Below are 69,769 nucleotides of genomic sequence, written 5' to 3' on the forward strand. Positions count from 1 at the left end.
CTACTGGACTTTTTAGTTACATGAGCTAATAAATCCACTTTTTGGTTAAAACAATTTGGATCAAGTTTTCTTTCATGTATAACTCCAAAGAGTCTACATATTTAACCCACCTCAAAAGTGCTGTTGAGAGGATTAAATAAAATAAGACATGTAAAACACTAACTTCAGTGACTGGATCAAAGTAAGGAAATAATAATAATAATAATAATTATGATAATGATAATATTGTCATTCTGCTTCCAGAACTATAAGTACACCATTTGACTGATCAGGGGTACTAGTTTGTTCCTGTTATTAATGTCAGACAATGCTGCTAGTGTAAAAATAGAAATAAATAGGTAATCTGATTTCTTGCTAAGTAATATTTAAACCATACAGTTAATATAAAGGAGAAAGACTGGGAAACTCCTACAAATCTTAAGGTTTTAGGTTTCTTTGGGAATTCAGTCATGCATGTGAGAGAGTTTAATCTTTCTTGATTTTTGTCTTTTCTCAGGGTGCCCTTACTCATTCTTTGTTCCTTTACAGACTTTACCTAACAGGACTCCCAGATGCTCTTTGAAGAATTTCCTGACCACCCCACATAGATGTGATTTCTTCCTCTGAAATCTTTTAACAATTATGGTCTCTGCTAGGCATCTGATACATGCTCTCTTGTACTATCAGTAACATTAATATTTATGAGTGTCTTATGTCTCCAACAAGACTTCAAGTTTCTTGAGAGTAATTGGGTATTTCTTTCTCTCATTGCACCTAACACAGTTATGGGCATTAGAATGTAAGCTTCCTAATATAGAAATTTTTGTCTATTTTGTTCATTGCTGTAACTGCAGTGCCTCAAAAATGGCTGGCATGTGGTAGGTAATCAATAAACAAACATTTGAGGAAAGAATGAATGATATTAGTTCTTAACAGATACTTGCTGATTAATTAGATGACCGAGAAGCCTTCAGGATAGTTTTCCTTAAGAAGCCTCTAGTCAGTCTGTAGAACCTTCAGACCTACTTCGAAGTTGTAAGGACCAAAGCTGGTAGAGAGTGGGTTGGAACAAGGATGACAGGCCTGTGAATCTGAACAGAAGGGGATGGCTCAGGAGGAGGGATTTCCCCTCTCTGACCACAACTTCCTGCCACAGTTCCCACTTCCCAGTCCTCAGTACCTCAAATACCAACACTTCATAATTCACCCAGTCTGCTAACCCTTTTTGGGGCCTTACTTGATTTTTTTTTTTCCCCTTTTCCTAAAGAGCATTCCATTGTCACATACTTCGTGATGCCCAGAGAGGTTTCCATTGCTATAAAGTCAGATCAGTTAATTCTGTGCTTTGACAACTACTATAATCTTCTGTTTGATCTTTGGACTTTGGACTTTCTTCACCCCAATTCATCACTGCCAGACTAATCTTTCCAGAATATCACTCTCATGATGCTACTACCCCTGCTCAAAAGTCTTTAATGGCTGCTATACATCACCTTCTTAAAAGATTTAAATTTCTCAGCTTTGCACCCAGAGCCCCCAGTGACCAGGTTCCCATTAATCTGTCTGCCCTGTTATTACCCAGAACTCCCCAGTTTTAACGTCTCAGGTGTACTCATGTCTCCCAAAACCATCATGTGATTTTTTGCTTTTGTATTTATTTTTGCTCATGGGACCTAAATGTCCCAAGATTTCCAGCCTTCAGCCCAAATCTGTCTTTGATGTCCAAGTTAAAATTCTGTGAGATCCCTCTCCTTAAATAACTTTTGGCATTTCTGAAGAATGTTCTCAAGTCCCAGAAAACCATTCTGTGTCACTTGTCACCATGGTCTAGACAACCCCTCCACTTTCAGTTGATCACAGCTTGTTTTTGCAAAGTTGGCTTCTACAGGCTGCTGATGCTGTTTTCCAGGGACAATTTTGCACCAGGCTGCATACTAAATCTAGACCATAATAATTCAAAAAATGGAACAAAAGATTCAGGCATAACTAGAGGGACTCCTGCACAGAACACTAAGATGGGCATCTAGATATGAAGGATGTTAGAGTCTACCAGCTCAGCCCCTGCAGTTCCACACTGATGCTCTCTGACCTTAGGTGCCAGTCTTTTCCCCCTCTCACTCTCTACTCTCCCCACAGTCATACTTCAAGGGCCAGCTTCTCTCCATAAAATGGACTCTGTCAGTCAGAGAACGGATATTTATTTACTTTCAAGTGCCAGGTACCGTGTTAGGCATTGGAGATACAAGGGTGAATGAAATAGACACAGTTCCTGTTTTCATGAGAGATAGATATTAAATAAATGATCACAAATAGTTAAGCAAATAATTCCAAGTATGCAAAATGCTACCAAAGAAATATCTGGAGTCCAAACTCAGGACCTCTACACCCTCTAAGGCCCAGGAAAAGAGGAAAAACCCAAACTACGATCTCTTACACCCTAGTCAAATTAATAATAATCTGTAGAAAAGCAATTCTGACTCCAACAAAGACAGCTTTTTAGATTATTATGCAGACAGTTCAGTTTCTCATTTTTCATATTTCCTCAGAAGAGAATGAATAAAGCCAAAATTCGTGAGCACTTAAACGATGTGCTTGGCCCCATTCTAAGCGTAATATATGTATTAATTTATATAATTTTCAAAATAACCAGAGTGCCCAGTTTGCTCAGTTGGTTAGAGCACACCAAGGGTTTGGATCCCCATAGTGGCCAGCCATCCCTCTAACCCCCCCAAAAAAAAACAATTAAAAAAAAACCAAAATAAGCTGTGAAGGCACAGAAAGCTTAAGTAGCAAGCTTAAGTTTACACAGCAAGTTATAGCAGAATTAAGAATTCGGGCTGGGCCGGCCCCGTGGCTCACTCGGGAGAGTGTGGCACTGGTAGCACCCAGGCCGCGTGTTTGGATCCTGTATATGGATGGCCGAGCGTGGTGCAGACCATACTGTGCCGAGGGTCACGATCCCCTTACTGGTCAAAAAAAAAAAAAAAAGAATTCAGGCTGGCCAGTTGTTCAGTCAATTAGAGCAAGGTCAAGGGTTCAGATCCCCATACTGGCCAGTTGCCAAAAAAAAAAAAAAAAAAAAAAAAAAAGAATTCAGTCAATCTGACAGCCCAGCCCAGACTCTTAATCATTATGCTATTATGCTCCTCAATACATAAATTTGCATAATTACAGATAGGCCATTAAAATGATTTTCCCAAAAAAATGGAGCAATCCTTCCTCAAAGGTGTATTCTACCTCTGCATTTAAGGCTGAGAAAAAACATCTGCAATATCAGTTTCCCTTCTATTGCCTCTGGACTTTCATCCCAGGGGTAGGCTCAGAGCACCTTGCCACATCATGCACTCTCCTTGAAACCCTATCAGTACTTCCATAGAAGCCAGACCAAGTCTTTCTTAGGTGTAGTTCACAGTGATCTCTTCCGTCTCTGAATTCATGTAACAATCACTGTTTGTACTCACACTTTTAGAGATTAACTTCCAGGGCTGGCCACTTAGCTCAGTTGGTTAGAGCAGATCCCTGCACCAGCCAGACACCAAAAAAAAAAAAAAGAGATTATCTTCCCCACTAGGTTTATAGGGAGTGTATGTTTCTGCAAAGTGAATTACACAGTGGCTTGCATATAACTGGTATTCACGAAGAATTACTGATTTATCAATTGATTGATTGAGAGGTTTCCTGGTTGTGGGAGACTGTGTGGTAGGCAAAATGACTGGTAGCAAATAGACATTTTAGTTCTTGACTTTGTTTTTATATAATTAAAAAAAATTATTTAAAAATTTTTACAAATATTACAAATATTATGAACATATCTGGAAAGTATTCATTCAGTAAATATTTAATGTGCCAAGGCATTGTGCTAGGTGAAAGAAAGTGAGCCAAAATGCCAGGTACCAATCAAGCTTTATTAAAAGAAAATAATCTGCTGGGCTGCACTCAAAATGGAGGACAGCACCAGGTGTGGGGGTGGGAGAGCTTATTGGACCGTAGGGCGCCAAGGGCTGAATGATACAATCAAGGAGAGGCATTATGCTAATACAGAAGCTATGCGACCTGGGTGGAGAACTGCATCCTTGTGGAAGCAAAAGGGTTACTGTTTCTCAGAAATCATGAAGTTTCTCCTAAAGGGAAGGGACGAGGGGTTGGGGCCATTTTGTGCTTGGCCTTGCCTAAAATGTTGCCGGTTATGTTCAGAACCTATCACTAGGTATTAGACGTAAAATAAACTTTCTCTCCTGAGCTCTATACCCAATATCCAGCTGCCTTCTGGATTCAAATCCAGATTCAAATCCAAGATTATCATCCTTATCCCTGCAACACAGAAACACATATTCTAAACTTGCCTTTCCTCAAAGTCTCAACATTTCTTGGAGGCTCTCCATCACCTATAGGATATATGTTGATTACTTATCCATTCAAAAAAATCTAAGTTACACATTCATTGTATGTGTGTAATGAGGGACAGTACTACCTTCAGGCCAACTTTCTCTGTTTACATGGCAGCTGCACTTTTAATTTATTATGTGATAAAAGAGTTGACAATTACTTTCAGCACATTGTTTTATTGAGAATAAAAATGTGAAACAACATAACCAAAAGAATTGCTATGCTTTTCCTAGCTCTAGAGATGTAAACACTGTGCAATGAAGAAATGTTATTAAATGAAACTCGTTAAAAAAGCCAATAATTCATATTAATGATCAGTGGTAGAAATGTTTAGTTTATTGCTACAGTTTCAATTCAGAATTAATCAGCTTCTAAATAAAGCACATGGAAAATCGAGGAATCACTTGAATCTTAATGCAACAAATAAGAACTAGATTTTTAGTTCCTTGTACCTTTCTGTAAAAATTTCAGAACTGTTTGGTGTAGATTATATTAGGGATGGAATTTGATTTCTGTGTTAGTATATTAGACAAATTTAAAGAAAGGTATTTTGGTGTTTTCTTTCTTATGCACTCAGCAGGCTTTTTACATTTCACTGGAATTAACATGCAAAGTAAATATTAACTATAAATTAGTATTAAAATAGAAAAATGACATATAAAAAATAGTAGATATAGGTAACCTGTAAAAGCATTAAGACATTTCCCCCACACCATAACAGTGGTATAAAACATGAACATGACGCCTGATAGGATCCACAATAAAGTAAGAAAATGTCTGTTCATGATTCTTTGTTGAAGGGTAGCACATACCAGTAGAATCCTGAAAAAGATAAACCTAAATTATTTAGTATATAACTACATTTAAATGATAATCACCATATTTGACTTACATATTTTCTGTCAAAACATCATGAAGCATATAAAATATTTGGCAATAAATTGGTGGTTAACTAATATTTAAAAATATTTGACAGAACAGTTTACTATGCTAGGAATACATATGTACTATACATGCATGCATAATTCTTGTCCTTAAAGGAATTAATAGTCCAAAGGGAAATTCCATCATTTTTTAAAAAGTGCTTTTAAAGTGCTAATATTGCAGAATTTTCTATTCAGCAATTTTCTTCTATCTTTGTTTTCTTTTAGAATATGGTCCTTAAGTACCATGAGGGCAGTGACTATGTTTCTTTTGTTTATCACTGTACCTTAGCCCAGCACAATAGATATCAAATATCAAACAGAGTAGATATCAAATAAATAAGTGTTTGAATGAAGATTCTTAGAAACTGCTGCATATGTAATAAAAAGTCAAGTATCAGATTCTGTGAAATAAAGACATTTATGGTATACTTATTTATTTGCCCTATAAATCATGGTTTGGTAGACTAGAGAACTGTGTTCTACTCCATCTGAGTCACAGGTTTAGCTCTAAAATAAGTAGGAAATATAAGATACAGACAACAGAAAGGGAGCAAGGGGAAAAAGTTCAAACTTCTCCAAACAAAAGCATACCTTATCAACTTTTAATTTTAACAAAACATTAAATATCATCAGGTTTTCTCCTAGGCATGACATTGTCCTAATTGCTTACTCCAGTTGTAACAACTCTATTAATAACAAGCAATTAAATTCTTTGGTTGCAAATATCCCATTCAATACTTACATAGGCTGTTACTTTAAAGACGGAAGAGGTAATTTGTATTTTCTTGGTCTGTGGATCCTTTCGAACACTAAAAAAGAGAAAAAAGATACATTTAAAATGTAACAAGGGGCTTCTGGTCACTCTCTCCCACAAATCAACCAATTTACAACTATTAAAAAGCAACAACAGCTAAGCTGGGGCTGCTAGAGCTCAGAGGGAGAGGAAGAGAGACCTATGGAGTGCATGAAGACAGGAGAAGCCACGATGAGAGAAAGAACTGCTCCGACTGTTTTGAGCCCTGGCCCTTCAAGGCTGGAGCTGCTGAGTGCTCAGAGCAGGAGCCAGCAAAAGCAGCAGCTGTGCCCTTTGGATGGAGTTGTTTGGAGGTGGCAGGGGAGAAGAGGGCCTTGGTGGCCCCTAGGCCAGCAATACTACAAATAGGGTTCCCATGGACCCACATAGGACTGAGGAGCACAACAACTGAAAAAAAGGAGCAACTCAGAGGCTGTCCCACGGGAAGTGTTTGGAGCATGGGGGGTGGGGAAGATAGGCCCACTGGGGGGGACACTGGGGCACAGCAAGGACAGCTGATCTGCCCCCCAATCAGCATAGAACTACTCAGAGGAGACTGGGCAGGAGTACAGAATTGCATGGGGTGCAGTCTGCTGAAAAGACTCAGGCCCAGACCAGAGTTTCTACACAACCCAGGTGTACTGGATCTCATGAGAGGTGGAAGTACCTATAAAGTCAACCATCAAGACCTGAGCTGCACAGAAAGCCTTCCCCAGGGAATCGGCAGCAAAGCAGCAATTTAGCTAAACCACACAGCTCAAGTACTGGTCCCCCCAAGAAGTTTCCCCATTTTAGAAGTAAGCAAAGGAAATAAATTAGTTCCAATGCAGAGTTTAAGTGGAGGGAACAGCAAATAATCCAACACAGAACTGGAAGAAAAAACAAAGTACCTATAACCAGAGACAAAGTTTGATATTAACTAGTAAAGGTCTCATTTCACCAAAGAACACCTATAGCACCTAGAAGGGCCAGAAGTCCCCAGGGCTACCAAGCCAGAAAGTGGGGAGGGCTGGGGGCCTCAGCTATACCCCCCGACACCTGCAACCAGTCCCAAGGGTGGGGGCCTTGGCCTCGGTCATGCCCCCACAACATGAGCAACCAGCCCAGCAACAACCACAGAGCTGATGCAGGAAGCACCCCAGGCTCTCCCGAGCCGGGGTCCTGGTGGGGTGAGGGCTTCAGCCACACCCCTCTGACATTTGCACCCAGCCCAGCAATGACCAAGACACCACTGGAAGGCCCCTGGTCTCCTCTGAAGAGATGAGGGGGTGCCACAGGCCTCAACCCCACTCCCTCCTCCTTCCTCCTTCTTCCATCCTATTTCCTCCCTTCCCTTCCCCCCTACCCTGTAGCTGCTCCACAACAGCATCATAGAATGTAAAAAAATAATATTAATAAATAAACTTTAAAAAATAAATAAATAAAATGTAACAAACATTGGGATAATCAATTTTAAGTAATGATCCCTTTTAGTATTTCGGTGTTCTTGTTCCTATAGAACATGGAAATACACATAATATTGAACTACAGTGGTGTGAAACGGATGGCATCTGAGCCTTCATCCAAGGCTGGGCCAAGGTCAACTGAACTGAAATCACAGAAAACTGAATTTTACAGTTAGAGGTTTGAGGTCAGTCTGAAACTCAGATGATGAAATGACTTTCTCTGGCCACAGAGACAATTATTGGACAAGTAAAAATTTCTAAAAGTCAGACTGAAGTGTAGACAGCCATAAGAAGTAGATAAAAGCATACTAAAGAATTAAACAACCTAAGTGGAAATGACAGTTCGGTTACTGATCTTTTATTTCATTTTGGGCACGATTAACCTCTCAGAACTTCAATTTTCTCATATGTAGACAGCATAATATGGTTCCTTTTAGGATATGAAAATTAAGTGAGATAATGTGTATGAAAACTATTTGTTAAGTTACATATTGCTAAATTATATCATATAAAAAATGGTTTTCTCAGTAGCTCTCTTTCAATCACTCTCCCCAGAAAAGATTACCTGTGTATAGTGAGGAAGCAAACTGAGTATTCATGAAATAAGCTACACATATACAAGGGTACTTCAAAAAGTTTGTGAAAAAATAGAATTAAAAGATAACACAAATCTTTCCATGAACTTTTTGAAGTATATTTATATATTTGTTACCTCAGTATAAATATATTCACACTTCAAAATACTTTACAGTTTGCAAAATATCTTTATCCTCATTTAAAGATCACACAACTCAGTGACATAGGCATCATGTTGACAATTTATATAGCACTAGAGAAGTTAAATGATATATTTAAGACAATGCAATTAAAAGTGACATTTCTGGGAATAGAATCCAGGTGACTGAGAGTCCAGTCCTCTCTCCCCTACACCTCATCTGTTTATACCATACCTATACACTCTATAAATACATATTTATCAAAGGTATTATTCATGAATGACATGTATAGGTGAAATTTAAAGAAAGACTTCCCTCTCCTCCACTTTGTTAGGTGAAGGTATTGTTTCCTTTCTACTACATGTGTTAAAATAATGGGGAGAAAAAGAGGAGTAGGAGGAGGAAGATAAACTCTGTGGGAGGGGTGTGTGTGTGTGTGTGTGCGTGTGCGTGTGCGTGTGTGTGTCTGAGCTTATGTACATTTTGGGGAGCCAGCCCCATTTCAGTATTCAAGATTCTTATGTGGCTTTCATCTTTACTAGACATTTCATTTAGACTTAAACCTAGGAGTCATGTGATTAAATTGATTTCCAAATATTTATATGATGTGGATCAAGGTCATTTTCTTTATTTTTTTAATGCGTAAGATACACTGCTTAAAAGTTGAAAACTACATTTAAAATCCTGTGCTTATCCAAGGGATGACTACTACATATAAAACTTTTGTATATACATATGTAGCCACCTAGATTAAAATATAGAACATACGTTTGGTTATACCTAATTCTAAATTTTAATCTGGGGGTGGTTTTATGGTGTAAATATATGTAAAAATTAACTGAAATGTATGTACACTAATAATTTGTTCATTTTACCATATGTAAATTATCCTCTAGTTAAAGAAAATCTAGGGGAAAGAAACCCTTATAAAAGTTTGTTCTTATTGGGCTAGCTGGTTAATCAGTGTTAGATGCAGCCTTATAACACCAAGGTCACCAGTTTGGATCCTTGTATCAGCCAGCACTTCCCCCCTAAAAAGTTTATGCTTATCAAATAAGCTTAGAGGAAAATGAAGAATTTGATACTTTATTTAACAATATCTTAACACACATCTTAACATATACCATAACTGTATTATTTAAAAAAGAAACTACCATTTGTACACCACTCAAAGTTGGTTCCTAACAGACATAAATCATATTATTCTATTTATTCTATTATCTCTGATCCTATATTAATATTACTTTAGAATATCTCAAATAATTTGTCTAATTTTTTATAGATCAAGCAAAAAACAGTATCACCTGTCCTATATCTCTTAAGAAAAAAAGAAAAGGAAATGTAAAGTCATATTCATTAGTGCCCTATGGTATTCTACTAATAATTGCATTATATCAGATCTTTGGCAGTAACTAACTTTCTCCTCAGAAAATCACAGTTTTTAAGAATGCTGGAACATTATGTCCATATAGTACTTTTAAAAGTATAATTATATTAATGGTTTGGAAATAAAATAATTGTTTCTTATCAATATCATTTGTTATAATTTCTCAGGACCAGTACCATATTGACTCTAAACTTCAGAGCATACAGACCATTCTAGGTAACTGCTCATTTTAAAAAACAAGGATCCAATGCTTGCTTGACTAGCATCTGAAGGCTATAATCTAAGCTTCTCAGTTCATATAATAAAATTCTACATCTGCGGTGAATATGTAGCTTGGGGAACACTCCAAAAACTTTGACAAGAGCCTGTGTTTAATGTCTAAAGTAGAAAAGACAGTCAGGCACCATTAATAACTATGAAATTATTTCTGCATATACATTTTTGAAATGCAATGAAACAACTGATCATTTATTCTTTAATAAAATGGTTCTACAGTATTGCCTACTTAATTTAATCCTTGAGAACAAGGCATTTTTCAAAACACTTAAAAGGTGTATTTTATAGTACTTGTAATAATGGATGAGGAAGAAAATATTTTAAGAACATTTTTACCCTTTTGTTTGAGCCAGAGACTCCTAAAATCACTCCCTGTAGTGTGTCCTCAACATCTATAAACATAAGGGATCTATTTTCTTAGAATGGATTAGTGATGATGGTTATGTGCAAGGGCAGGTTAGATACTGTAAAGCAGCTACTGCATGTATAATAGAATGATAGTAGATGTTTTTCTGAAGCATGCAAAGACACCCAAAATTCAAATAAAGAAATAGGAAAAATTCTTTTTTGTTAAATTCGCTTATTCAAATGACTTGATAAATATGTGGCTCAGAATTCCGAGAAATTACAGATAACTTCAAGTTCCACCTATGCTTCCACTATTTAATACATTCCTTGACAATTGCTAAATTGATCCACCCTGTATCTTTACCACTAAATGCCAGGGCTTTAATCAAATAACACAGCATCATTCTATACCTATACCTATATCAAATTAGCACGAGTAATATTTGAAAAGCTACAAGTAGTGCATATGATAAGCAAGCCAACATAGCTCCGAGGGACTCTGAGATCATTTAATCCATTAAATTGCTTTGTGTTGGTTCCCAAACCATCTTAAATAAGTAAATATTTACTTTAATTATAATTTTCTACTGAAGTTGCTTTAGGAAGACAATTTCATATCCCCTCCTCTTCAGCAAAGAAATTTATAAGCACCCTTAAACTTGGACCATTGAGATAAAAATTTAATGGTTCTCAAAGAAAAGTGCTGCTGTAATTTGGCTGGTCTCCTTCCCAGCCTCCCCTAGAATGACGGACTTGAGATGCATCTCTTCTAAACTAGAACAGAATGCTGTCCTCTTTGTTGGTCCTTGTGAACTCTATTCCATCAAGGCTTCCCTGACTGTTCACACCCACACTGACAATTTCCTCTTTTGAACTTCTAGGGTATTAATTACAGTGTAAAGAGCTATAAACATTTGCCTACAAATAACTGAACATTTGATGATATAAAAAAATTTACTTTAAAAAATATTACCTATAAAAGATTTTAAACAATTACTTTAATTATTAATGCATTAGTTTGTTATAATTTCCTTAAAGCCAAGGAATGTCTGATGCTCCTCTTTCAGCCTCTTTAGAGCTTGACAGAGGTCTGTGTACAATATTAATACTGGCTGGTTGCCTAATTAACTGATTTCATGAAGACAATTCATTTTCTTCCTGTAATATGTCATGAATTTGGCTACTCATTTGATGAGTGGCCATTACTCTTCAAGTCATACTTTTTCTTAGCTCCCCCAAAATGTAGAAGAGAATCACAGGTGAGAATCCAGGGAAGGGAATGTTGGAGAATATAGCAGTTTCTTCAGTGCTTAGGTTCTAAAGTTATTTCTATTTCAAATACCTCCAACAGAATCTCCTCCTCCCCAGCACACAGTAGTGAGGAATTCCACAGGTTCACGTGACTGAAGGGGCACAACACACTGTGGTGACAATATGTGCATACTTGTGTGCGCGCATATGTGTGCATATGTCCAGGGTATATTGAGAGGAGTATCTTCAGGGACTGCTAAAGTGGTCTAGCAAGTTTATATGAGCTGCATATGATTAGGACAGAATATGTTTGATGTAGGTATGTGTACATTTTCTTTGAAGTTCCATTTCTAACATATCTCTTTCAATAATTTCTTTTTTTTTTTTTTTTTTGTCTTTTGCGTGACCGGTACTCAGCCAGTGAGTGCACCGGCCATTCCTATATAGGATCCAAACCTCGGCGGGAGTGTCGCCGCGCTCCCAGCGCCGCACTCTCCCGAGTGCGCCACGGGCTCGGCCCGCTTTCAATAATTTCTATGTATTGACACAATAACTTTTTCATTAAAACTTGAAACAGATTATAGAAATACATTTGTTTTTAAAACCGTGTCAGAACTAACCAAATAAACAAAATAACTAAATCATACAGTTGGTTGTATAGCTATATGACACATGAAATAGATATGAGAATTAAGGTGTTGAGTACAAATAAAGTTAACAATTAAGAATCAGATCATGACCCTTTGCTTTCTTTGTATCTATCTTCTCTGCCTATAAAAATGATCTAATACCGGGCTGAGCCCGTGGCGCACTCGGTAGCGTGCTGCGCTAGCAGTGCGGCGACGCTCCCGCCGCCGCGGGTTCAGATCCTATATAAGGATGAGCGGTGCACTCCCTGGCTGAGCGCCGGTCACGAAAAAAAAAAAAAAAAAAAAAATGATCTAATACCTTCACAACTGAAAAATCGAAAAGAACATTCACTTCAGTTAAAAGAATAAATAATGAATTTGTAAAGTTTCAATTCTCATTTGGTCAAAAGAAAAAAAGAAAAAAACTAGTAGAATACCTACAGCAAACTGTATAACTTTGGGATTAATTTGAAAAGGTAAAGATCACACCAAGATGAAAATTCTTCCACCTCTTTAGAACAAAGGTAATGATTTTTATTATTAGTTGAGCAAACTCAAACATCCTGAGGGATCTCTTGTGTTCCCTTAAGATTTAAAAGGAGAGGCCTGGGAAAGAGAAAAAGGAGGCCTGGTTGATGGCAGCTGCTAATAAGGGACAGAGCAGGCGACAAGTATGAATGCAGAAACCAGGAGAAGAGGTAGATGAAGTATGAGAGGACCAAGAAATAAAACAGAATTAGGGAAATCTAAAAATCTTTCTATCCTAGAAGAGGGAAGAGGTGACGAGAGGGGTTAGGGTGGTGATATTTTTACACACATTGGTTGTTAATATAACCACAAAGAGATGCTGGGTAATCCCACCATGGTTAAACAAATAATTTACTCTATTAACCAGAGATTTATGTATCATGCTCTAGCAACATTACCTCACCAGATCCTTATAAATAAGCTTCGTTGTTTCTAGATATGGATTGAGCATGTCTTCATATTGACAAAGGGCTCCACCTAGGCAGAGATGTTTGAAAAGACAAAACAGGAACTCTTCTCTATCCGGTTGGCTGAATACTTCATATTTTTCTGAATCTTCTACTAGTAAAACCTAAGATGATGAAATACATCTTAATGAAACATAACTCAAAGTTTTAATTTTTGTTTTCAAAAGTTTCAATTTATATATTTAAAATAATCTTAGACCTATTTTGAGAACAAATCCTGAGGCAACTGGAGAGACTAATCTGCAATCTGCATTTATTTTGCTTCTATTTTATCATTAGGTACTGATGTCCAATGAATGGAATAAATCAAATTTGAAAACATAGCAGCTAAGTCTTTCTTCCACTTTCTTTCTTTATTCTTGTTTATATTTTTAGTAATTGACTTAGTGCTACTATATTTTTAGTGTTGTCACCTCTAATCTTATTTGGAAATAAATGGGAGCATAAATAAATGGGGAAACTTCTCCATTCTGTAAGATCTCTCATCTTTGCTTCTATCCAGAGGTAACTCAAATTGTTATTTTCTAAGCCCTCTCACCTTACAATGTTTGGATCACTACTTTCCTTACCTTCACAAATACTCCACTTTCAACTGTTCAGGTGCTGGAGCCCCATACCCATGTCTCTTTTCCTGCTCTCCTCTAATAAGATCATTTTGCATGCACATCACCTATCTACATTGACTCTTGCTCTCCTGAGACCTCTTTCAAAAAAGTTTAATTAGGGCCAGCCCCGTGGCTCACTCGGAACAGTGTGGCGCTGGTAGCGCCGAGGCCACGGGTTCGGATCCTATATATGGATGGCCGGTGCGCTCACTGGCTGAGTGTGGTGCGGACGACACTGTGCCAAGGGTTGCGATCCCTTACTGGTCGCAAAAAAAAAAAAAAAAAAAAAGTTCGATTAGGCCTAATGTGGGGGATTTTCTTATACCATTGGGTATTACAGACAATTGATTCATTTATTGATTGCAGGCATGAACAAGGTGATGAATGTAAGCTATAACATACATTTATTTTATTGAATTGTTTATACCCCACCTACTTTAAGAAATGTGAAACAGATAACAATAAAATATAGATACACGACCAAAATAATAAAAGACAAAAAACTGTAAGCAAGAAATAAGGTGAGAGGAGAAAATAAATATGTATAAAGAACTCTAGGTGGAGAAAGGCTACAAAAATTGCACATAACACTACAGTAAAGGAGGAAAATACGATGAATTTTATAACGATCACTGTCTAGTAGCAAGAAGTACACTTAATTAGGAAAATTGATTAAGCTTATTTACAATCTGTAAGAAAAACTTATCAGAAAGTCATTGTATAAGAGGCAATGAAAAAATAATAAACTCTACAGTGTTGTCCATATATGGTATATTTATAATGACTTGGAAGCCAAGGTTATATATAGTAAAAGATAGATAAGTAAAAGATAAGGGGAAGTGGTTCACAGTTTGTTGCTCTCTGGGTGTGCCACATTTAACACTTGTACATCTCCACTTCATATCTTCCTTTCTCCTCCCTTCCCTCCCTCTCTGTAACAAAATGACGTGACGTTGAAGCCCATGTATGCAGCTACCTGAAGATCTGGCTTAATACAAGGGTGAATAAAGCCCTTAGGAGTGAATAGTGAATAGTGAATGAACACATTCCTTACATGAGCACTCTCACATATTGAATTGATTGTGCTGAGCAACTTTAAAAAACAATTTAATAAGATTATGGAATGACATTAAAACATAACATTCTACGGTTGTTCTGTCTCTCCATTCCCATACAGATCTCTTTGGCTCTGTAGCCCTCAGATAGTTAGATATACAATGGTTAATGGGTCAAACTTCTGAGCTAAAGTCAGGAAGGAGGTTATTATCAGTACTTACATTACAGTGTGTCAGGAGACTCTGTATTGCTACACAATGGGGGGCCCTTTTTAGTTCAGGCTAAAGCTAGAAGTTATTAATTTATTTTTCAGACAGAAAGCAACCAAATTCAAAACCTTTCTGTTGCCAGAGGGTGGCAAAGAACATAAGAGCAAAACATACAGGCAACTAGCAGAAAAACACTTCAGAGTCCCAGCACTTCATGAATAGAGGTGCTATTCATAAGACAGGCAGAAGGCAGTTTTGCAGAGTATTCTGTTGGAAAACAAACCCTTCTTTTAAAAAAATCCATAGATGAGGCTCTTTCTGTAGAAGTGATGGAGAATTCCCACAAATTTGAGGTAGGAGTCTTGAGATCGTTAGCCAGAGGATATCAGTGAGACACAGAGAGAAGAGCTGAGATTAGCAGTACATAAAAGGAACGAAACCAAGACCAAACATTTCCTGAATAGTAATTCCCAATCCTTGGTAAGGATGAATAGAAATTAGTATCAGATCCTCACAGTATAGTATTTATATTATCTCATGCTAAATATAAACATACTTCACTTAACCAAAGGGCAAACTATATATAGCCTCATTCAATTGTGTGTGTTTAGTTATTCTAAATAAGTTGATTTTATTTTCTTCTTAAACTAAGTTAAAGAATTCTTTTAGATATTGCCCTAGTGGAGATCAATGTATAGACTGGATGGATGCCACCAGTCAACCTTCTCCTACAGACAACATTCCTGTGTCCAGAATGGTGGATCAGCAGCTTCCCTAGTTCATTCCTATCTATCTGGATTTGCAATACATTAGATTTGTATATCTCCTTTCTCTCTTAATGGAGAATAATAATAATAATAGTAGTAGTAGTTAGTAGTAGTTGTTAATGTTATTAAAAGCTTACTAAGTGCCAGGCATTGTGCTTAAGTACTTTAAGTGCATTCTCTTATATAATTCTCACATTTTGCCTATTTTGTAGATAAAGAAACTGAGGCTCAAATAGGTTACATATCATAGTTACTAAGTGACAGAGCATGCATTTGCGCCTATGTCTATTTGATGCCAAAGCCCTAATTTTTAACCACTTTATAACACTTTTTTTTTTTTTTGGTGGCTGGCTGGTACAGGGGTTATAATACTTTCAATAATTATAATAATGACAACATTAACAATACATTTCATTTTAACAGCATTTCATACTTTCTAAAAAGTGCATTTAATGTTTCCTCAACTCATTTTCTCAATGATTTTAGGAAGAACGAGCATGTAGGAAGAATGAACATTTTCATCTCTGTATAGTACCTATGAGATCCTGAGGCTCAAGATATTGAATGATTTGACTAAGATTATCTTGTAAAGAATAAATCAGGAATCAGGTAAATAATCCACATATTCTGATTCCAAGTTCAGTGCACCTTTCACGAAAGCAAAATTTGATTTAGTTAATCAAATGGTTTTGTTGATTTCAGAAATGAGATGAAAAGATTCTTTTACTCCAGAGATGCTTTTAATATTTATTTCATGAGTTAAAAGTCCCATTTTTGGGCTGCTCAGTTAGCTCAGTCAGTTAGAGTGTAGCCTTGGAACACCAGTCAAGGGTTCGGATCCCCATACTGGCCAGTTGCCAAAAAAGAAAAAAAAAAGTCCCATATTGAAGAAAAATATCTATTAATTAAATAGGCCAGGGTTTTTCTACCTCTGCACTACTGACATTTTAGTCCAGATAACTTTGTTGTGAAGGACTGTCCTGTAAGTTGTATCATGCTTAGCAGCATCTCTACCCTTTAGTAGTTCCCAGTTGAGAACCACCAGAACTACTGAAATACACAAAAAATTAGCTTGATAGTAAAAGTGCCATTGGGGCTGGCTGGTTAGCTCAATTGGTTACAGCGTGGTGTTGTAACACTTAGGTCATGGGTTTGGATCCCTGTACCAGCCAGCTACCAAAAAAAAAAAAAAAAAAAAAAAGTCCAATCGAAGAAGAAATCTAGCAATGTACTGATCATTATTTATTAACAAGAGGTATTTTACGAGTTTTAGGCAAGCAAAAGTTTTTGACACTTTTAAAATTCTGTACTTACTTTTCGTAACTCATCAGAAATGAGAAATGGATCACAAAAAGAATCTAAACACTTAACAATGTGTCCATTGTCTCGTACAATATCTTCACCATATAACCGATTAAAAAATGACATTGACAGCTGTGTGCAAGGAACATTTATAGCTTCAATTTTTTTCACTTCGGTTCCTGAAAAAAGATATTTTATAAAGAATATAGAAACAAACATTTAGTATTCTCAATTATTACCAAAATAAATCACTTAGAGATTCTAAGAAGTAACCAAATATGACATATGTTTTGATATATTTAAAAGACACATTAGTTTAGGTATTTTATTAAATTCTTATTTTCAGCTTGTTTATTTTTATTAATCATTAAAAGTTTGCAACAAAATCTCACCATTTCAGCAGAAGATGAGTGTAAATTAGAGAATCCTTGAAAATGAAATACATTTTTTTGTGTAGTGGGGGGTTCTTAGACCACTTTGAAGGCATATAGTAGAATTGCCTATAAAAGCATAGGAATTTATATGATTTAACACGCTTTATATGATTTTGGATTTGCATTACACTTAATGTTTCATAATTCATATTACAAAAATTTTAATTAGTGAGTGTTTGTAAGGTCCTTGAGGGGTTCCTGAAAACACTTTCTATTTAAAATTTCTCTCTTGTGATCTCATTTAGTGTATATCACACAAAATAATGGGTTTCCAAGTCAATATCAAACTAGGCTTTAATCAAGTTATCACAAGTTTGGAATTAGAGAAATTTGAAATAATGGTGTTTTGTCTATTTTTCTCTTGTAGTTTTAGTTCTTCCACTCATCCACCCCTTCCTCTACCCCATACTTATTTCCTGAATGAATCTTTCAGAAATAAATTTTCTGTTACTAGAGAGTCTATTAAATTACAGAAAGTCATAAAGGTTGAAGTGAACATTTTTATTATTGCCTCAATCACCCAACTTTTCTCTCTCTTATGTACACACATATACACACATTCACTCAGACATAAGGGAGTGCTATACTTCTTTTGTTCAAAGTTGCAAGGAGACTATAGACCTAGGTGTAGTGGCCCTTGGTGTATCCCCTCCCTGGATACATTTGCTGGATCTTTGACCTGCAAAGTAGCTTGTGCTTAAAAAGAGTAAATAATACTGGTGATTATTTGTACTTATTTTGGCTGTCCATTTAAAGTCATGCTAGGACCTATTGCTTTATGTTTGATCCTGAGCTGGGCTAGTGTGGAAGCAAGAAGGACGCCTAGAGCCAGGAACTGTGTGTGTCTCAAGTAATTTCAAAAGCTATACTGCTAAGAGAAGTTCCTTTTGTTTCATAGGCAAAATCCTCTGGGGGATTAGAAAAAGTGAAAAGAAGACCACAGAAAATGGTAGAGTAATTCTGAGCAAAACTAAAGACCAAAGAACCAGAGCAGTGGAGAGCCCGACAGTTTCCGAAAATTGGTTAGTGGCCACAGGAGGAGGGACTGATGTTGGGTAGCATACTATTTTAATAAATCTATCCTGGCTCTTATTAGGGGAGTGGCAGGAGGGTTTTGATGGTGAGAAAAGGTAATTAAATTCAAACCACTTAATCTGAGACATAAAAATTATATTTGCTATGGACTGAATTATATTCCCTCAAAATTCCAATTTATGGGCTGGCTATTTAGCTCAGCTGGTTAGAGCATGGTGTGATAACACCAAGGTCAAGGGTTTGAATCCCCATATCAGCCAGCTGCCAAAGGAAAAAAAAATATGTTAAAGCTCTAACTCCCAATGTAATAGTATTTGGAAATGGGGCCATTGGTTAGTAGTTAGGACTAGATGAGGTCATGGGGTGGGCGGTGGGGGGCGAGGAGGGTCATAGGGCTTCAAAATATGAATTTTGGGACATAAATCACTTCATTGCATTTTGCACCTAGCCACCAAAATTCATGTCCTTCTTACATGCAAAATACATTCATTCCAATAGTCTCAAAAGTTTTAGCTCATTCTAGCATCACCTCTAAAGTATAATGTCCCAAGTCTCATCTAAACATCATCTAAATTGGATGAGACTTGAGGTATGATTCATCCTGAGGTAAAATTCCTCCCCAGCTGTGAAGCAGTGAAATCAGACAAGTTATGTGTTTCCAAAATACACTGGTGGGACAGACATAGGATAGTCATTTCCATTCCAAAAGGAACAAGTCAGAAATAAGGGAGGAGTGATGGGCGCCAAGCAAGCCCATAACTTAAAGGCTCAAGAATAATCCTCTCTGGTTCAATACTTTGCCTTCTGGACCCACTGGGGTCTTGCCTCTACCCAGGTGGGGGTAGGTCCCCTAAGGCTCCACATGGCTGGCTTGGTCCCCAGGCTTTACAGGGTGGCCCTGCCTCCAAGGCTTAGGTTGGAGGCTGTTTGGTCTGTTGAAATGGAGGTGGTGGCCCTGATAGACCCTGATGATCTCTGAATCACTTTTGGGGGTCTTCCCTTTTTTTTGAAGACTAGTGCATGTTCACAGCTGAATAGCTCTATGGTCCAGTCCTGTAGGATCTAAAAAGTCCAGCAGCCTTCTTTCAATTCATCTCATTTTTTTTCTGGCCCCTTTAATTCAAAATGGCAGTGTCTTTACTGGTATAATCCCATCTCTTTTCCTGGCTTCTGTTGAAATGTCTCATTAAATTGGTGAGTTATACCCATGATCTTTTTATCAAATCAAATCATTGTCCAGCCATACCCTAAAAGTGTTCTCTTCAGAACAAGGCTTCTCATATTTTACAATATGAATAGGCTGAGAACTTTCCAAATCTTCAAGTTCTGTTCCTTTTTGCTTAACAATTCCTTCTTCAATTCCTCTCTCTCCTTTCACATTTTACTATAAGCATTAAGGAGGAATCAAAATGCTACTTCAATTGCCAGCCAAGAATACTCTACCCTGCAAGGCTATCCTTCCGAAATGAGGGGCAAATAGTATATTTCTCAGACAAACAAAAACTGCGGGAGTTCACTACCACAAGACCACCCTTACAAGAAATCCTCAAGCGAGTACTGGGTTTGGTTCCTGAAAAATAACTACCACTGCCATAAAAACCCAAGAAAAATCTAAACCCGCTAGTATAACAAAATGCTACTTCAACACTTTGCTTAGAAATCTCATCTAAATTGCCAATTTCATCCCTTGCCAATTCTTCCTTTCACAAAACAATGGAACACAGTTCAGCCAAGTTCTTTGCCACTTTATATAACAAAGATCACCTTTCCTCTGCTTTTTAACATGTTCCTCATTTCCTTTGGGCTATCACCAGAACTGCCCTGCATGTCCGTATTTCTAGCATGAATCTCAAAACTCTTCCAGCTTCAACCCATTATTCAATTCCAAAGCCACTTCCACATTTTTAGTTATTTATTGTAGGAGTATCTCACCTCTCAGTACCAAAATCTGTGTTAGTCTGCTTGGGCTGCTATAACAAAATACCATAGACTGGGTGGCTCAAACAATGACATCTTTTTCTCACAGTTCTGGAGGCTGGGAAGTTCAAGATCAATGTGCCAGATGATTTGGTTCTGGTGAAGGCCCTCTTCCTGGCTTGCAGATGCCTGCCTTCTCTGTGTCCTCACATGGTACAGAGAGAGCTCTGGCATTTCTTACTCTTATTATAAAAGCAATAATCCTATCATGAGGTCCCCATCCTTGTGACCTCATCTAAACCTAATATCTCCCAAATGCCCCATCTCCAAATACCATCACATTGGGGAGTTAGGGCTTAAATATATGAATTTGGGGTGGAGGCATAATTCAGTCCATAGCATATGCTATCTTGTTATGTAGGAATTTCATTATGTCTTCGGCATTTATAAGATATGTAATGCATCACTATTATCACATACAGAAAGTTAAGAATACATTGGGGTTTTTTTCTCCTTAATACTAACATTATACAAATTGGATGCTCCACTTTCATTTGGTGTCTTAAGTTAGTGCTTTTCTGGCAACCCCATCAACATGGAAGTGGCAGAAACAGAAGAGTATAGTGGTTAAGGTCCTGAATTCTGGAGCCCGAGTTTAAGTACTGGAGGCTGGAATCCCAACTCAACCCAAGCAGTTGTATAAAACTGAACAAATTACTTATTTTATGCCTCTGACTCTTCATTAGTAAAGTAGGGATATATAATAATACCTCTCTGAGTTATTTGGTAATTAATGGGTTAATATGTATGATGCCCTTAGCTGAGCACATACAAAGCATCCATTATATGTCATCCAAAAAAGATAAAGTGTAGCAAAGCTGGCTGAGAAGATGATGCATCACCAACAACTGGCAATCTAGGCAATATTAGTAGTGAAGAAAAAAAGTAACCTATATACCAGAAAAAGAAGAAAGTAAGAGGAGATAAAAACGAACTAATGGAAGAGTATTAGCAATCCACTAGAACTTCTGTTTTTGAAATGGAGTGCTACTACTCTTCTGCCCTATTTTTTCAGAGTACTTCTAATTGATCCTGTCAGGCACATGTGGAATTTTAGAGCCTCTCTTTCTGCAATGCCTTCTTCAAACATTAGAAAAAAGTCAGTGCTGTTTTGTGAAGTATGTATCAATATGGAGGAAGGTTGAACACTTATTTCAGTGAAACTTATTTTTTCAAATGGATTGACTGGTTACTGTAAACATGTTTTATAAACACTGTGATACATGGCTCTGATTACTTCCTTTTGAAAATTTTGAGTTGGTACATATATTTGCTCAGATACTCAGTTTAATTTTCTAAGTAGCCTGCAGATCATACTGTACTAGCTCTATAAATTTTGCAGCAGTCTTTAGCAAAAAGCAATAAAATCTGACCTACTAAATCTAACATCATAAATTATTTGTAATCTTGTTCTTGACTAATAATTTAAGCAAAGTCACTATTGTGTAAGGCTACTAGAATTCTATGAAAATACAATGTAAAAATTTATCAACCCCCCCAAAATAAAAAAACATCTAAGTTAAATCAATTTGCATTTTCTTGGGCAAAAATCCATATTATCAACCAGATTCTCCTTCTAAATGGAATGACGCTTTTATGTCTTCTATTGTTAAGAGACCTCAACCTAAAATTTAAAATATAGTGTTCATGTTTTTGTTTTCAAAAGTGTTTTATTAACTCTCTGATGTCTTCCTTGACCTGGGAATTATTTCAGAGATTTATGTGAATGTTATTAAGTGTTTGGATAATTTTCTTTAAAAATTTCTAGTTGTGTTTCAATGTACTATAAAAATATTATCTATACAAAGTTCTCCTTCTGAGAATTTAAGACTCTCTCCTCCATGATTTAATATATTATTATTTTTAAAGATGTTCCATGGTGGCTGATTCTTTTGTCAGAAATCCATGCCCCGACCCCAGTTGAGATTTTTCCCAAGCATCCCCACATAAATGGAATCTTCCCTGATTCTTCCCTTCTGGGTAGAATTGACCTCTCCCCCTTCTTGCTCCCACTTCTTCTTTTTTTTTTAAAAGATGACCGGTAAGGGGATCTTAACCCTTGACTTGGTATTGTCAGCATCACACTCACCCAGTGAGCTAACCGGCCATCCCTATATGGGATCCGAACCCGTGGCCTTGGTGTTATCAGCACCGCACTCTCCCAAGTGAGCCACAGGCCGGCCCCTTGCTCCCACTTCTATGGTAGCACCTGTGATACATTATTACACATACATATATTTCTTAACATATCAACAAGTTCCTTGAGAAAGGTTTTTTCTTATTCACCTTAATATTCCCCACTTTCAGCAGAATACATGAAAGGTGTTCAATAAATACTCTCCAAAAGAATAAAAAGACAAAAAAAAAAAAAAAATTGCTCTTGTGTGCTAAGCTAGGACAGTAACAGCAGACTACCAGGACAGAGATGCAGGGCAGGCCTGGCACAGCTGGTCATACTTGATCTTGATATTATCAAACAGAAGAGTCATTATTCACAATTTGTATTTTAATAATAAAAATTCCGGAGGCAAAGTTTTATTATAATGGTCAGTCACCTAAAAAGATTGAAATAAATTTTATTTACCTAATGTAATCCACTGTCCAGAAGAATCTGAAAGTAACTTCAAATTGGGAATAACATTTGGGTCTTTGAAAAAAGCCTGCAATGCAAATTTGAGGGGAACAAGTTACACACTTTATTATAAATTATAGTAAAAATTAACTTCTAAAATAACTACAGTAAAATCTCATTTAATTCAAATTAGGGAGGAAGGACAATTCTACGTTGGCAAAATGTCTAATTAATAAATGTTTTATAAAGAAATGAAGGTTTTATTACATTCAAGTTGGAAGAGTATAAACAACATTGTGTGTCCAAGAACAGATTTCTTTGGGACTTAATTTAATAAATAGAAAATAATGATTTACAGTAAAAATTAGGAATTTGAAAACTTTGTTTTCCTTCAATCTTGTTTTCCAAATTAAATATCTTAGTAACCACTCACACACTAGATCTAAACCTAAAAGTAATAGTCAATTTAAGTCTATCCAGAGATCACAGAGAAAGTGATAGATCTGACTTCCTAAAAATGACAATTTTCTGTGTGGCAAAAGACAATAAAATAGTCAAGAGTTTTAGTTCCAAGCACCAGCAGGTGACCTTGGCTGAAAAGGCAGAAGAAAATTAATTAAAAGCATTTCAGGAAGTTCACAAGATTTTTCAGGAGGTAGAGAGAATCAGGCTCAATGCTGGGTCCTGGGAACGAACCAAAATCATATGCAGAAGTCACTTCCCAGCTAGTGCTCTCAGCTTGGTCCTATTGGCACACTAGCTGGGACAACTGAAGACAGGTGGATATGCATCCCTTTTGTAGATCAGCATCATTCAGAGCCCACTTGGGAGAGTTCAGATGACCATTCTTTTTCTGTACAGCTTCTGGGAAAGAGGAATCTAAGGTATCTCACTTCTCTATCTTCCACTCATTCCTCTGTCTGGCTCCAGCTCCCATCACCAAACTAAAAGTATCCTTGACTTTCTAATCCATAATCCCATGGACACAGTGCCCACCCTCATAAGGTTTACAGACTACAAGGGTAGAGAGTAACATGCCATGAGTATTACAAAGAAGTGCAGGGTGCTATCAAAGTACCTAATAGGCAGAACAATCTAATGGTGTTAGGAAGAAAAGTTAATAAACATTTAGTTTTAGATCTGAAAGGTGAGTAGGAGTTAGCCATGCAAAGGGGTATACTGGTAAATGTTTAACAACTGACTCTTCTCCCTCCTCCAAAAAAGCCCTGATTTGTAGCATTTGCTGATATCCATGGTGGATATCAAGTTGCCAATAGTTCAACAACCAGCAAACAAAAATTCCTTAAAATTTAGCAATCAGGCTCTCCTGAGCTTGTTCCAGCATGCCACTGAAAAGACCTTTTTTTTTTTTTTTTTTTTTTTAAGGTGGAGAGAATGGCAAGTTTGAAGGCTCTAAGATGAGAAAGGATGGGACATTCCATTTAAGGAAAGTGAAGAGGTTCAGTGTGACCACAGTAGAGGAGGCAATGGTCAGATGAGGCTGGGGAGTTAAACTGGACTCTATAATCAAGTGAAGAATTTTAATTTTGATCTAAAATTGATCTAGATTTTGATCATTATTTTAATCTAAGGGCAATAGGGAGACATTGAAGGGTTTTAAACAGAGGTAGGAGTGAATAGAATCATTTTTTAAAAGTTCATTAAAAACTGCAGTGTAGAGAGAATGAATTGAAGGGCTATAAAGAGACAGGTTAGGAGAAAGATTACTGCTGTAATCCAGGAAGAGCTGATGTTCACAAGTGGGGAGGGTGATGGATTCAATGATATTTAGGAGTAAGGAACAAAAGAAGAAGGAATCAGAGATGACTCCTGCGATGTTTTATCCCCCATGAAAAACGAGGCAGAATGAATGCCTTTTAATAAGAAAGGGAATGGAGAAGAGGACCAGGTGTGTGACATGAGAATTATTTATGATTGTCTGCATTATGCCAAGCAACACAAAGTCCCTGTCCTTGTCGAGTTTACATTCTAGTGGTGGAGAATAAAGGTAAACACATACAGAAAAGGTACCATATATGTCCAATTATAAAAAAATATTTTTTCCCAGAATTATTCCTCAGAAAAAAGGGAAGCTGCCTTATAACCTTTCAAAGTCTTTCAAATTAGAGTATTCATACAACTATTTTAATTTATATAATAGTACATCTTGAAAAAGACACATACGTTGGAAGTAACCTCAATTAATACTGGTTTTGAATACTTGTTAGATCTTCTGAAAGAATCACTTAAAAAGAGGGAAATTAAATTTAGATGTAGTAATTATTCCTGGGGGTTATCAACTCACAATTACAGATTTTAGATGCTGTTAAAAATGGAAGTAGACCAACTGGCCTGCAGTGAGCTGACATAGAGCTAATGGAAACAAGTCTTACATAAATCAGTGTAAGTTATATTGTTGAGATTACAGCTATACCTAAAAAACAAATTTAAAAAAAATTGTGCTACCCAGCTATCCCACTGCTGGGAATATACCCAGAGGAATGGAAATCATCAAGTCGAAGGTATACCTGTTCCCCAGTGTTCATCGCAGCACTCTTTACAATAGCCAAGAGTTGGAACCAGCCCAAATGTCCATCATCGGATGAGTACATATGGAAAATGTGGTACATCTACACAATGAAATACTACTCAGCTATAAAAACGAATGAAATACTGCCATTTGCAACAACATGGATGGACCTTGAGAGAATTATATTAAGTGAAACAAGTCAGGCACAGAATGAGAAATACCACATGTTCTCACTTATTGGTGGGAGCTAAAAATAAATAAATAAATTCACACACACACATACACACAAAAAAAAACTGGGGTGGGGGGAAGAAGATATAACAACTACAATTCCTTGAAGTTGATACGACAAGCAAACAGAAAGGACATTGTTGGGTGGGAGGGAGGAGAGGCAGGAGGGAGGTTTCGGTAATGGGCCACAATAATCAACCACATTGTATATCGACAAAATAAAATTTTTAAAAAAAATTGTGCTAATACATGCAAATGGTAATTTCGGTTTGTTATAACATTTCCAGTTCGGTTTGTTATAACATTTCCAGTTAGGCATTCCAGTAATTAGGGATTCTCTGTATCTCAACTTTAGGAAAGCTGATGTGCTTTGGAAAAATATTACACAACTCATAAACTAGTTAAAGTAATAACAAAGATACGTCAAAATACATGTGATTTTAAATATAAATAAACTTGTTTCATAAAATGTCTGAATAGAAAAAATAGTATTTCTAAATTAATATAAGTAGATATTTTACTATATCACCTATCAGACTGCTGGTTTCTGATTTATAGTAATGGTCTTTTCCTTAAGGAATCATGATTTGGGACAGCAATGGGCTCAGCTAAGTCTGGATTTCCTAGCCTCCCTGGGATGTGGTCACATGTGTAAGTACTGCTAATGAGATGTAAGCAGAAGTGTTGTTTAGGCTGTCAGAAAAGTTCTGTAAATTATGAGGTTTCCTTACAGTTGTTTATGTGGAAAATTCCCCTCATCATCTCTAGTCCCATGGTGAGGATGCTAACACTATGTACTGAGCCCAGAGCTCTCTCGAGACTAAAGTTAGATGTTAAATTCAACTATCTAGAATACTGCCACTTGGATGAACTTCAAAGTCAGCATGCCTAAAACGGAACTCATTTTCTTTGTTTATTCTTCTGCATTTCCTATGCATTTAATAACATCAGTCACTTCAGTCAACCAAGCCAGAAACTTGGGAGTCATCCCACATGTCCCCCTCTCTCTTACTCTCAATATATTATCAGTCTTTAAGACTTTCTCCTAAAAATCTCTCTGGACCATGCTGGTGCTACTGTCTCAATTCAGGACATCACCATATACTGTCTGGAGGATAGTAGCTTCCAATTTCATCTCACTTCTTCTAGACAGTGTCGTAACAATCCCCTTCTACACTTCTGCCAAGGTGATCTCAATATTTTAAATTTTAAAGTCTTGCTTAAAACTTTTCAGTGACTCCTCTTTAACTAGATAAAGCCCAAACTCCTTTGCATGGCACAAAAGTTCTTCTAAAATATCCTACCCATCTCTCCAACATTAACCAACACCCCACTTTGCCTACCTGACAAACTCCTGCTTGTCTCTCAGGCCCTAGCTCAAGAGTCTAGTCTTATGTAAATCCTCCTTTGATCATCTCAATCAAAAACGATCACATTCTTTTCTGTACTAAAGTACCTTGTGCCCATAGTATGTATTATATCACTTCTCACTCCACAATGCAATTTTTGGTCCATTTCATTCTCTTTAACTGTGTCTATTCATCTGTACAGACCTAGGAACTAAAAAAAATGTTTGCCAGATAAATGTTTCCTTCCTTCTGTCCATTTACTACCTTACAAATTAACTTTTTAAAAAACATAATTTATTTTTAAATTGAAAAGAAAAATTCGAAACCTGGAATTCTAGTTTAAGCAATACCCTTTGTTCAGTTATGAGTCATTGGAGTGAAACAGCTTGGAATTTAGAGTTAAAATGCCTAGGTTCTGCCGTATGCCGGGCATTCTTGCACAACTTACTTAACCTTTCTGAGTTTTACTTTCTTCAGCTGTAAAGCGGAGGTAAAAACATAAAACTTACCTGATTGGTGTAAAGATTAGTAATAAATGTATAAAAAGTGCTGAAAGCTAAACCTGGCATACAGAAGTCACTACTGCTACAGAAAAATATTCTGTAAAGTAATATACAAATGTTAATAACAATAGTACTTATTATGAGGCAGACATTTTGCTAAACATTCATTTTATGTAATTCTCAGTAATATTATTTTCATATTCAAAAATACTTATTAAACGTTTATTATGTGCCATGCGAGCACTGTGAACACTTTGCAAAAAGGTAAATGGAGGCTGAGGTTAAGTAACTTGCTCAATATCATACTGCTTATAAATGGCAGAGCTGGAATTTGAACCCAGACAGCTAACTAGAGGCCAATGCAGGGGAGCATCAGGTTTTGTAGAGCCTTAAGCTTGTACAATTTCAGGGGCTTTAGGACTACAAAAATTTTCAAAAACATATGACCATGTGCATATACTGCTAGAGTCATTCAGAGTTCCCAGGAAGGGGCTTGTGCAAGTGAGGAGCTTGAGTCAATGAAGGGCCCTAAAGATTCCATTATCTTCAAAGTAAATCCTCTTCTAGGCTATACTCTTAGCCACAATGATTTATTTCCATCCAAGTTAGTTACATGAGAAAAAATGACTGTATGAACAAATTTTTTTTTTTTTTTTTTTTGTCCTTTTCGTGACCGGCACTCAGCCAGTGAGTGCACCGGCCAGTCCTATATAGGATCCGAACCCGCGGCGGGAGCGTCGCAGCGCTCCCAGCGCCGCACTCTACCAAGTGCGCCACGGGCTCGGCCCTGAAAAAATTTTTTTAATTAAAATATGAGAATCACTACTATCTACTTCATGGAGAAAAAAGTAAGATTAAACAAACATGAAGAGCTTAAAAATTAGAAAAAACTGTCTGGTATCATAGAAATTTATTGAGTTTTATAGAAGTCTTGAATCTGCTGAAGAACTCTACATCTATTGAACAACCAAAATTAATTCTACACTCTCCTCCATGAAATTTTCCCTGACGCTGAAGGCCCTTTGTTGGGTATCTTTTTCCCTGTGGTTAGGACATCTTCTGTTTCCTCCATTATAGCAATCACGAGTATTTTATTGTGTTGTAGAGATTTTTTTTTACATTTCTATCTTCCCGAACTGTGCATGCCTTGTAAGCTGGGATAAGGTCTCTTCATTTTTTCTAACACCCCCCCCAGCAGGGACATAATAAGTTTCAACAAATACTGTATAAATTAATTATATTAAAAATTTTATAGCACTCTAAAATTGAGGGAATTAAAACCCTGATCTTATTCTTTTTTAAAAAAAAAAAATTAATTTGAGAGCCAGGACTGGTATAAATAAAAAATATTAAAAACTACAAAAATCTAACCATGAATTAATGGTTATTAATGTCATTATCAATAGTATTATAGTAGCATAATAATAACATTATAACACTATTTTAGGTTAGGGGAAAGAAACATTTAACCAATTTACCCTCTTTTATGGGTTAAATAGTATACTCCTCAAAGTCATGTCCTTCTTGAAATCTCAGAAAGTGACCTTGGTTGGAAATAAAAGTGTTAAGTTGAAGTTAAACTGGAGTATGGTGGGCACTTGATTCAATATGACTTGTCCTTATAAGGCAAGAAGAGACACAGACACAAGATGGGAGAAGGCCATGTGACTTTGACAGAAGCAGAGACAAAAGTGCTTCAGCTGCAAGCCAAAGAATGTGAAGGATTGCTGGCACCCACCAGAGGCTAGGAAAAGTAAAAAAAAATTCTTCCCTACAGGTTTTCAGAGGGGTCATGGCCCTGCCAACACCTTGATTTCAGACTTCTAAGCCTCCAGAACTGTCAGACAATCCTACCTATTGTTCCCCCTTCTCCATTCCCTTTAATTTTGTCATTGCACTTTTCACTGTATGAAATGATCACATTTTTTATGGTTATACTTTGAAGTGAGTTTTACCTCTTTCAAGGTAGTCACCTCTAGCAGCTAAAGACTTATTCCAACCACTATGCCATTGCTTAAAACTTTTAGAATTACTTATTTGGAATTGCTTGTACAGCCTGAAGCCCAGTTCTCAGGGTGGCTTTGATTTTGAGAAGCAATCAAAAGTAATTTGCAGCCTGGTAAATTAAGCTGGCGATAAAGCTGGGTAAAAATGAGAGTACTTCAAAACTTTCATGGAAGGGTTTGTATTACCTTTTAATTCTATTTTTCCACAAACTTTTTGAAGTGCCCTGTGTTTAAAAATGAGTTGTGCCTATTAAAAAAGAGAGAAACTGATTTTCTTAAGAAAGTCCGATTTTCTAGAATTGGGAAGTTCTCTAAGGCAGGATCCTGAAGGTAGTGATAGAATAAGCTAAACGAAAAACTTCTGGTGTTAGGAAATTAGAAAGTTCCTTTAAAAAAAAAATCACCTGCACCCTTTATTATTCTCAAATTCCAAGGAAAGGACGTCACTAAGGAATGGTGTGTTCACAAGAATCTATGCCAACGTGCGGGAAAGAGGGGCTGGCCTGTTAGCTCAGTTGGTTAAAGCACAGCCTTATACACCAACGTTATGGGTTCGGATCCCTGTGCCAGTGAGCCATCAAAAGATTAAAAAAAACAAAAGGGCAAAAAATAAAATAAAAATCAGCAGAGACCCGTGGAACTCTCCAACCCCCATACCAACCATAACGAAATCATCCTTCCGATAGGCCCGAAAGGTCTCGTCAAACCCGAACGCCTGCGCCTTGATTCGTCCCAGCATGGACCTGGAGCAGAGGAGGAAAAAAAGTCAGCTTGGGGCTGGTACCCTCTCAGAGCGCACGTTCAACTAGCCCCACCCACGGTTTCCGCCTTGCCCCCGGGTTACAGCCGCTTCAGGGTCCGGCTCGCGCCTCCACAGCCGCGAAGGCCCAGGGGTTCTTATCTCTCTGCCCCTCGGCCCCTCACCACTGGCGGAGCCGGCTGGTGGTCTCCTGAGCGCTCAGAAACTGGAAGGTCTTCTGAGGCAGGAACCTGAAGTAGTAGCCGCCCAAGTCTCCCGGCTCCCCAGCAGCCATCGTCCTTTTGGCTGCGTCGGTGGGTAGCCGTTTCCACAGAGATGCGGCGGCCGTCGGGTCCGCGTGACGCTGCGGGGGCGGAGCCACGCGCCTACGGCGAGGGGGGGTTCCACGCCTCGCTGCAAGCAGGGCTCGGAGAGGGGTATCAGCCCGGCTTTCCGAGCAGCCGTGCCGCCGCTCGCCGTTCGCCGCTCGCCGCGGTGCCAGCCACCCCACTCCCCACCCCCGGTCTAGCGGTTGTGGAAACTCGGGCATGCAGAAAAATTGCCAATCGAAACTCGTTGAAATGAATTCTTACTAGTAATTCCTCAGCATGGGTTAATGTCCTAGTCTCAAACGCTGTAATCTCAGATTTACGATGATCTAAATTTGATGACTCAAAAGTTTCTGAAGAAAAGATTATTTTGAATTAATTAGGTTTATCTATTTTGGAAGACAAACGTCTGTGTGACTACTTGGGAAACTATTTTCTTTTACCATCTGGCTTTTTTTTTTTTCTTAAAAAGTCACCTCTGAGGACTAAAAAAAGTTGCCATACACAGTACACTACGACATGCTGTTTAATAAGAAACACGTATTTCTTATTTTCTATTGAAAATTGCTTTTTGTATCTATGGTTTTTGTTGAGTTTTGTCTAATAGCAGTGCGTCTGGGCTTCAGGATGAGGAGATAGTTCTTTTTCACCTCGTTACTGACTTCTCTTCCTTTCTCCCTCGTCCTTGAGAACTGATCTTGATTATATCTTAGTCAGCGGTAGCAGAGAGAGAAAGACGAGGGTCGTCTGAAGTTTGATGTTGTTATAAAAGCAGCCGTGTATCTCTTTTGAGGGATTTATGCACTCATTTCTGTTGGAAATATATCCAGGATTGGCATTGCTCAGTTATAGGAGGGGTCCTCAAAAAGTTCATGGAAAGAATCATATTATCTTTTAATTCTATTTTTCCACAAACTTTTTGAAGTACCCTCATACAGTATAAGTATGTCTAGTTTCAGTAGATTCTGCCAGAATGTTTCCAAAGTAGATCAGTTTACACCCCAGCCCGTAATGCATGAGATTTCCAGTTCAACATTCTTGCCAATATATATACTACTGTCAGCCTTTAAAAATTTTAACCATTCTGGGGAGGTTGTATTAATTTCTCATTGTGATTTTTAATTTGCATTTTTTGATAGTTAATGTTATTGAACAACTTTTTATATGCTACTGGCCATTTGGATATCATCTTTATGAAGTGCCTGTTCAAGCGTTTTGTCGATTACAAGGAAGGGTTTTCTTACTGATTTTTAGGAAGTTTTTATATAGTCTGGATATGAGTCCATTTCCATATATTGCAAATGTTTTCTTTGTTTGCAGTTTGCTTGTAGCTTTGATGCTCAGAAATTCTTAATTTTACTGAAGTACAATTTATTAATTTTCTCTTTTATGTGTCATGTTTGATTTCTGCCTGAACAAAGTCATGATGATAGTCTCACATTTATGTCCATAATCCATTTCAAAATAATTTTTTTAAGCTCAAAGTCGATTTTTTCCATAGGGTTTTCCAGTTGATCCAGCCCTATACATTGGTAAGACATTTCTAGCCAACTGAATTGCAGTGGAACTTTTTTAAAAAAAATAATAAATCAAGGGCCGAACCCGTGGCTCACTCGGGAGAGTGCGACGCTGGGAGCACAGTGGCGCTGGGAGCGCCGAGGCCGCAGGTTCGAATCCTATATAGGGGTGACCGGTTTGCTCACTGGCTGAGCACGGTGCGGACGACACCAACCCAAGGGTTACGATTCCCTTACCGGTCACACACACACACACACACACACACACACACACACACACACACACACACACACACACACACACACACACACACACACACACACAAAATAATAATAATAATAAATCAGGTGACTGTTTCTGGGTTCTCTATTCTGTTCCTTTTGACTATTGGACTCTCTTTGCACCAATAACACATTGTATTAATCACTTTAGCTTTATAAAAAGACTTAATATCTGGTGGTATAAGATGTCCAGATTTGTTACTCATTTTCTTCAAGATTAGATAGGCTATTAGTTTTGCATTTCCATATAAATTTTAAAATGGATGTATCATTTTCCATCAAAGAAACCTGATGGGATTTTGATTGGGATTGCATTGACTATACAGATAAGTTTAGGAAAAATTAATAGTTTAACAATATTGAGTCTTCCAATCTATAATAAATGAGATATCTTACTTAGATCTTTAATTTCTCTCAGCAATGCTTTATCTTATTCAGTAGAAGAGCCTTGGCATCTTTTAGCAGATCAATGTGTATAATTTAAATCCTTTGCAATTTATTGAGATTTACTTTATGGCTTAGCATATGTTCTATTTTGATAGTCAAGAATATGTATTCTGTTGTTGGATTTTCTGTCTTACGTATAAGTTAAGAAGGCTAATTGTTCTGTTCCAATCTTTTACATACTCACAGATATTGAATCTGTTTTTTCTAATGGTTACTGGGAGAGGAAGATTAAAATCTCTAGTGATGGTTGTGAATTTGTCTGTTTCACTTTTTTATTCATACAGATTTGTTTGTGATTTCTTTCTATTGCAACAACCCTTTTTATCAACATGAAATATCCCTCTGTCTTGTAATATTTATGCCTGAAAATCTACTTCACCTGTTATTAATATAGCTTCTCCAGCATTTTTTGGTTAGTATTTATATGATATGTTTTTCCATCCTTTAACTTTCAGCCTTTCTGTGTTCTTATGTTTAAATAGTATTTCTTATAAACAGCACACATTTGGGGTATATTTTTAATCAAGATTTTGTCTTTTAAATAGATTGTTTAGACCTTTTACATTACTGACATTGTTATGTTTAAGCTTATAATTTTGCTCACTGTTCTCTAATTCTGTTCTTTTCTCTTTTAATAAAAAAGTAGGCAAAAAAGAAAGTAATAAAGTATTCTTATTATTCTGTTTTTTCCTTTTTACCTTTTCAGTTATACATTTTTGTGTAATTTTTTATGGCTGCTCTAGAAATTACAATATGCCTCCTTGATTTATTATAGTCCATCTCAAATTAGCACCCTTACCATATTTTAAACAAACAAGAATCTTAACATGAAAAAATCTATATACTCACTTCTCAATCTTTGTTTTATTTTTGTCAATATTTTACCTCTGCTTATGTGCAAAATATATTATATTGTTGTTAACTGTTTTAAACAGTCAATATTATTTTATATTTACCAATATATTTACTATTTATGTTTTCTTATTCCTTCCAGTAGTTCTGAATTTACAAGTGGGACTATTTTCATTTATTTTGAATATATTCTTTTAGTTTTTGTCTGTTTGGTTTTAATGGCTGGCCAGTATGGGGATCAAAACCCTTGACTTTGGTGTTATAGCATGGTGCTCTAACCAACTGAGCTAACTGGGCAACCCCCTTATTTTACTAGTTTTTTAAATTCAGTGCTTTTGATGATTAATGCTCTCAGAGTTTGTTGTCTGAAAATGTTCTTATTTCACCTTCTTATTTGAAAGGTATCTTCTGACTATAGTATTCTAAGTTGATAGATTTTTTTTCCCAGCACTTTAAAAATACTATTCCATTGTTTTCTGGATTCCATAGTTTCTGTAGAAAAGTCAAATGTTAGTCTTTCAAACTAATGTGTTTTTTTCCCCTCTGCATTAATATTTTTACTTTGCTTTTGTTTTCAGAAGTTTGGCTATTCTCATACTCTCTCTCTCTCTCATAGGTGTGTGTATGTGCCTTGTGTATTCATCCTGTTTGGGGTTTGGTGAGCTTCTCAAATTCTTTGGTTGATGTGTTTTAGCAATTTTGAAAAACTCCTAGTCATTAAATCTTCAAGGATTATTCTTATTCTTATTCTTTGACTACAATTACAAAAATATTAAAAAATTAGACAGTGTTCCATATGTCTTTTAGGCTCTGTGGAACCTTTTCCAATTCTTTGTTTCTCCCTGTGCCTCAGTTTTTCCATTCCATATTGACCTGACATTGAATTCATTAATCCTGTTTTCTGGTCAGTTCTCAGTTTCAGATATTTATATTTTATTTTTCAGTTCTAGAATGTTCATCTTAATTTTATTTAATAGATTATGTTCTATTTAAACCCTTCAATTTTTTATTCATTTAGTGCATGTTTTTCTTTATTTAACACAGTAATCAGAGTTCATTTAAAATCTTTTTTTTTTTCTTTTTTTTTTCTTTTTTTTTCATTTAAAATCTTTGCTTCAAAATCAGGATTATTTTGGGGACTGCTTCTTTGCCTATTTTATCTCTTGTTTATAAATCATGTTTCTCTGCCTTCTCACATGTTCAACAACTTTTTTTATGTAAGACATTGTGTATTTAAAAAGTGTGAGAGATTCGGGAGATATTATCTTCTACCAGAAAGTATTATTTGCTCTGTTAAGTAGATAGAGTGAATAGCTAATGACTTTAATTGGGGATTCAGCAGGATCAGGGCTGGGTTGTAGGTTTAGTATAACTAAAAAGCAGTCTGTATCTTTTGTTGCTATATCTTAGGCATGACCCTCCCATGCTTTTGATTGAAAACCTAACAGATCTCTATCTTATCATCAAAAGATGAGAAGATTCAGTTCTGCCTTTCTGAGGTGCTGAACTTGCTCTTTAGCCTCCCATACTCTTCAGCATTGAAACCTAGTAAATAAGTTCAGGGGGAGACTGAATGTGTATTTGAGGCAGGCCCTATCCATCTAGTAGGATGTTGTCTCCTAAGCACCATGAGATTATGGAAGATTTCACTCTGCACTTTAAAAGCCTTCGGCTGAGAAACCCATTATCCTACACATAGCACCCAAACTTAGAATATGTTCCTGGAAACATGACCGTGTATGGGGTCCCTCAAATTTCCTTGCTTGACCACCAGAAATCATTCAGTTTTCACTTTGCACAACAATCAGTAAGTGAGCCTGTTGAAGAAAATATCAGTTCATCTTGGAAGGAGTTCCTGAGGGATATATTAAAATGTAGATTCCTTGATTCCACCACCAGAGATTGAGATTCGGTGGGTGTTGGATGGTGCCTAGGAATTTATATTTTTAGGTTCTCTTTGGATAAGTTTGAGGCAGGGTTTCTAGACTATGAAAGAAGAAAACAGTCTCACACTTTCTTTAAAATTTATGTTAAATTCCATCTCATGAAGGAATTTATTCCAATGCTTTTGTCTGAATTCATATAGATTTAGATCTTGCGATGGTCAAATATTTGGTCATATACTATTTTGTGCTTTTATCTTTCTGATGTTTTGTGAACATCTTTGTGAATAGAATATATGCTATTCAAACTGGGGTAATCTGCTTAATACTTTTAAAAACATTTTCTACAGAGTCTAAGCACATATTGTTTATTTAACTTTTTTCTAGATTTTTCAGCTTTATTGAAGTATAACTGACATACAATTAACTGTAAATATTTAAACTGTACAATGTGATGGGAGTTGACATATGTGATCATCTTATTTTTTAAAAATCCAAAAATAAAAACATAGATATAATTATCTTCATTTTGGGTTTAAGATGCTAATTTAAATTAGGAATTTCTTTGCTTCTGTTTTGCATTACTCAGAAGTAAATAATATTTATCATGTTGTTGATGAAATGATCATCTTTTTTCAGCCCTGTATTCAGTGATTGTACTTTCAGTATATAGTCTTAAGTTCATTATTTACTTGAAAATTGATAGTTTTCTAATTGTTTGTTCTTGCTTAAATATGCATGACTGATATGTGTTCTATACAGTCTTGACAGTGTTGTGTTTTTCTTAGTACCTCCCAATCAGCTTTAAATTTTTAAAAATTCCATAAGTAATGCATGTTTATTACAGAAAAAAATAAGCAAAAAATAAAAATTACTTATAAAACTTTATAAAGTGTAGCATTTTATAAAGTGTATATCCTTACTGACTTTTTTTGTTGCTTAGCCAGCACTCATTCTCTTACTTTTCTACCTTAATAGAACCTCCATTTTGCTCAGGTATTCACTCCCTCATATGACCATGTGCCTTTGCAAAGCCCGTCTCTGCATCCAGCCTTAGTCTTACTGATCTAAAAGAGAATCCCATTCTTTTTTCTGGTGACTAGTTCAATAAATGACATGTTATCCAGTTCTTGCTCATTAGCTCTGAGGGGGAGTCTGCTTGGGAAACATTGGGGAAAGTATCCTTTCACTTAAGAGATGTTATCTCATCTTTTTCTTGACATTGTTGTGTCTTAATTTGATACTTGGAACTGTTGCCACCATCTTGCTACCACCCCACCAAGGATGGCAAAATGGAGAGATGGAAAGAACTTGGTGCTTGATGTTGTAATTGAGCCACTGAAACATCAAACTCTCAAATGTACGTTTTCGTTTGAGTTAGGGAAACAGAAACCACAATGGATACTTCTACAAAGAAATTTTAATATAGAAATGGTTGCACAGTATTGAAAGGCTGAAAAAAAGGGAATTGGGGGAGAAATATTGAGTTAACACATAGATAATCTAGGTTTGGAGATAAAAAGGGAAGAGATTGAGTTATCAGAATCTACAAACTTAAAGGTGGCTGGGACTCAGAGGGGCATATGACGCCCATTTGCCTGGTTCCTTAGAAACTAAGAGGAGGAACTCTCTTAAAACTCAGCCTTTGACCTCTGAGGAAGGAACACAGCATTCTTGGTGCTGATATATCTGAGGGGGTGCCATGAGGCTGGTTTATGGGGGTTCTGAATGAAACTGGAGGCTGGAACCATCTGCTGTTGTCTGGGAGAAGGATCATTCCATCCTGCAGTAATGCTGATAAGAACAGCTTGGAAACAAGAACAAGGAAGTTCCTCCTCCCCTGTTCCTGCCTTCCAGTCTCCCTTAAGTGCTGGTTGTTGGCAGAACCTAACAGAAAGACAGCTTATAAAGGAGAGTCCTGACCTCAGTGTCATAATGCAGAGTATAGAAGTATAGATTTGGAGCTTAATACCTGCACATAGTCCATTCCACTGGACTTACTGTTATTTGCTTATTCTTTAAGCTGGGTGTTTTTTTAATTTTTTAATTTTAATTTTAATTTTTTTTCTTCTGAGCAGTGGGAGGCCCGGAAGTGGTTAATCTCCCTTTGGGAAGCTCAAGCAAGAGCCATCCCTTCCTTGGGAAATTAATGCTGAATTGGGGTTCTCCTCCTGCATTTATTTTCCAGACCAGGAAGTTACAGGAAGAGAACAAAGGTGGGGTTATAGTTTAACAACATAGGCTGGTAACTTTCAGTGAAACAAGCCAGATGACATTCCAGTAAGGCTACAAGTGGTCCTATCAACAACAGTTTGATCTTAGCAAACATTCCTTCCTATAGCAATTCTCAGTATCTTTACATAACAATCAGTAACTAGTCTGTCTTTGAGCCAGCAACCTTGCTGTGCAACAATTCTTATCTTGCAACAGAGACTTACACCCTGAAGGAAATTTACAGTCCTCCACAAGGTCAATATTTGAAACTGCAAGGCTTTGGAAAACCAGGCCCTGTGAAGTACATATGCTTTATAGTATATTCCACATCTCCCCCGTTTTAACTATTTATCTATTTATCTATCTATTTATTTATTTATTTTTCCTAAGTGTACTTTTTAATGTATTTTTTTTTTAATTTTATCTTGTCGATATACATTGTGGCTGATAATTGTTCCCCATCACCAAAACTTCCCTCCCTCTGCCCCTCCCCCCGCCCGCCCAACAATGTCCTTTCTGTTTGCTTGTTGTATCAACTTCAAGTAATTGTGGTTGTTATATCTTCTTCCCCCCCCATTTTTTTTTTTTTGTGTGTGTGTGTGTGTGTGAATTATATATTAATTTTTAGCTCCCACCAATAAGTGAGAACATGTGGTATTTCTCTTTCTGTGCCTGACTTGTTTCACTTAATATAATTCTCTCAAGGTCCATCCATGTTGTGGCAAATGGCAGTATTTCATTTGTTTTTATAGCTGAGTAGTATTCCATTGTGTAGATGTACCACGTTTTCCGTATCCACTCATCTGATGATGGACATTTGGGCTGGTTCCAACTATTGGCTATTGTAAAGAGTGCTGCGATGAACATTGGGGAACAGGTATACCTTCGACTTGATGATTTCCATTCCTCTGGGTATATTCCCAGCAGTGGGATAGCTGGGTCAGATGGTAGATCTATCTGCAATTGTTTGAGGAACCTCCATACCATTTTCCATAGAGGCTGCACCATTTTGCAGTCCCACCAACAATGTATGAGAGTTCCTTTTTCTCCACAACCTTGCCAGCATTTATCGTTCAGGGTCTTTTGGATTTTAGCCATCCTAACTGGGGTTAGATGGTATCTCAGTGTGGTTTTGATTTGCATTTCCCAGATGCTGAGTGATGTTGAGCATTTTGTCATATGTCTGTTGGCCATTTGTATATCTTCCTTAGAGAAATGCCTACTTAGGTCTTTTGCCCATTTTTTAATTGGGTTGCTTGTTTTCTTCTTGTAAAGTTGTTTGAGTTCCTTATATATTCTGGATATTAATCCTTTGTCAGATGTATATTTTGCAAATATTTTCTCCCACTCTGTTGGTTGTCTTTTAACTCTGTTAATTGTTTCTTTTGCTGTGCAGAAGCTTTTTAGTTTGATATAATCCCATTTATTTATTTTTCCTTTGGTTGCCCGTGCTTTTGGGGTCGTGTTCAAGAAGTCTGTGTCCAGTCCTATTTCCTGAAGTGTTTCTCCTATGTTTTCTTTAAGAAGTTTTATTGTTTCGGGGTGTATATTTAAATCCTTAATCCATTTTGAGTTGATTTTAGTATATGGTGAGAGGTATGGATCTAGTTTCATTCTCCTGCATATGGATATCCAGTTATCCCAGCACCATTTGCTGAAGAGGCAGTCCCTTCCCCAGTGAATAGGCTTGGTGCCTTTGTCAAAGATCAGATGGCAGTAAGTGTGTGGGTTGTTTTCTGGATTCTCTATTCTATTCCATTGGTCAGTGTGTCTGTTTTTATGCCAGTACCATACTGTTTTGATTATTATAGCTTTGTAGTATAGCTTAAAGTCAGGTAGTGTTATGCCTCCAGCTTTATTTTTTTTGCTCAGCATTGCTTTGGCTATGTGTGGTCTTTTATTGTTCCATATAAATATCTGGATAGTTCTTTCCATTTCTGAGAAAAATGTCTTTGGAATTTTGTTGGGGATTGCATTGAATTTGTATATCACTTTGGGTAGTATGGACATTTTCACTATGTTGATTCTTCCAATCCAAGGGCATGGGATATCTTTCCATCTTCTTGTATCCTCTCTAATTTCTCTCAGCAGTGGTTTGTAGTTCTCATGATAGAGACTTTTCACCTCCTTGGTTAACTCAATTCCTGAGTATTTTATTTTTTTGGTGGTTATTGTAAATGGGCAGGCTTTCTTGATTTCTCGTTCTGCATGTTCACTATTGGAGAAAAGAAATGCTACTGATTTTTGTGTGTTGATTTTGTATCCTGCTACTGTGCTGAAATCATTTATCAATTCCAACAGTTTTTTTGTAGAGGTTTTAGGCTGTTCGATATATAGGATCATGTCATCTGCAAACAGGGACAGTTTGACTTCATCTTTTCCAATCTGGATGCCCTTTATTTCCTTCTCTTCTCTGATTGCTCTGGCTAGTACTTCCAACACTACGTTGAATAGGAGTGGTGAGAGTGGGCATCCTTGTCTAGTTCCTGTTCTTAAAGGAAAAGCTTTCAGTTTTTCCCCATTCAGGATGATATTGGCAGTGGGTTTGGCATATATGGCTTTAATTATGTTGAGATTCTTTCCCTCTATACCTAACTTATAGAGGGTCTTTGTCATGAATGAGTGCTGAATTTTATCAAATGCTTTTTCAGGATCTGTAGAGATGATCATATCATCCTTGTGTTTGAGTTTATTAATATGGTGTATCACATTTATTGATTTGCGTATGTTGAACCAACCTTGCATCCCTGGGATGAATCCCACTTGATCGTGGTAAATAATTTTACGTATGTGTTGCTGCTGTATTCTGTTTGCTAGTATTTTAGTGAGGATTTTTGCATCTATATTCATCAAGGATATCGGCCTGCAGTTTTCTTTTTTGGTTATGTCTTTACCTGGTTTTGGTATCAGGATGATGTTTGCTTCACAGAATGAGTTTGGGAGATTTGCGTCCGTTTCAATCTTTTGGAATAGTTTGTAAAGAATCGGTGTCAATTCCTCTTTGAATGTTTGGTAAAATTCTGCTGTGAATCCATCTGGTCCTGGGCTTTTCTTTGTTGGGAGCCTTCTGTTAACAGCTTCAATCTCCTTTATTGTTATTGGTCTGTTCAAATTTTCTACATCTTCATGGCTCAGTTTTTGGAGCTTGTGTGTGTCCAGAAATTTATCCATTTCCTCCAGATTTTCAAATTTGTTGGCGTATAGTTGTTTATAGTAGTCTCGAATGATTCCTTGTATTTCAGATGAATCAGTTGTAATATCACCTTTTTCATTTCTAATTTTTGTTATTTGAGTCTTCTCTGTTCTTTTTTTTGTTAGCCATGCTAATGGTTTGTCAATTTTATTTATCTTTTCAAAAAAACAACTTTTTGATTCATTGATCTTTTGAATTGTTTTTTTGGTGTCAATTTCATTCAGTTCTGCTCTGATCTTTATGATTTCTTTCCGTCTGCTAACTTTAGGTTTGGATTGTTCTTGTTTTTCTAGTTCTTTAAGGTGAAGTGTTAGGTTGTTCCCTTGCCATCTTTCCATTCTTCTGAGGTGAGCATTTAATGCAATAAATTTCCCCCTTAATACTGCTTTTGCAGTATCCCACAGGTTTTGGTATGATGTATCATTATTTTCATTAGTTTCAATAAATTTTTTGATTTCCTGCTTGATTTCTTCTTGGACCCATATGTCATTAAGTAGAATGCTGTTTAATTTCCATGTGTTTGTATAGTTTCCGGAGGTTCATTTGTTATTAATTTCTAGTTTTAATCCATTGTGGTCTGAGAAAATACATGGGATAATTCCAATTTTTTTGAATTTGTTGATACTTGATTTGTCACCTAATATGTGATCTATCTTGGAGAATGATCCATGTGCTGATGAGAAGAATTAATATTCTGAGGTTGTTGGATGGAATGTTCTGTAGATATCTGCCAATTCTAATTGGTCTAGAGTATTGTTTAGATCTTGTGTTTCTCTACTGATTCTTTGCCTAGATGATCTGTCTAATATTGACAGTGGGGTGTTCAGGTCCCCTGCTATTACGGTAATAGTGTCTATTTCCTTCTTTAGGTCTAATAGAGTTTGTTTTATAAATCTGGCTCCTCCAACATTGGGTGCATACATATTTATGATTGTTATGTCTTCTTGATGAGTCAGTCCTTTTATCATGAAGTAGTGTCCCTCATTGTCTCTTTTTATGGTTTTTAGTTTAAAGTCTATTTTGTCAGATATAAGAATAGCTACTCCAGCTCGTTTTCCTTTTCTGTTTGCATGGTAAATATTTTTCCATCCTTTCACTCTTAGTCTATGTTAATCTTTATGGGTGAGGTGGGTCTCTTGAAGGCAGCATATAGTTGGGTCCTCCTTTTTGATCCAGTCAGCCAGTCTGTGTCTTTTGATTGGGGAATTTAAGCCTTTTACATTAAGAGTTGTTATTGAAAGGTGTTGATTTATTCCTAGCATTTTATTGGTTGTTTGGTTGTCTTAGGTGTCTTTTGTTCCTTGCTTTCTGATTTACTGATTGGTTTCTGTGTTTGTTGGTTCCTTAGGTTGTAGATAGCGTTTTTGTTTGTTTGTTTTCTCTTCATGAATGCCATTTTTATTATACTAGTGGGTTTTGATTTTTCTTGGGTTTTTATGGCAGTGGTAGTTATTTTTCAGGAACCAAACCCAGTACTCCCTTGAGGATTTCTTGTAAGGGTGATCGTGTGGTTGTGAACTCCCACAGTTTTTGTTTATCTGAGAAATATACTATTTGCCCTTCATTTCGGAAGGATAGCCTTGCAGGGTAGAGTATTCTTGGCTGGCAATCTTTGTCTTTTAGTATTTTGAAAATATCATCCCATTCCTTTCTAGCTTTTAGGGTTTGTGATGAACAGTCTGATGTTAGCCTGTTGGGCCTCCCTTATAGGTGATTTGACGCTTCTCTCTTGCAGTTTTTAAGATTCTCTCTTTGTCTCTGAGTTTTGCCAATTTGACTATGACATGTCTTGGAGAAGGCCTTTTTGGGTTGAATACATTTGGAGATCGTTGAGCTTCCTGGATCTGAAGATCTGTGATTTTTCCTATACCTGGGAAGTTTTCTACCACTATTTTGTTGAATATGTTTTCAATGCAATCTCCGTTTTCCTCCCCTTCTGGAATACCCATGACTCGGATATTTGAGCGCTTAAGGGTGTCTGATATCTCTCTCAGATTTTCTTCAATGTCTTTGATTCTTTTTTCTTTCTTTTTGTCTGCTTGTGTTATTTCAAACAGCCCATCTTCAAGTTCAGAGGTTCTCTCTTCAACTTCGACAAGCCTGCTGGTTAAACTCTCCGTTGTGTTTTTTATTTCGCTGAATAACTTCTTCAGTTCAGCAAGTTCTGCTACATTTTTTTTCAGGACATTGATTTCCTTGTACATTTCCTCTTTCAGGTCCTGTATACTTTTCCTCGTTTCATCATGATGTCTAGCTGAGTTTTCTTGTATCTCATTCAGTTTCCTTAGAATTATCACTCGAAATTCCTTGTCAGTCATTTCAAGGGCTTCTTGTTCTATAGGATCTAGAGTTTGAGATTTATTAACTTTTGGTGGTATACTTTCTTGATTTTTTGTATTTCTGGTATCTTTTTTTTTTTATGTTTATTCATTGTGGCAGGGGGTTTCACAGTCCACAGGTTTGAGACTATTGACTAACTAAGATGTTGCTGTGGTTGCCAATTTGGTATGGCTACCTCTGTGACTGCTCAGTTAGCCTTTAGTGCCTTGTGTGTATGGTTGCCTCGGGTCTTGGGCCTCTCCGGGGAGCCACCTTTCTGGTCAGCTTGGACTCTGCTGGGCTGCTGGATCATGTACCACAGGTTTTGTGATCTCTGCTGAGCTTTCACTTCCCATGCAGGACTTCTCCCTGTTCCGTGTGCTCTGGCCCGGGCTGTTGGATCGTGCAGTGGCGACCCCACAGGGTGTGTGGTTTCTGTCGAGTCTCCGCCTCCCTGGCTGGACTTGTCCCCACTCTGTGCGCACTGGACTGGGCTGGGACGTGTCTTCTGCAACCCTCGTCTATCAGCTGGGCCTACAAGACCCTGCTCGGCACTGCCTCGCCCAAGAAGTCTACCAGGTTTCTGCTAGGCACAGATGACTGGTCGCTCTGGGTGCCTTTGTAGCCCTGTAGATCTTTCTCGGGACTTATCACCTTCCTCCTGGTATCGCGATTATTTGTGTACTTGTCTTATATCCCTCACCAGAGCGTGAGCTCCTCAGGGGAGGAGCCTGCAGCACACGGTTCACCTTTGTATCCCCCCTGCACGGACCGAATCCGGTGCCCGCTTGCAGTCAGCTCTCCAGCAGGTTCAAGTGGACTTGGGAACTCTCCTACCACACTATTCCTAACCAGAAATTGGTTAGGCGTTTTTCCGAACTGGTGGCCACAGAGATGGTATCTGCCTCCCAGTAACAGGAAGTTTACCAGGGGCCGGAGTCCAGGGTGTCGTGGAGTGACAGTCGGCCCGCCCGTATTTCCTTGCCCTCCCGATGCTGGCCAGGGACGCCCCATGCCACCAGCCCCACCAGAGAACCGCAGAGGGAGTAGGAGGAGAGGCCAGCCCGCAGGCCCCGGGAAGCCCTGCGCCGGGGCAAGCAAGTGGGAAGGCTCAGTGAGGAGCCGAGCTGGGCGAGGAGGACAGGCTTGGCTGAGCCTGGCCAGAGCTGCCACCACCTGAGAAAAAGGAGGCAGCCCCGGGGCGGTGAGTGGCCTGGTGATGCAGGCGGAAGCTGGATGGGCGTCAGCCCCCCGAGCAGGGCCTGGTCAGGGGTCACTCACACGGCTGTGCCAGGTCAGGTGCTCACTCTCTGCCTCTGGTTTGTCGCCTTCCCCGTTCTCGGTTCCCGCCGCCTCGGGCTGCTCGCTAGGTCCCGCCGCGCGGCTCGGGCTCTCCCAGGAATCTTCTTTTATGCCGGCCTGAAACCTCGAATCATGAATAGGGCAGCTGGCCGCCTTCAGCGCAGCCCCGGCCTCCGGGATCCTGTCTGCATCCACAGCAGCCCTGGCGCCGTGTTCCCTGTTTAGAGACTCGCTTTTGCAGCTAAGAAACAGTTCTTTTCCTGCTCCATATTTCAAAGCTGTTGCCTGTAAATGAGGCAGCCTCTCCTGCCGAGGGCAAAGTGGTGGTCAACTCCCATGACCAGCCACCAGCAGCGGTTTTCCCTTAAGAGATGGCAAGTGGAAGGTCCACCTGGGTGTTTTTAAAAAATTTTTTCGGTTTTTTTTTTTTTGAGTTTTGTTTACTTAGAGCCAAAAGAGTCTTGATAAATCTGCAAGTACAGTTTACTCTTGATTTTAGGTGGCTCTACCTACAATCTATCTGCTATAAAACCTTTTCTTATTGTGAATAAATAACCTCCACAGTTACTACCAAATTTCCTTTTGACAATTGCCTGCTTATTTTGACTGACGATAACATCTACTAAGGTTGCATTGACTTAGCTGAGTTCAAACTGAAACAGCAAAGACTCTCTGGAAAAGAATTTGCTACTGAATCTACCTTTACCATTGAAAGCCTTTCAGCATCATTCATGCACATTGGTTTAGCAATAACAGATAGTAGTTATTATGAGTACAATTTCAAGTTCTTGAAGCAATTAAGACTATTTTCCATAGGGAGACTCACCAGAAAAAGGTGACGTCTTCAGTCTGAATCTCATTGACTCATACTTTAAAAAGCCTTGGTCAGACAAGTATATGTGAGGGGAAAATCTCCCATATTTACAAAGCAATTCTCATATTGTGTTTAGTTTTACATGTTTGTGGTTTGTTTATCCTTATTGATTTTTGTGTTTAGTTTGGGTTATTTTCATGGTATAGCTATAATGATTCATAGCATGACCAATGAAGCCAGATCAGAAATCTAATTCTAGCTCTACTACCTTGGTTTCTTCACCTGTAAGTTGAAAATAATTTTTTTTTAACCTCTTAGGGTTGCTGATAGAGTTTGGATGTTATTGTTCCCCCAAAACTCATGGAAATCTGATCCCCAATGTGGCAGTGTTGGGAGCTGTTTGAGTCATGGTGGTGGATACCTTTGAATGGATTAATGCTCTCCCTGGGGGGTGGGAGTAGTGAGTAGGTTCTTGAGTTATTAGTTCCTGTGAGAGCTGATTGTTTAAAAGACCCTCTCTTGCTTCCTCTTGCCACGTGATCTGCTTGTACCTGCCGGCTGCCTGCCACTTTCCACCATGAGTAGAAGCAGCCCGAGGCCTGTGCCAGATGCAGCTGCCCCAGAATTGTAAGCCAAAGAAAACTCTGTTCTTTATAAATTACCCAGTTTCAGGTATTCTGTTATAGCAACACAAAAATGGACTAATACAGTTGCCCTGACTCCCTCATTGAGTTGTGAATTGTCACTGCAAGATAAATGTGTTAACATGGCTGCTAGTTCCATTCACTTCATTAACTGTAAAATTTTACCAAGTGAAAACATTATCATTGTTCCAATATTTTGTCATTGGCTATTATTATTATTCTTTCAGGTTTTGCATTCCTTTTATCATCTGGCCAATTGGAACATACCCTGCACATTGCTAAGTACTATGGAATCCCAAAATGTATAAAATATCATTCCTGCTTGCAAAGCCTTTACAAATTAGTTGGAAATTAATGAACAATTTTTATTACCTTGCTATTTCAGTATTTAAACTCTAGTTGCTTCCTCTCATCCTTCTAAAATTCAGTACTACTCTTCTCATTTACTTACCCCGTAGTCTCTGCTTAGAGCTGCCAAGTTGCTAGTTTTTATTTGATAATTTAGAATACATATGTATTTGACCTAAAGTAAGCCTGATGAAAGACATTCAATAAAGTTAAATTCTAACACCAACTTGTATCAAAGTGCCAAAATAGCACTTGTTTTCATTCTGTAGTTCTACTTGGTATAAATTTTCTGATTCTAATGATCTGAAAAAGATTTACTGAACATAGAAGCTAAGGACAGTACTAGATTGATCCTAGTGATTTTGTATTCCTGATAAATAATTATAAGTTTTTGATTTTTATAGAAGAATGAAATAGTGACTGTGATCACAACCAGTTGAAACTTTAAAAATGTTCATCAATAAGTTGTTTTGTCTAGATAAGTAGCTATTCAAAGTCAGTCCATAATAAAAATCTCCCTTCATCTGTGGCCAAATGAGCAAAATAAAGGTTTCGTGCTTTCTCATAAAATCAAATCTATTCCTATAAAGAAACTTCTTTAATTTTAAATTATGCTCTGTTTATTTGTAATTAAAATATCCTTTCTTTTATGAAATCATGATAATTAAATAAAAATTATTCTTATTTTGCAAAAAGTTTGCAACTCTATGTGTATAGGGTTGCTATAATAGAGCCTTGCTACTCAAAATGTGGTCTATGGACACTATTGACATCATTTGGGAGCTTGTAGAAATGCAGAAACTCTGGCTGCATTCCAGACCTCATGAATCAGAATCTACACTTTAACAAGACTCTTCAGGTGACTCACACACATTCAATGAGAAGCACAGGTCTATAGAATATCCATCCACCGTATATATCGGCCCTTTTTACTCTTAGTTTGCTTTTTGTTGTTGTTGTTATAATTATTATTTCTGCCTTTTATCTCAAGCTATTCCACATCTCCATCTACCCAGTTGCTCAATTGAGAAACCTGGGACTTACTTTTGACTTCACCTTGTCTCTCCCCTCCCGTATCCTTCCCATATCAAATTCATCTCTAAATCTTGTAATCTCCTAAATGTATATACTGACAGTTCCAGATTTAGGATGGTTCAACTTACGAGTTTTTGACTTTACAGTGGTGCAAAAGCGATATTCTTTCAGTGGAAACCATACTTTGAGTATTCGTACAACCGTTTTTCACTTTCAGTACAGTATTCTTAAGTATTCTTATGAATTACATGAGATGCAACACTTTATTATAAAATAGGCCTTGTGTTAGATGATTTTGCCCAACTGTAGGCTAATGTAAGTGTTCTGAGCAGATTTATTTTTTAATTTTTATAATTTTTTAAATATTTTAACATTTACTTGTACATTTTTGTGGGGTACAGTGCATTGTTTCACTAATACATATACTGTGCAATGATTCTCAGGGTAGATAGCATAGTTTTGTACCCGTTAGTGCACCACTTCTCTTTCCCCCCCACTCCCTCAGCACATTTAAGATAGGCTAGGCTAAGCCATGATGTTCAGAAGGTTAGGTGTATTAAGTGCATTTTCAGGGCTGGTCAGTTAGCTCACTTGGTTAGAGCAAGTGGTGCTTATCACAGCAAGGTCAAAAATTTGGATCCCCCTACCCCTACCAGCCAGCTGCCAAAACAAAAACAAACAAAAAATGCGTTTTCAACTTCCGTGTAAAGTTGAGTAGCATCTGTACCAACTGACCACTTCTCTCCAGGTTCCACTGTTGCCACTTTAGTCTTTTTGCTTGGATGACTATAAATAAAACTTCTTAACTAGTCTCCCTCTTCCATTCTTACTCTTGTGACATCCATGATGAACACAGCAGCCTGACCGAACTTTATTTTATTTTTATTTTTTTTGGTGGCTAGTCCATGAACTTTAGAAAAATGGGAAATCAGATTATAAAACTACACTGTTGAGAATCCTTCAGAGGATTTCTATTGCACATAAAGTAAAATAGAAAATCCTATGACCTACATTGTCTTCCTTTCCAGTCTCATTTTCTATCTATTTCCTTAGCTCCCTACTCAAGGATCACTGGTCTGGAAAGAGCCATGCTTTTTTGCTCAGGGCCTTGGCAAAGGGTATGTCCTCTGCCTGGAACATTTTCCTCCCCCTCACTCAGCCCATCTAATTCCTAGGCATCCTTCAAGTTTCAGGTTACAAGTCACTTCTCTAGAGGGATTTTTCTGACCAGCAATCAATGCTAGTTTTTCTGGTTACTCGTTCATAACCATGTGCTTGTCCCTCACAGCACTTATAATAATTTGTGATTATTTAAATATTTGTGTTCTTCTATATCTAATGTTTGTTTCCCTCATTAGCCAGTAATTTAAGAGGTCAGAGACTGAGTATTCTGTTCAATATTATATTCGTAGTGGCTGGCACACAGGAGGGGATTCCAAAAAATTTATTGAGTAAATGAATCAGTGATTTCAGTTTTACTGATCTATGTTACAGTCGTCCCTTGGTATCAGCAGGGAATTGGTTCCAGGACCCTTGCTGATACCAAAATCCATGGATGCTCAAGCCCCTGATATAAAATGGTGTAGTATTCACATATAACCTATGCACTTCCTCCCATATATTTTAAATCATCTGTACCTTATAATATCTAATACAGTGTAAATGCAATGTAAACAATTATACTGTATTGTTTTTTATTTCTATTATTTTTATTGTTATAGTGTTATTTTTTATTTTTTGAATATTTTCAATCCTTGGTTGAATTGTTTCTGTCGTAAGTATTAAGACTAGCCATAGGCACACTTGCTGCCTAAATATATTTAATTTAAAACAATTTGAGCTCTTAGGGATGTTAAATCAAACTAAAAAATTTTGGCGTGAGAAATCCTTCGTACTCACTCTTGAGCTATTATATATGAAGCAGAAAGCACATGGGCAAAAAACCTAACTTAGAAGTGAAAACCTTACTTAGAAGTGTGCTTCTGTGACTATAGCTGAATCTCAGCCAGTTACAGGCGGTCCACTGCTCTGTACCTCACTTCATTTTTCTGCACCATCACTTTCCTTCTGTCTGTAAATGTCTGCCATGTGTTTTCAGCTGTAGTCCCTCTTAATCAGCCCTGACTCTAGGGACTGCCCAATCTGCTAATCGTTTTTTTTTTTTTTTCTCTTTTCTTCCTCAAATTAAACTTAACAAAGTACTTTATGTTTAATTTGCCTAAATTTATTGTTTCAAAAGGGATTATCTTTAAATAACATTTTATGATTTTAATTTATAGATAATTTGTTTATATATGAACCAATTTATAAATTATATTATATTAAATAATTTTAATTTTAATAAATTAAATTTATAGGTAATCTGTTATGTATAAATTTGTTTTATAGGCTTTCACTGCAGTTAAACCATAGAATTTTGGGTCAAGTAGATCTGCTTTTCATTCTGCCACTTACTAATTGTGTGAAGGTAACTTGACCTTTTCTTAGTCTTAGTTTCCTCATGTGAGTAATTGCAAGAATTAATTGAGGAAATGCATATGTGTGCTTATCACAGTGCCTAGTATGTGCTGACTAAAGGAGCATCATTACTATTTGCTTATTAACTTTGATTTATTTTTTAAGCACAGCAGCAGCTTGTGGTTCATGATGTAATACATAAGATGGTACTTCAAAAAGTTCATGGAAAAATAGAATTGAAAGATAATACAAAACTTTCCATGAACTTGTTGAAATACTGTTATATGTACTGGCAGTTAAAAGGCCCCCATGGTAAAGGAAAGGGTTAAATCTAATTGCCTTTTGTTTCTGGAAGACTTTTAGTGTGGGGGAGTAGCAGAGGGGGATGGGCTGTGGGTGGAATTACGGCCCCAGGAAGAGATAAACCAGTAGAGGCTGGAACTTGTCTCTGTGTTCTGTGACAGGACTCCTGTCTCATATGTTAATTTAAAGCATTTTAGTGCTGTCAAGAAAGTCAGTTCCTTTGCCTTCTTAACAGCTGAGTACAACTCAAGTTAGTCTTTAGGGTCTATAAAAGTACCTTTTATTGAAAAATGCTGTGTTTTGGTTTACACTGTTTAAACAAAATATATGAAATGTTACAAAGGAAGGTACCCTAATTTCCTACTCAAATCAACCTGCCACCCCTCAGCACTGCAGGGTGGGGGTTGGGGGAAAATGCTAAAGAGCCAAAGCAGGGGGTCTAGTTTTAGGGAAACTGGGGCACAGAAATAAGACTAATGGGGGAGGGGTGGTGCTTGATTATTATTTACATGGTTTTCATTGTGGATTAACCTATAGATAAACTATACTTAATACAACAACTGTTTGGGAGTGCTTGGAGAAAAGGCCCATTGAGCTGGTTCACACTTGTATACTAAAATGGGATTCTGGTCAAAGGCACTTCGCCACACAGCTTTATCTGCCTTTCCTCATCTTCTGAGAGGCCATGGCTCACTGTGTTGTTTCTCATCTGGAACTCTGAGCATACTTGTAAGGCTCAGTCAGTGATTGTTCCTCAGTGCCTCTCCTAAGTGTGATCTTTATCTAGCTTCTCAGTCCGGGAGGCTCATCCACTTTCAGGCCACAGGTGAGTCCTTTTCATTTGTGTGTTGCAATGTCAGGGAGCTTGGGGGGGTGGGCAACGGGTGGTATCTCCCAATCAGACAGGTCTCTTTGTAGATCGCAGATAAAAAATTCTTGAGATTTTAAAATTTTTTTTCAGGAGGGATGGGCTTTTGTTGATGCCTTAAGAGACTTATGATTTGTAATAAACATCTCCTCAGAAAGCACAATGATTTAGCTAAACCAGCTCATCATGAATAATTATCAATACAGATGATAGGATGAGGGCTATAAAGTTGTGCAAATGTGTACGTGGGTCTTTTTTGGCTATAGGATCACACAGGCCTTTATTATTATTATTATTATACAAAACTCTTTAATACAAGCTCACTCCCACCTCCCTCCGTCCCTCCTTGTCCCTTCTTACCCTGGTGATCATCAGGGATACTGGCATCTGGGCTCCCCACACACCAAAATCACAGTTTTTATGTCCATGTACTTCTTAGCTTTGTAGCTCAGTGTGAATGTTTTAGATAGTTTGGTTTGAATAAGGTGCAAAGGCATATGGAGCTGTACATGGAGCTTTCATTATTTTTTTTTTCCTCGTCCACTGCTCCCATCCTCTACCCCTACCCTACACACAGAGTAAATCTGTGGACTCTCAGGTGTGTCCAGGTTCCTATGCTCCAAATAAACATACGTCCTCTCATTCAGCCAGCCAACTGAGATTATGGGTTGTGAGGATTGATGACCTGATACATGCAACTGTGCTTAGACCAGTCTCCAGCACATAGAAAGCACTCATACATAAGCTATTATTATTATTTATTGTGTTCCCTTTATTTGAAAAGGGACTTATCTGCTGGAAGATAAATTAGTTACAGAGCAGTCTTCTAAAAACTTAGACTGTAGAAGGGGAGACAGGACATGTGTACACTACAGCCAGAGTGATTGTTTAAAAAACAGCCTGATTATGTCCTGTGGTATTAAAATACTCAAATCCTTACCAGGCCATTAGTGGTTTGGCCTCTACCTACCTCGTCAGCCCCATCTAGCACCACTCTCTCCCTTCTTCTCTAAACTCTAGTTCTACTGGGTTCTCTTGTTTTCTAGAATGGAAGCTCCATAAGGGAAGGACTTTTCTTCTGTTTTTGTTTAGTTGATAGAGCCTCAGCACTTTGGATGATGGCTGATCAATACATATATTTGTTGAATAAATGCCAACTTCAGCATTTGCTACTCTCTCTTACTTGAATGTACCCCACTCCTTATCCCCAGCTACTCTCTACTTATCTTTTTGGTCTGTGTTTCATATCATTTCTTTAGAGAGTCATTCCCAGACACCCTCATTTGAATTAAATTCTCATCCTACATGCTCTTTTACTACTGTGAACTCTTTAACTTCAAATTATTTGTTTAAAGCATAGAGAGACCTATATGTGTTTATATCCTCAGGTCCTAGTTTGTTGTCTGGGTCATTGAAAGTTCTCACTGAAGTGGAAAATAGCTCTAGTGGAAGGTAGAACAAGAAAAGTGCCATAGTGCCGTAAGAGGAATATAGGTAAAGTGCTTGAAATTTAGAGGAGAAGAATATTATTTCCAATGACAAGAATCAAGGACTGTTTAATGAAGGATGTACTATTTAAGCTGGGCTTAATGGGTGGGTAGGATGTGGAGGTGGTGAGAAATGTCCTTGACCAAATAAATAGCCTGAGCAAATGCAGAGAAGTAGTGTAGACGCTGTCGTGTGCCAACAAGAACCCCCTTCAGAACTGAGGCACTCATTCCCCAACTGATGGAACTGTGGTCTGTGGCTGAGTCCTTTGGCAGAAACTGCCCACAAACAAAGGGAGCAACTTCACACAAGTTTACACTACAGTGACTGTGCAACGCTGCCCCCTGGCCTCGAGTTGGTAAATCTAGGATTCAATGGAATCTCTGTTGGAACTGCTTCATAGCTCCAGCATCTCTCTCTACTTAATCCCACTTTTCATTCCTTTACAGAAGATCAATGCCTCGATAAACCTCTGGGGCACAGATCTCTGTCTCAAAGTCTGTTTTCCATGGAACCTGAACTGTGACAAGCAGGCATTGTGCAATTTGCATAGGAAGATGAATTGGTCTAAGGATGTGGTTTTTCTTTTTTAAAAAAAGCAACTGAATCTCTTCATAAAATTCTTGTTTGGAAGCATCAACATGTAAATCAGGTGAAAAGAGTGTTTTCTAATGTTTGAAGTCGGGGTGAGTGCTAGAGTCCTTGACTGTTTGTTCCCTTATTTCATGCCAAGATGGCTCAGAAAGGCTATTCTACCATAGGGCTCATCTGAGTACAGTTTGAAAACCAATAGGAGATTCCTAGAGTCAATGAAATAGAGTAGGAAAAATGCCTACTTAGCTCTTTTGCCCATTTTTTAATTGGGTTGCTTGTTTTTTTCTTGTAAAGTTGTTTGAGTTCCTTATATATTCTGGATATTAATCCTTTGTCAGATGTATATTTTGCAAATATTTTCTCCCACTCTGTTGGTTGTCTTTTAATTCTGTTAATTGTTTCTTTTGCTGTGCAGAAGCTTTTTAGTTTGATATAATCCCATTTGTTTATTTTTCCTTTGGTTGCCCGTGCTTTTGGGGTCGTATTCATGAAGTCTGTGCCCAGTCCTATTTCCTGAAGTGTTTCTCCTATGTTTTCTTTAAGAAGTTTTATTGTTTCAGGGTGTATATTTAAATCCTTAATCCATCTTGAGTTGATTTTAGTATATGGTGAGAGGTATGGATCTAGTTTCATTCTCCTGCATATGGATATCCAGTTATCCCAGCACCATTTGCTGAAGAGGCAGTCCCTTCCCCAGTGAATAGGCTTGGTGCCTTTGTCAAAGATCAGATGGCAGTAAGTGTGTGGGTTGTTTTCTGGATTCTCTATTCTATTCCATTGATCAGTGTGTCTGTTTTTATGCCAGTACCATACAGTTTTGGTTATTATAGCTTTGTAGTATAGCTTAAAGTCAGGTAGGGTTATGCCTCCAGCTTTATTTTTTTTGCTCAGCATTGCTTTGGCTATGCATGGTCTTTTATTATTCCATATAAATGTCTGGATAGTTCTTTCCATTTCTGAGAAAAATGTCTTTGGAATTTTGTTGGGGATTGCATTGAATTTGTATATCACTTTGGGTAGTATGGACATTTTCACTATGTTGATTCTTCCAATCCAAGAGCATGGGATATCTTTCCATCTTCTTGTATCCTCTCTAATTTCTCTCAGCAGTGGTTTGTAGTTCTCATGATAGAGATTTTTCACCTCCTTGGTTAACTCAATTCCTAAGTATTTTATTTTTTTGGTGGCTATTGTAAATGGGCAGGCTTTCTTGATTTCTCTTTCTGCATGTTCACTATTGGAGAAAAGAAATGCTACTGATTTTTGTGTGTTGATTTTGTATCCTGCTACTGTGCTGAAATCATTTATCAATTCCAAGAGTTTTTTTGTAGAGGTTTTAGGCTGTTCGGTATATAGGATCATGTCATCTGCAAACAGGGACAGTTTGACTTCATCTTTTCCAATCTGGATGCCCTTTATTTCCTTCTCTTCTCTGATTGCTCTGGCTAGTACTTCCAACACTAACAGACATATGAAAAAATGCTCAACATCACTCAGCATCCGGGAAATGCAAATCAAAACCACACTGAGATACCATCTAACCCCAGTTAGGATGGCTAAAATCCAAAAGACTCTGAACTATAAATGCTGGCGAGGTTGCGGAGAAAAAGGAACTCTCATACATTGTTGGTGGGACTGCAAAATGGTGCAGCCTCTATGGAAAATGGTATGGAGGTTCCTCAAACAATTGCAGATAGATCTACCATACGACCCAGCTATCCCACTGTTGGGAATATACCCAGAGGAATGGAAATCATCAAGTCGAAGGTATACCTGTTCCCCAATGTTCATCGCAGCACTCTTTACAATAGCCAAGAGTTGGAACCAGCCCAAATGTCCATCATCAGATGAGTGGATGTGGAAAATGTGGTACATCTACACAATGGAATACTACTCAGCTATAAAAAAGAATGAAATACTGCCATTTGCAACAACATGGATGGACCTTGAGAGAATTATACTAAGTGAAACAAGTCAGGCACAGAAAGAGAAATACCACATGTTCTCACTTATTGGTGGGAACTAAAAATTAATATATAAATTCACACACACACACACACACACACACACACACACAAAAAAAAAACCGGGGGGGGGGGGAGAAGATATAACAACCACAATTACTTGAAGTTGATATGACAAGCAAACAGAAAGGACATTGTTAGGGGGGAGGGGGGGAGGGAGGTTTTGGTGATGGGGAAACAATAATCAATCACAATGTATATCGACAAAATAAAATTAAAAAAAAAAAGAAATAAGAGTAGGAAGGAAATTAGGACTAGGCCATTGAGTGCTTTGAATGCCAGGACAGGAAATCTGGACATTATTCTGGAGGTGAATGGTAGGAGGATAGGGAGAGTACTGATGGTATTTAATTAAGGGAATAACATGATCAGAACTGCACTGAGGCAAATGGCTACCCATATGAGAAACATCAAATTTCTACCACACACTGTATAAAAATTTCCAGGTGGATTAAAGACATACTCATAAATAATGAAACCAAACAATTACTAGAAAATTATAAATATCATCTATCTGCCAATTTTTAAAATCCCTGTCTTTGATCTGTCTCTGAAACCCCAGACTTGTATCTCCAAATGCCTCCTTAACATCTTGCATGGTGTCTAAGCAGCACCTACTTCAACATGGCCAAAACAGGCCACCTCCCCCTCTTGCTTCTCCCACCACTTTCTAGTTTTTTCCATTCTAATCAACAGACAGTCTAATCAACAGTCTTTATTGTTTGAACCCAAAATATTAGAATTACCCTAAATTCCCATCTTTCCCTTACCCTCTACAGCTTTTATCAACTCTACTTCTGGAACATATTCCAAATCTGTCCATTTCTCTTCATCTCTCCCTCTCTCACTCTAGGACAAGCCTCCATTTCTCACTTGAACTATAAACAATCTTCTAATTGATCTCTCTGATTTCAATTTTGCTTCATTATAATTCATTCTCATAGCAGCTGCATAATCTTGTTAAAAGATCTTGTCACTCTTCTGCTTAAAACCCTCCAATGACTCATACAAATAAATGTTAAAAAAAAAAAAATAGAAGCATGATTTGAATAAACACTTCACCAAAGATGTAAAATGGAAAAGAAGCACATGAAAGAGCTCAACATCATTAGACATTCTGGAAATGCCAATTAAAACAACAAAACCACAATGAGATCTTGTCACTCCTTCGCTTAAAATCCTCCAGTGGGTATTAGATCTAAATGTAAAAAAAAAGGGAGGGTTTGGAGAGGGCAAATGGTTTGAATAGACACTTCACCAAAGATGATAAATGGATGGCAAATAAGCACATGAAAAATGCTCAGCATCATTAGTCATTAGGGAAATGCCAATTAAAACTACAATGAGACCTTATCATTCCTCTGCTTAAAACCAGTCCAAGTTTCCGTCATTTCTCACCTTAACTATAAATAGTCTCCTAAATGATCTCTCATCTACTTTTGCTTCATTATAATCCATTCTCCTCATAGCAGCTGCACAATCTTGCTGAAGAATCTTGTCACTTCTCTGGTTAAAGCTCTTTAATAAATCATAGACCTTAATGTACCTGCATAGGAAATTCAACGGAGAAAGGATGACCTTTTCAACAACTGGAGCTGAAACAATTGGATAGTTGTGTGCAAAATAAATAACTTACTTTGACTTATACTCAAAATGGGCCATAAACTTAAATGTAAAACCCCAAATTATGAAACTTCTGAGAGAAAACATTGGAGAAAATCTTAGTTACCTTGGGTTAGATAAAGATTTCTTGGATAAGACACAAAATGTGTTGAGCCATAAAAGAAAAAAGTCAATAAATTGGACTTAATCAAAATTAAAAACTTCTCTTCAAAAGGCATCATGCACAGATTTGTAACAGCTCCAAACTGGAAATCATGCAAATGTTCATTCTTTAGTAGATAGATAAATTGTGGTGCATTCATACAGAGGAATATTACTTAGCAAAAAAAGTGACAAATTACAGATACATGCAACAACGTGGGTGAATCTCCATGCTAAGTGAAAGAAGCCAGACACAGTAAAACTACATATTGCATGCAGGGCTGGCTTCATGGGCATGCGCCCTGTGCCGTCACACAAGGCCCTGTGCTCAGAAAGGCTCTATACTTGATTTAATGCTCTACTTTTGCTGCCCTGAATTCTTAATAATTTTTTAACAAAGGGCCCTACATTTTTATTTTGCACTAGGCCTGCAAATGATATAGCCATCTTGACTCATGAGTTCATTGATATGAATTCTAGAAAAGTAAAAATTCTAGTGATAGCAAATTGGGGGTTGTTAGGAAAGAGAGGATTGACTGCAAAGAGGCAGGAAGAAACTTTTTGGAGCGATGAAAACGTTTTACGCCGTAATTGTGGTATTGATTACATGACTGTGTGCATTTATTAAAGTTAATCAAATTACAGACAAAATTGGGGAATTTTATTGTAGTTAAATTATACCTCAGTAAAGCTCACATGCACAAACACATCATTTTATATAAAATAGCCTCCAATGGTGTCCCTTCATATTTGGAATAAAACTCCAAACTCCTCTCACCCATGTGGGGTGGTCCAGACCTCCTAACCTCTGTGATCTTATCTCCCTCCCCCAGCATATTTGGTCACTGTGGGTTTCTCACTGTTTCTTGTATGAGCTGAGCTCATTTCTGCCTTAGGCCTTTGCACTGGCTTTCCATCTGGCTGGAATGCTCTTATCCCAGTCTTTGCATGGCTGACACTCCTCATTCTGATCTTAGCTTAAATATTGCGTCCTAAGTAAGGCCTTCTCTGACCATCCAACTGAAAGTAGTCTCAGAACTCAATCACATCGCCCAGTTTTAACTCTTTGCATAGCACCTATCAGTCCTGGCACTTTCATTCTGTTTATGATTTATTTATTTTCTTCCCTACCAGACTGAAATCTCCTTGAGACTGGGAACCTAACCTTTGGCACCTAGGACAGCATCTGACACATGTTATGTGCTTATAAATATTTGCTGAATGAACGAAACTTTTGATGAGATGCTAATGATATGGAAAGAGCTTCTTGATATACTGTCAGTCAAGAGAGAGAAGCTAAGAAAAATATGTTAGAGTGATCCCATTATTTGTAAAACACATACATAAATAAGAAAAAAGATAGGCTACACTGTAAGTCCTGGTTCAGCTGCTCATTAAACCCAAATCTGCTCTAGAAGAGGTGGCCTTTGCTGATGGATACTTTCTGTTAAGGGCCATGGTGATGTGTAAAATTGTCCCTATAAGTTAAATATGGAATTGGATTCTGAGGACTGATATTTTTCCTCATACGTTACACACATTTCTCTATAGCTCTTAATCTCCCCTGCCTGGAAACCTATACCCCATACTTCTTTTACCTCTGAATTCTGCCAGTAGAAAGCTACAATCCCCACAAACTGTCATACAACCTTCCTCTCCAACTCAGTTTCCCATCCCACATGATCTTGAATCCTAACAAAGATTACTTAATGGGATATTTTCAGATTCTTCCTGAGAGGTGAAAGAGATGCCCTATATTGGGGTCATTTCAAAAGAGAGCTGGTGGTTGGGGTCTGAGCTGTATATGCTCTATCCAAGTCCAAAACCAAGCTTCTCCATACTTATATAGTTGCAAACTTGTAGAGATTTCATCAGACACTTTACCTCCCTAGTGTTGTTTTGTGCCACCATTATTGAGACACAAGTTTAATGGACATTCTAGATCATTATCTGCTCTTAGTTATTCTTCCTTTATTAGACGAATTCCGCAGAGACTAGCCCTACAGGAAGCATCAACACCCATTTGGTCCAGAGAGAGCAATTAATAGAAGACACACCTTAGGCAGTTTGAAATCAATTTTTAAGATGGCATTTATATACTCTCTTGACCTAGACTTGCCCTTACACTGGATCTGGGCTGAAATACTCCCACTTCATGGTACCACGATATATCTCTACCACCACCTCAATAGCAGGCCTGCAGCAGACCTGGAAGGTTTATAGACTACTCAAGAGCACTGGTAGGTGCCAGGATGATAATGCCAGGGTAATGATCTTGATAATGATGATAATATAATAATAAAATACTTTTGAATTTTGTTTTTTGTTTTTTTGGCAACTGGCTGGTACTAGGAACCGAACACTTGATCTTAGTGTTACAAGGCTGCACTCTAACCAACTGAGCTAACCGGCCAGCCCCTAGCTAATATTTTTGAGCATTTACAGTTTTACCTAGGATTGTTCTAAACATTTCCATGGATTTTCACTTAATTCTCTCAAAAATACTGTTATGTGGGTATTACTAATAGTGTGAAGGATAGCCCTTCTGTTACTGGGCATTGAGGGAGACACCATTCATCCTTCCTTCCAACATGTATGTGTTGCCTTCCCATAAAAACAACGACAACAAAGACAGCAACAACTGGATATTGGGTTTTTCATCTTTGTGGAATTCACTAATGCTTTGAAGTTCCCACTATAATTACTGTCTTCCATGGTTATGTCCTCATCTTCCACCACTTCCTTGCTTCACCTGGTCAGCTAAAACCATGCCATCTACCCTCACATCTGGCTCTGTTAATCTGAGATAGAGAACTGAATACAGAGTGTTGCTTTGGACGCTAACATCAGTTCAAGTACTTAATGTATTTGGAAGAATGCTTGGGGATTGAAAGAGAAGTCATGTGAATGTGCATTCACTTCAAGAACAGTCTACAACTTATTATAACTTCCCATTGGGTTAACCATGAAAATACTGATTCTACTCTACCTTGGAGAGAATTGTAAATTGTGTCTATTTCAATTCTGGACCTTTAAACTTGGCTGATCTGCCCATGCGCCATACCCTGGCCAGTTTATATAAGCGAAACAAAAGTACAAGATCTGACCCAAAACTCTCCTTGTGATCCATGGATCAGTTGTTACCTGCTTCCCTGTTTTTGCATTCATCTTGGCTCCTTACACTGGTGTTAATATGTGTTTCTAGGCCATTTAATTTGGAGTTCACTTTGGCTTCTTGAAATTTAGTTTTCTGTTCTTCTGATTTTGGCATTCCTTATGGTTTTCTGAGCAATCTGTTACTGCAGCCTGGTGAGTGGGGAATTCATACTTGGAAGGTTAAGTGTGCAAGGACACAGGTGAGTTAAATTTCAGGTTCATTAAATTTAAGATGAAGTCTTGAATGCCTTGCATCCTTCAAGGCTCTACTCCTGCATACTAGGTCTCACCATAAAGGATTTCTGTGGAAAATACTCAGCATTTAAAAATGTGTATTCCTGAACTGCTTGCAGCTTACTCTTTCCTTGATTACATCTGTTGATAGTTTTCAACTGTTTTGGATTTTGTTTCATAGGCATGCCTTCTATGACTTCATCCAAATTATCAATGAAAAATGTTGAATGGGATAGGACCAGATACAATGTCCTCTGGCATGACACTAAAAACCTTCCATTAGATGGACAGATCTATTGGTGCACATAACTGTACTATCCTCCAACCCGTATTTATCTATTTTGTCTACAAGGACATCATAAAATACTTTGTCCAATGATTTCTGGAAAGTAAGATCCACTGGGTCTACGGTAATCCTTCTGTCTATTTCAGTGGTTTTCAGGCTGTCTTCCTTGGAACACAGAGTTTTTTTGGAAGTGTTTCAGGATCTATTTTGGGGAATGGAAGAAGGAGATTATGGCTTTTCCTTTTCCACTTCAATTAGAGCAGTTCTACTCTTATCTGTTTTAGAAATTGAAGTGCTGAGTAAGATTCCACTTTCTAAGAGGGTTCTTTGGCTTTAAAATATTTGAAAACCTTTTTAAAGGTAATGACCATTACTAAAAATAGAAATAAAACAACCCTTACGCTACCAATTCCTTCTGTGCCTGAATTGGCAGTCATTACTGTTCAGCTGGGTATGTATAGTCTATAGTCTAGACATGTTTCCAGGCTTTTATAGACTGTCTTGTGAAACTGATTAAATTACAATATGGTTCCAAAGGAAAATTCATTCTGAATTTCAAGAAGTAGCGTTAAGTGGTTAAGAGTGTGTGTTCTGGTGTCCCATCTCCTGGTTTAGAATTCCAGCTTGTCATACTTTCTGTGTAGCTTTGAGCACATTTCTTAACCTCTCTATGCTTTACTTTTCTCATCTTAAAAGGGAAAATATTTTATCTACATTATAAGGCCTTGGGAGCATTAAATGGATTATCATGTACTGTGCCTAGCAGAGTGACTGGTATATGGTAAGTACTCAACCAATTGTGGTTATTATTATTATTATTATTATTATTACTGTAACTTGTTCAAAAGCTGTTCATAAATGCACACCACTGTTTACTTATAGAAAATTATCTAGAGTGCCTTAGTTTATGAAGTCCTGACATTAAATGAGTCCTCAATAAAAGCTGACTGAAGGTTTAGCTGGAGCTTCCTTACCTTTCCTTTTACAGGAAAATCTACTTAAATCTATTGTTGGGGCATATATATTAAATCAACTGTTACTTAACTTATCTTTATTAGTTTTTTTAAATTTAAAAACAAGGTCATACAGGGGCTGGATGTTTAGCTCACATGGTAGAGTGTGGTGTTGACAACACCAAGGTCAAGGGTTTGGATCCCCACACTAGCCAGCGGCCAAAACAAACAAACAAATAAATAATAAAAAAGCATATCAAAATAATTAGTTAATAAGAAGTTTGAATTTTACCTTAAAATTGAGTGCATTTGGGAAATTGTAGGACATAAAAATGATCATTCTTTTTGAAAGTGAGAAATTCTCAAAATAGTACACCCGAAGAGAAACATTTAAAATTATTTTAAGATTATTTTAACAAGAGTGTGGACATAATATATAGGTTTCAATATTGCTATAGAGTTTCTGGCTCATAACAATAAAAAAATACACATAGAAGACAGATGTGTTAGGGTGAGAAGGGTTACACACACTCCTGCCTTCCAAATACAGTGCTTGAATACGTGTTCCTCAGTATGGTTCATTTTTAAAAAAAATTTTTCTTCAAAAAGTTTTTAAAGTGTTTGTGTTTTATCTGATGTTTCTTTAGGTACCCATGCTGAAAGATGAAGCTATATGAATTATTTAAAAGTTATACAAACTATTTATGAATTGATTTGACTGAGAGAGACTGTGTCCATGTGAGTACTACGCAGGATAAATACTCTAGCAGATGTTTCTGGGAAGAGATTACCTTTTGTTTATATATGGTTTATAAAATTGGCTAAAAAATGATTTAAAAACTAACCTCATCAATGAAATTTCATGTAATTTCTAGCCAGTTTTTCAGAAAATAGACTGGAAGGCGATGAGTTGGCTTTATGGAAAAGGCTGATTTCATTCTCTGCCATTTAAAGTGATACTTTTGGCTCATGATTTATTTGGATTAAAGGTCTTCTTGGCTTCCTAGTGATGCACACCTTCCAAGTCTTTTCTTGTAATGTTCTGATAGCATCTCTAGGCCTTTGATGTTATTTTTGCCTTCCCAATCCATTTGGCAAAAAGTCACTTGAAAACCTTCCTCACTTCAGGTAGTATGTACATTTGGAAAGCAATCTAAATAAAAAACAATGAGATATTCTGCATTAGGGTAGATCAGCTAGATTTTCCTAGAAATAAGGTATCTGCTTGCTAAGCCTGTGGCTTTAATAGTTTCTTTTTTTAAAATCCAATTTATTCTTTGTTTTTTCTCAAGCCAAGGAGAAAACAATCCTGTTTCTCTATGATGATAAAGTAGATTCTGTGATAGGTTTTTATTCTAATCCCTAGCCCTTAAAATGTGTGTGTGTGTGTGTGTGTGTGTGTGTGTGTGTGTGTGTGTGTGTATGAATATATACAGCCACTATCCTGAGCTATTTAAACTTTTTTTTGGTGGTAATCTGTATGTAAAATAGATTCTTTGGTATACAGGCATACCTCGTTTTACTGCACTTTGCTTTATTGCATTTCACAGATATTATTTTTTTTTAAAATTGAAGGTTTCTGGCAACCCTGCATCGAGCAAGTCTATTGGCGCCATTTTTCCAACAGCATGTGCTCACTTTGTGTCTCTGTGTATCATTTTGGTAATTCTCGCAATACTTCAGACTTTTTCATTATTATTATATCTGTTATGGTGATCTGTGATCACTGATCTTTGATGTTATTGTAGTACAGAAATGTACATCAAAGAGAATATGACCCCAGGGCTGGCCAGTTAGCTCAGTTGGTTAGAGCGTGGTGCTGATAACACCAAGGTCCATGGTTTGATCCCTGTACTGACCAACTGCAAAAACAAAACCAAAATGAAACATAACCCTTATTCTGACTGTGCTTATAATTGAGACATGAACTTCAATGTGTGACCCCATGAGCGAGATTCTCTATAATTCCATCACTCATTTATTTAACCATGAAATACATTCGCTTGAATTGCAGTTTTTTGCTTTTCTTTTATCTCTTTCTGTTTTAATCTTACTATTTTCTTCTGCCCTACACTTCTCATTGCCTTTTTTTTTTTGTATTTTTAATATCTTCTGTGGTTTTATTTTATTTTTTTACAACAGCTGTAGTGAGATATAATCCACATACCATAACATTCACCCTTATAAAGCATATAATTCAGTGGCTTTTAATGCATTCATAGAGTTTGTGACCATTACCACTATCTGATTACAGAATGTTTTCATAACCCCAGACACAAAACCATTAGCAGGCATTCCCTACTTCCCCCTCAATAGCCCCTGGCAACCACTAATCTATTTCTGCTTCCATGCCTTTGCATATTCTGAACATTTCATATAAATGGCATCATACAATGGCATCATGGCTGGCTTCTCTCACTTAGCGTAATGTTTTCAAGATTCATCCATGTTGTAGCATGTATCAGAACTTCATTCTTTTTTATTGCTGAGTAATATTCCAATGTGCGGATATACCACATTTTATTTATCCATTCATCAGTTGATGAACATTTGGGTTATTCCTTCTTTTTAACTATTATTAATAATGCTGCTATAAACATTTATGTACAAGATTTTGTGTGAATATATATTTTCTGTTCTCTTGGGTGTATTTCTAGAAGTGGTCTTATTTTTTCTTTCTTAACTTTTATATCTTTAATTCCTTTTTGGGGGGGGGGCGGTGTGGCTGGCTGGTACAGGGATCAGACCCCGGATCTTGGTGCTATCCACACCATGCTCTAACCAATAGCGCTAACCAGCCAGCCCCTCAGTTCTTTAACTCTGAGATGAAATGTTTTTACATTCTCATTTATATTTTTAGTTCTTTGATGAATCACCTGTTTGTTTAATTGTGGTGTTTGTCTTTTACTAATTTCTAAAAACTCTTTATATATTCATACATGATTGTCAAATTGTAATCTCATTGCTTTATTAAAAACATTTAAAATTGTTTTTTAACAATTATTCTGCCTATAAATTTTACCAAAGTTACACCTAGTAAAATACTTCAAGTCTTATGAAATAATTGGCAGTATACCTCTCCATTCCTTCTCCCCAGAGATAATAATTTTCAATATTTTTAGCTTTTTTTCTTTTGGTATTTACCTCCAAATTTTTGAACAACATGCTTATATTGTCACTCAATGTTTATTTCACGTATGACGTATTAACCTCCTACTGTAAAGTATTTCTTTTACTATTCTCCACCCTTTTCCCCTACACTTCTCTTTGCCCCAGCCTAATAAAATACTTTATCAATATATTATAATTCTTGATAGGTTAAATTTAACATTTGCATTACTATGACTATGTAAATATGATTTTTGCTGTTGTCATCTAGTATATTATAAATATTTATTATTTCTTTTGGCTATCATTAAAATTTATAATTTTCTGTTTGGTTTTCTATGGAATTTATTACAGATTCTTTCTCTTTCAGGGTGCAAAGATCTGAGTGGTGCATGCCTGTAGCTGCCATATCTATTGTTCCCCTACTGATTTGTAATGTCTGCTTTGTCATAAATCATGTTTATTTGCATAGGTTTATTTTTGGGTTCTCTATATGATTCTATTGATTTTTGTATGTATCCCTTCGCCAATACCCTACTATCTTGATTACGAGAGCTTTCTACTGTCATGTTATTTGATAAGGCAAGCGCTCCACATTGTTCTTAAACAGTATATCTGGGCCGTTTTCATTTGTTTCCTCTTTCACATAATTTTTCAGATGGGCTTGTCAAGCTCCACAAACAGCCCTGTAGTGTTTTGATTGGAATTGCAGTGACTATTTAAGATCAAGGAGAAGAATGAACTTCTTTAAGATACTGAATCTTCAGATCCAAGGATGTGATATATACTTCCATTTACTTAAGTCTTTTTAAAATGTCTTTCAATATTTTATTTTTTTTCCAGAAAAGGCTTGCATATCTTCTTAAAGATTCACCATTGGTACCAAATGTTTGTCATTGTTGTAAATGGTTATCTTTTCTTTTAAAAGGTTACATTTTTTTGTTTCTTGCTGTACAGGCATGGCTTTCAGAATTGTCCTACCTTGAGGCAAGGGGCCAGTCCTTCATACATACATCACCCAGGCACTGGATAAGGGCTGCCCTCAAAGATTGGGTGTGACCCTGTGTGAGGAGTCTCTTGGCCTGAGGGAAATGCCTGCAGAGTGACTCAGTTGAGAGCCCTCAGCTGCCAACATTCCCAATAGCTGGGCAAAGACTCCTTAGTCCTGAAGAGGGAATCTCAATAGCATGCATCTCAGCAACCACCGAAATGCCTTTTAATAGGTTAAAGTTCTCTTTTATTCTTAGATTTAAAGTTAAATGCTCCTGCTTTGGTTAAAAAAAAAGGGGGGGGGGTTGCCCAGCTGTATGGTATGGGGTTTGGATCTGGGGTCGGTTTCTCTGATGTTCAACTAATCCTGTTTCAGCTTTACCTTTACCCCCAGTTTTCAGAACTACTTGATGTCTTTCAAATCTGAGCCTTTCTGTGCAGGGCAGGATGGCTTGCTTTAGATTCTTCCCCCACTGCCAGCGTAGGTTTTGGCTTTCTCTGGTTGTCTAAATGTTACCACTTGACCACCTACCTGCTTTCTAAGCTTCGAAATTTTGGTGCTGTCTTCCCTTTCTGTCCTTGTATTCTCTTTTTTAATCCTTAATTATCACTTAAGTGGGGTTACAGGAAGGAGAAGAGGTAAAAGCATGTTTTCAATTGTTCTCTTTGCCTGGAAGCTCTCCTTAGTACTCTTTGATTTGGAAATTTATGAGGTAAAGGTAAAGCAGGCTGAGTTTGAAATATGCTGTTTCTAATGTCTGAAATTACTTCCTCTTCCATTTTTGATTGTCCAACCCATCCTTCACGTCTCAGTTTAGTAAGTCACATTTTCCGGGAAACCTGCTTTTTCATGGTCCAAGTCTGGATTAGATGTCCCTTCTATATGATCTCATTATATGTGTTTACTCCTATTGTGATATTTATCACATTTTGCTGTAATTGCCTGTCTACCAGCCTTTAACATCTCACAGGCTAGAAATTTCTTGATTAGTGGGACTGTATTTGATCTCTATTGGAGTCTCCAGTCCCAAGCACAAAGATCATTTAGGAGGTACTCACTAAGGTTAAATAGAGTGAATACGTAAATAAATCACATAGTTTTGAATTTTTCCAATGAATGCAATATTTTATAAAACTCTCATTTTTCTGTAAAGATGTTTTTCTTTTCTTTCTTTGCTTGGCTGTAGAAACCAAAAAGACAAAACAGTAGTTTTATTTCTATGGACATTAAAAGCATAGATGTTAATGTTTTAACCACTGCCACTTAAAAAGTACTTGGCCTTGTACTGGCCAGCCACACACACACATAAAAAGTATTTGGATTTCATCTTTAACATTAGGAGTTTGGAATAGATGATGTGTAAACTGTTTCCTTTATATTCATTGAAATTGTTGGAAAGTTTACTACTTAAACTTTAAAAAAATATATATATCTAGGCATTGTAAAACTCTTTAGAAGAAAGGCAACTCCTACATATGCAATAAAATATGAGGGTAAAATGTTAAAAATGAAAAAAGATTTTAAAAAATATTTTAGCAGTTTCATAAATATTGTTTAGGTCAAAATCCAAATTTTAGGAAATAAAAACAATAATGATAATTAAGGCAACCTTTTAATATTATATTTTTCGTATATCTAGTTTGCCATTTTGTAGTACAATACTATAACTGTGCTTTCATACTTTGTTGTCAAAAGTGCCATCCAGTGGAACCAAGGTCAGACTGATGCAACCCTTCCAAGGGAATGTTCTTGGAGAGTTTGTTTTCACTGATGTTTATATATGAGAGGAAATAAAGCAAATTCATGCTTAGCTACTCATCTTTTGATTCTGAAAGTCTAAGAGCCTCTTTCAGGAATATTTGTGGATGAGGATACCTTGGAAGATGCTTTTGTGACAAGCAAACTCATCCTCCAGTATGGAAGCTCTGTTGTAGGGTCTGTAATTCATTCATAAGAAATCTGAAGAGCCGACTTTGAGGGGTACTCTTTCTTCTCTCATGTGTACACTTATTTCAAAGGAGACAATCTCACTTGTTGTTAATTATTTTGGACTTCTCTAATTAAGGAAGTTATACATATGCAATATAGATAGTATGAAAGATATAAAAAAAATTATTATTAAGAAAAAATTAGAATCACCTGAACTCCTACTACCAAGAAACTACCACTGCTGATATTCTGTTGCATTAATTTCCTGGCTTTTCTTTCTTGATGTTTGTTTGTTTCCTCCCATACTTGAGACACCGTAAGTATAGCCTTATATCCCTCTTTTTCCACTTAGCAATGAGTCATTGCTTATTTCCCTATTTCACTAAATATTCTTCAAAAATATGATTTTAATGGTTGCATCACAGTCGTCATGTGTATGTACCATAATTTAACAATTTTTCTATTGTCATGTAGAGTGTTTTATTAATTTTTTTCCTGAGTCAGTAAGCTTTATTACATATTTTTATTATGTTTTGTTATGCCTGAGGAAATTCAGTCTTTAACTCTGAAAAATAAAAGTAAATAGAAGTTTGTAGTAGACTTGTTTGAGATAATACATATGAAATGTATATAAGTTAGAAAAGGTGATATATTTGCTAGGTCTAATTATTAGTATTAGTACATGGGGAATCTTATTTATTATTATTTTTATTACTATTTGTTTTATTAAGCTTAACCAATTTACTATTTGTGAGAAAGTTAGATCATATCTGCTTTTAGAATGAATTAAATCATGAACCATAGTCTACATGATAGTTATAACGATGCATTAAAATAAAGCAAGTGTTGTCAGAGACCACTGATTGTCAAACTGGGTGGCAAGCTGTTAGTGGGTGATGATATCTTTGCTTGTAACCAGCATTATTTAAAAAATAAAATGTATCGCTTCTTGGCCTTTTGGCTAAGATCAAGTGTAAAAATAAAATGCAATGGAACAGAAAAAAAATCAGAGTTCATCCCTTAGTTAAGATTGTTATTAAAAGAATGAAAGCTACTGGCTTCGCCTGTGATGGAAAAGTTTATTGTTTTGTAACCACTAGAGGGCAGTACATTACACTAGTTTTTAAAAAATCTCAGACAAATAATAGTTTAATACTTGTTCAGGTTGACCTAGTTTTACAACTGATCATGGTAGATATAAACATTTAAGATTGTTGGACTGTTAATTTACTGGTAGTTGAGGACCTGTTATGTGGTACACACTGATGTAGGGATACATCGATGAAGAAGACATGTTCTGTAATTTCATAAGAAGACAACTGTGATAATACAAAGGCAGTTATCCATGTTGTTTCTGCTTATGTTTGCCTTTCCAGCCTCATATCCTGCCACTCCCCAACTTGCAACCTGAGCTGCAATCACACTGAGCTACTTGCAGTTACCTTGCACCTAATATTCTCTTTTCCTGGAATATCACTTGTGTCCCTCTCTGCCTGGTGAGCCACAACTTATACAAATACCTCAAGCCCCAATATTCCGACTTTCCCAGATGGAGGTATGTACAAGTATGTGATTTCTTCACTCCCCTCCTTTGGGGGTGAGTTCAGCCCTGTTACAGTTGATTACTTATATCTTTTTTCCTCAGGAAGCTGAACTACTGGAGGCAGAGGATGTGCTATTCATTTTTGTTTCTCTAGCTGTGGTACATTGCCTGGCACATAGATGGTGTTTAACATATACATCTAGTAAATGAACAAATAAAAGTGCTATGAGCAGATGCTGTAACGAGATAATTTCCTATATAAGCTCTCCAGTGATTCTTCTGCCCTCTCATTTGGTATATACCACTAAAAAGCAGCTATCCAACCTCCAAAGTAAAGATTATTTTGACTTGCTGATAGTAAGGGAGAGTTAGGCTTTGCTAAATATATAAGGGAAAGAGAATTTTGGAGGATAATTTAGGTTTCCCTGATATTTCCCCCATGACAC

The 69,769-nt window shown here is 37.1% G+C and overlaps 1 protein-coding gene across 2 annotated transcripts; it reads right to left on the minus strand.

Annotated features, from left to right (window-relative positions):
- Positions 1–4,982: 4,982 nt before the first annotated feature.
- Positions 4,983–30,741, minus strand: CFAP300 (cilia and flagella associated protein 300). 2 transcript variants are annotated; one of them, XM_063095987.1, is made up of 7 exons: positions 30,632–30,741; positions 30,369–30,450; positions 23,101–23,176; positions 17,083–17,249; positions 13,063–13,235; positions 6,034–6,100; positions 4,983–5,187 (listed from the first exon to the last, which is right to left on the minus strand). In XM_063095987.1, the coding sequence occupies exons 1-7, from the start codon at positions 30,739–30,741 to the stop codon at positions 5,059–5,061; spliced, it is 804 nt and encodes a 267-aa protein (XP_062952057.1). In that variant the 3' UTR covers positions 4,983–5,058. The 2 variants fall into 2 exon arrangements, with proteins under 2 accessions (XP_062952057.1, XP_062952058.1); XM_063095988.1 differs by lacking the exon at positions 6,034–6,100 and having other exon boundaries at positions 13,068–13,235.
- Between the last annotated feature and the right edge of the window lie 39,028 nt (positions 30,742–69,769).

This window comes from Cynocephalus volans, chromosome 4 (assembly GCF_027409185.1).
Source record: "Cynocephalus volans isolate mCynVol1 chromosome 4, mCynVol1.pri, whole genome shotgun sequence".
In the NCBI taxonomy this organism is placed as follows: Eukaryota; Metazoa; Chordata; class Mammalia; order Dermoptera; family Cynocephalidae; genus Cynocephalus; species Cynocephalus volans.

Coding starts and splice junctions, on each gene's coding strand:
- CFAP300 (XM_063095987.1), bottom strand. CDS start 30,741: ATGGCTGCTGGGGAGCCGGGAGACTTGGGCGGCTACTACTTCAGGTTC. Junction 17,250..23,100: donor TGGACAGTGGATTACATTAG/GTAAATAAAATT, acceptor ATCTTTTTTCAG/GAACCGAAGTGAAAAAAATT. Junction 13,236..17,082: donor TTTCTGATGAGTTACGAAAA/GTAAGTACAGAA, acceptor TCATCATCTTAG/GTTTTACTAGTAGAAGATTC.